Source organism: Bidens hawaiensis, unplaced genomic scaffold (assembly GCF_021521415.1).
Source record: "Bidens hawaiensis isolate Kalapana, Puna unplaced genomic scaffold, B.hawaiensis_p1.1 tig00001269_1, whole genome shotgun sequence".
In the NCBI taxonomy this organism is placed as follows: Eukaryota; Viridiplantae; Streptophyta; class Magnoliopsida; order Asterales; family Asteraceae; genus Bidens; species Bidens hawaiensis.
This window is the reverse complement of record NW_027491072.1, coordinates 3,692,961-3,765,049: the sequence shown is the minus strand read 5'-3', so window position 1 is coordinate 3,765,049 and position 72,089 is coordinate 3,692,961. Positions and strand designations below refer to the sequence as shown.

The 72,089-nt window shown below is 37.9% G+C and overlaps 1 protein-coding gene and 1 pseudogene across 1 annotated transcript; both read left to right on the top strand.

Moving 5' to 3' along the window:
* Window positions 1-13,090: 13,090 nt before the first annotated feature.
* On the top strand, window positions 13,091-13,504 carry LOC143569974 (uncharacterized). Its single transcript, XM_077055758.1, has one exon. It carries the CDS (start codon window positions 13,091-13,093, stop codon window positions 13,502-13,504), a length of 414 nt encoding a protein of 137 aa, XP_076911873.1.
* A 10,254-nt stretch (window positions 13,505-23,758) lies between these two features.
* Window positions 23,759-53,839, top strand: LOC143569944 (receptor-like cytosolic serine/threonine-protein kinase RBK2; annotated as a pseudogene).
* The last annotated feature ends 18,250 nt before the right edge of the window (window positions 53,840-72,089 follow it).

The following is a 72,089-nucleotide window of genomic DNA, read 5'->3' as shown; positions in this document are numbered from 1 at the left end:
CGGGAAGACAGACCAGAATCCATCATCCCGCATCAGCTTTGACACTCGATCTTATAAATTCATAAAAACCATTCAAATCTCGTCCAAAAATTACATATTATACATTTCTGGAAACTAGACTCAAATTAGAACATTATGGAAGCAAGAATCAATCAAAAACAATGGATTATCATCGCGTTACAGACCCTACAATAAACGTATACGAATCTGTCAGCAAACTGTTATCATCAAAACTCAACCTTAACAACCAATGAGCGCGTTAATATGATCAATTAAGGTGTAAAAGACATGGGGAATCATAAAACTGACCTTGAATTGAAGTTTTTACGGTTGAAACACGGTTGGACAGAAGATTTTCGAGCAGGGGGGGGGTCTTGAATCCGATCGGCTGCGCCTAGGGTTAGGAATTAGGGTTTTTTCATTCTTTTATGATATAAAATAAGAAGTTTCATTCTAGCCCCTCAAGTATAAAGTGTAAGGCATCTTGGATGAAAAGTTACATAATTTTAACATACCGGGATAACGTAAAGGCTCCCGAGAAACGTCGGTTAAATCCCAAGAATAATACATACTTTACAAGCTTTAACTCTTGGAACCGGAATTAACGGGCGTTACAGTGCACTAACAGAAGATTCCCTTGTTCCATTCTGAAGCTAATAAGCTGCTTCATGGTGTCATAGAGTTCTTGACGGGCTTGTTTCTGGAACATGACCTTGAGTTGCTCAAGCATCTCATAGGCACCAAAATCTTCCAAGCATTTAGCAAGCTCGTAAGACATGGTGGCTAGCATAATGCAGGCGATTCAGCAGAGTCGTCTATATGCTTGTCAAGAAACTTCCTGGCAGCAGCAGTATTGTTTTAAGGCTCGGTTAGAACAGGTCCATCAAGAACATAGTGCTTCTTTACCATCTTGAGAACAAGTCCCAAATTGCGGTGCCATTCAAGAAAGTTGGTGCCATTCAACTTTTCTTTCTCAAGAATAGTCTTGAGGGTGAATGAGAAATTATTATCATATGACATCTGTTAAAAAAGCAAAAGTAATTTTTAATTAGTATTTTCGATGTTTTAATCCTAGTATCAATGACCTAATAACATTAATAAAATAGGAACTTAAGAATCTGGCTTCTAGTAACTAATGGCAGTTGTGGCACACAACATTAGTAAGTGGGTAGGCAGACAGACAAAGATTGCCAATTGTGATAGAGCACAACCCTCTTCCATGAGGCCTATTAAGACAACACTTGCCTAAGTAGATACATTTAGCCTCATCTATGCCCACCTAGTCTCCAGACAGCTGTAGCACGTAACAGGAGAGTAAAGTAATGGTCTCCCTAGTACAGTCACTTGTGAAAGAGCCGGATGTGTCAACGAAACCCTTTCACCTTGGAGGGATAGGCTAGAAATCAAGTATGGTGTCGTAGCTCTAAAAACTTGAAGTTTTGCAGTATGCCTCAATTGTGGATTATAGTAGGATGACATAGACTATAGGTTTAAAAATTGGGATTAATTTTAAATAATACAAATAGAGTAAAAGTCCAGTTTTAGTGTATTAATCGGGACATTGATGAACCCTTTCATATCTCAGGACACTTAGTTTTATATAACCAATTAAAACTAAGTTTGTCGCAATATGAATAACCAACTTTAAGTTAATAGTTACATATTAAGTTATAAGATTTGGTAAATCAAATTTAGTTTAATTTTGCAAAACATGATTGATTATAATTTGTTTTAAATCAAACTTTCTTTTAAAGACAAATTTGACAAGTTGTAAAACTCATTTTAGAACTTGTTATACTATGATTGTTTTTAATATTTTAAACTCCTATTAAAATACATATATATATATATATATATATATATATATATATATATATATATATATATATATATATATATATATATATTGGTGTGAGGTTGGTTATTATATAACAATTATAAAAATAAGCAACCACAAAAGTAATAAAAAAGTATGTAAATCTATATGGCTAAAAAAATTGTTCAATCTTGCAAGAGCCTATTTGCAAGACGGAACAGGTCACGGGGTAACAACACAAAAACAACCACAAGGACGGACTTGAGTGCATCCAATCGTCATCTCGAGCAACTCCCACTGACTTCGTGATTCCCGTTTAGTTTCCATGGTCTTTGTCTTCGGGTCTTCGTTTATTACAATATTTACAAATAAATACAATAAAAGAAAAATCCTAACTATTACAAATTTGAACCATCCATATGGCCAAAACGAAAACCAACACATCACAAACAACCACAAACAAGGTCGGGCCAGATTTAAGTATTGCATAGCAATCACATAAAATTCGGGCAAGCTTTTGGTCAAATAAAACAAAATAAAAATTTGACTAGAACATAAAGTTACCCACCCACAAATTAATTAGACCATAAACTTTGAAAAAGGAAATTTTGTGTTCTAATTCTGGTTAAAAGACTAATACCCACTTGTACGTTGTAACCAAGGCTCTAATACCACTGTTGAGTTTCAGTGGTGATCAGTGCAAATTTTTATTTATTAAAACCATTTTAATAAATGTGACAAATAATAATTAATCTTATTAATTAATAAATGCGCAGCGGAATGTAAATAAAACCCGACAGGATCCGGTTACAAATCATACGAGTACAGTTTCAACGAAAACCATTTAAATATATATAAATGTAAACCGACAATAATATATATATATATATAGGGGCGGGATCTAGTGAAAACTCCTAAAAAACCATTTTTAACTTTTTTTTAAATTTTTTTTGAAGTTTTTTTTTCCCATTATTCTTATATGTTGTTATTGGTTCAAAAAAAAAAAAAGAAAACTTGTCGGTAACCTCGTCGTATAGTGCGCATGTGTAATAGTGTGCATTGCATATATGCAAAAGTGTTAGTATTGCATAGAATACAACACTATTGCACATATTTGATATACACTATTGTATATATGCAATATAAGACTAATAAACACATAGAATACACATTAGTACGTATGTGTAATGCAACATTAACTCACATGTGCACCACATCGACTTTTATGTTATTATTATTTTTTTTCATATAATACAACACTACTACATATATACAATATACAAATATTGAATATATGCAATAAAATACTATTAAACTCAAAAATACATAGTAATACACATGTGTAATACAACGGTATCGCACAGTAATACGTATGTGTATTACAGCGGTTTTTTTATTTTTTTATATTTTTTTTATTTTTTTATTTTTTCGAGTGAAATATAAGAAAATATAAGAATAATGGCTAAAACAGAATTTTGAAAATATTTTTTTGTTTTTAATTAAAAATAATTCTTTAGGAGTTTTTTAAGTTTTCTCTCTAAATGTGAGTTTTCTCTTGATCCTCTCCCTATATATATATATATATAGGGGATGGTTCAGGAGAGAAATGAAATTACCGTGAGAAATGTGAGAAATGAATATGGACCACTAATTTTAATTTAGGTTTTAAATGCTTAAAGATAAATAAGGAAAGTATTAATGGCTCTCTCTTCAATTAATATAACTAATAAATATAATAGTTAACTATTTAATTAATATAACTAATCAAATTATTATAATTGAAAAATATTAAGAATTCATTTATTTTTATAACTTATTTTTTTCTCTCTTGAATTTTTATTCTACACAAGTACAATTTATTCATACATTAAAATTTCTTTTTATCCAAAACCAATTTCTTCCAACTCAATATATTAATACCCATCAACACGTATTTACATTGTGATGAATAGTAGAAAAAACTATCTTACACATGTTTACATTAAATATCAACAAAAAAGTACACAACCTACACAAAAACATATAACTTACACTTGTTCTAAGAATAAGAAAACATATAACCTACACACGAAAAACATATAACCGACACACAAAATTCAGCATCAATAAACTAAACACGCACACGAAAACGTATAGCCTACACACGAAAAACATATAACATACACTCGAAAATTTTATCCTACACATTTAAATCCAATTTATTCATACATTAAATATTTTTTCTCTATCCAAAACCAATTTCTTCCAACTCAATATATCAATATCCATCAACACGTAGGTACATTGTAATGAATAATAAAAAACTATCTTACATATGTTAACCTTAAATGTCAATAAAAAATATACAACCTACACAAAAACATGCAACAAACACTTGTTCTAAGAATAAGAAAACATATTACCTGCACATGAAAAACGTATAACCTACACACGTATAGGATGTTTGCATCTTTTTCTAGTTTATATAATTGTTGATGTCGAATTACATATGTAAGTTGTATGCTTTTTTGTATGTTGTACGTTTTTATTGCTCAAAACAAGTGTAGGTTATATAATTTTGTGTGTGTTGTATATTTATTTTTTATATTTAATGAACAGATTTGTATTATATTTTTTATTATTATTTATAGCAATAATTTTTCTAAGTATATCAATTGAAAAAAAAATTATGTTTTGATATTTATTAATTAGAGAGGATTTATTTTGGTTATATTAGTTGTATTAATTGAAAAGGAAGAGATTTATTATGATTATATTAGTTGTATTAATTGAAAAGAGAGAATGCATTTATTGTTGCATTTATATTTTTTCATTTATTTTTAAACATTTAAAAAATAAAATAAAACTAGTGGTCCATATTCATTTCTCACATTTCTCATAGTAATTTTATATCCCTTCTGAACTTAAGCCTATATATATATATATATATTTATATACAATTTTTACCTCAGTTAATAAACAAAACGAAAGCTAACGAACAACGCTGGGTGACAAACGAGACCCGATGGTGCAGTGCCCTAGGCAACGGCAGCGGCGGTGGAGATGGCTGGTGAACAGTAGTGGTGCCGCACGAGATAGCAGCGGCAGCGGCGTGGGAGGCCGGTGACGCGGTGGGCTCCACGTGGCAGCGGCGGTGACGGTAGATGAGGTCGACGGCGGTGGTAGTGCGGAGTTCTTGGAAGAGATGGAATATAATATGGTGGCTAGGGTTAAAAACTAATCATAGGTTAACTAGTTTATTTAACTAATACGGGCAACCAGGCCCATCCCTTGTTTCCAAAAGCCTGGTCCATAATATTTCGTTAATTTATGTCAAACTCGGTTAACTAACTTAAGCAGGTTTCATGCTCTTTACCCATGGTGTGACTCTAACGGGTCAAAACTCGGTCAACCACGTTGACTTTACCGAACTGGTCCATAAAATCCAACAGTTCGCAGTCCACGAAACCAAAAAAAAAAAGCAAACTGAATTAGAAACCGATGGGCGGCTTTGTGATTTGCGAAACACCGAAAAAACGATTCGTTTCTTTGAATCATTTATCTTTTAAACTCTGATATTTGTTTTCTTTTTAACATTAATCGGTTATGCGTTGTCTATTTGGATGAGATTCATTCATTTAAAATGTTAGTATTTTTATTTGCTCTTAATATTCTTAACAAAGTGTATGATACTCTATTAATCATCAATTTTTTTAAAAAAAACAATAGGCTCTATTTCAAAATATCATGGGCCAAATTTCTTTCGTCCTAAAAAAACCGAACCCTAATAATTTAAACGACATGCGCAATCAAACCATCAGGAACCTTCAATAAAATAACCAAATCATTAGTTGGAAATTAGAGTATTAATGACAAGCAAAGTGATGACATGAGAGGTGATTTCAATGTGGTTTGTGGCTCCGAACAGCACAGACACCACAGTGCATTCCCCATTATTCTTTTGGTTGTCATAGGGAAAGGTACTTATTGGATAGTTAAGCGTAAGGATATGTAACCAAAGTGTCTGTATGCCATGTGCTGATACACTATTTGCTGTGATTTTTGAAGTATTTTTGGGAGTGTCACACTCTTCTTTATGTCCTTAACGTTTTTAGATAACTTTCCAAACGTTAGTCACAGAAGTCAATTGGATTGCACTGTTGACTGAAATTGTGTCTCTTTGTGTTAAAAGTAGAGTGAACATGCTATATTAGCCAACATGCCTTAATGTGTTTTCTTCCATCATAAATCATTGAGTATGTTATCTTCTTTCATTGTCAGTTTTGCTGTTCAAACCGTTAGGACTTTGTTTGCAGGTACGTGTTTATATATACTTTCACTTTCTGTTAATTGTATTAGGGAAATGTTCTCATGAAAAAATCGTTATGTTTATGTTGTCGGTTGTCTTATTTGCTTTGATTTAGTTGACGTTTTTGTAAACTGTTACATTGATTGTGTAGGGCTGTTAATCTGTAGTTTGAGACTGTTTTGATGGCAGCTTTAGTTGAAGACAAATTACTGGGGTTTGAGGAGAAACGATCCATTGGCAAACGATAAGCAAGGTATGCTCATGAATCAATCTTAAAAGCATTTTATGAGAGTTTTAGTGTTAATAAAAGATTAGAAGTTATATGGTGTGTTGATTTAGTTAGTCAAATGCTATATATGCCAGTTATGGATATGGAACATGAGCTTCAAGTACTACAAATTCAATCGGATGAGAACTCGAAACCTTCAGTTGAGCTTAAAGAAACTTCAATAACCTTGCAAGTTTTACTGCAATTGGGCTTAAAGAAACTACAATAACCTTACAAGGTTTACTGTGTCAGCATCTTTATAATGTTTCATGTCAGCTTTTTTCAAGGCTGATGCTACTTTGCTTTTATGTGCCAATTAGGCTAGCATTATAGTCATGGCTGTGTATATGAACTTTATAGCAGTTTATTAAAAATAGAACAGCTCACACAAATACTTTGACTAATGATATGCCAATCTTAACTTGGAATTTGTTGGAAAGTGATCAGGTGGATTTGTTTTGCTGAACCGTTATTTATTGCAATATGATTTTGTTATTACTATGGGGAACAAGGGTGAGGAGTTGTTTTTAAACGTGGCAGCCATGAGGAGCTTAGGCTTGAGTTGAGTTAATAGTATAAAATTCTTGCGCAACCCCCCGCAACACGGGGGGTCTAAATGCTAGTTATATATAAATAGTTTTTGATGCAATGATTTCATTTTGACCAATATATCGTGTCCATTTTTGGATGCAAGGATTCGCTACAAATTAAAGATACCACATTGAGTCATTTACTTTCTCTTTATTATACAACCTTTATTCAGCATATGTGAATGGCTGACCACAATGAGATGACAAGGTATCACATTTTGAAATACAATTGCATTGTAGGGATGTTTAGACTCATAAACGAACGAACGAACACAAACAAGGGCATTTATATGTTCGTTCATTTAACTTTAAAAAATACTTTTTAATGCAATATATATTACTTTAAACGAAGACGAACATTTAATCGAACCAATATTTGTGTTCATGTTTCTTAGTTTAAGAATGAGCATGTTCGTGTGTGTTTATGTTTGTGACAACCCGCAATATCCGTAAAATTTTTAAACATCAATTAGACATAATTACATTGCATAAATGCACTAGATTAGATACATATTCATTAAATCATCAAAAGTCTAAGAGATTGCATTCACATGTATCTTACACCCTAGGTGATTATATGGATTACTGCGTCATGCTCACAAACACCCGACATGATGATTGGTGATACTATATTTTGAATAGTAAAATAATATTGTTATACTTCAAAGGAAAAATGACACAATATATATATAAATAACGACTCTGAACCGTGTCCAGAGCGCAACGGTACTTCATAATCTGATGAACGAACCCGTGTAAACGAGCGAGTATAACAACTATGTGTAGATGAAAACCCAAAACTTAAAATCAAATAGTTTCTTAATAATTTCACTACACACATGTGGGTATGGTAAACACAAAATTTGACCATAATAGGCAAGATTAAAGCTAATAATTCAAGATTTGCATTTAAACTAATCTAACATAACCTAAGCAGCTTTAATAAAAAAATTGACCATATGATCTCCCCATAGCCGATCTCTATACATCAAGTGTGCACACACACTTCTAAACTTATATAAAAAAAAGAGTAACAGATAGGAACATCAAGCACTACTCATTTCTTGGTCTAAAAGCTTTACTATAATTAATTGTTATATAAAAAATGCATTTGGGACAAAACAATAATTGTAAAGTAGTTTTAAACCACTCACATTTCCAACTTTACCAAGCCAGCATGAATCTCGTTGTGTTATACTAAAAGTTGTAAGAACAAGTATGCAACTTATTTCTAAGCCAAAAAGTTGATCTCCAAATAGTAGTTACACAAGAGGGACTGCAAAACAAGTCAACCTAGAAAGAAAAGGTGTTCAAACCATGCTATGTATATCATCCTAATCCAAACAACATGTTCTTTTCTTGTAAAATCCACGGTTATACTCACATCCACCATAACACATATACATACAAAACACTTATAAATATATTGACATAAGACTTCAAGTTTAGAAAAAGAGTGTCAAATGTGTTCACAAACCAGCAACACTCTTATGCTTACCTTATTCCTCTTCCCTCCTTCCTTTCTCTCAACCGAAGTCAACCACCACTTCCTTCCTATCTTCTGGTAACATCTCAACAAACACACTAAAAGCATATTGTTTCTTGTCATCTTTAAACCAAGGCACATCCAAGTTAACACCACCACATTTGTCAAGCCATTTTTCAAGAACAAGCATGGAGTATGAGTCCAATAGTTGGTGCATACAAGCTTATATTTTCTTATTTTTCTTAAATTCACCATAAAGCATAGTGAGCTTCTAATCTTTCTTATTTCCTTAATTTGTTTACTTTGATGTTAGTGTTTATGTTAAATCATGTTCTCCCAAACGCATACGCAACAAGAAAAGCTAATAAAAATGTATAGCTAATACCATGTAACTTAAAACATAATACAAAAGTACGGATTTAGCATTTTCTTACTTAAAATATGATTTTAAAACATAATTCTAGTAAAAAGACACATGAGACTTACCATCCATGAGCGGATCTGACAGTATAGGCTTAACCAATGAACATATTAATTAATTTTAACAATAAAATTATGTTGAATTTTGAATAATGGTTACTCTTTACATAGGGTTTTCTTGTATAAGGATTTTATTAATAACTAGTTGCTTAACGTTAGAAAAATATATATATTGTTAAATATATTTTTAACTCAATACTTCTAAAAAGAGTAAAGTGCTATTTTAGTCTTTGTGGTTTGGCAAATAATTCGAATTTAGTCCAAAAAGTTTATTTTTTGCATATGGACCCTCCACGTTTCTCAATTCTTGTCAATTACATCCAAATCACTAACCTCATTAAATTTAATCGTTAAGTCAGGGGTAGACATGCATTTTCACTATTTCTTTATTATATGAATAAAGTGCCAAAATCGTCCCTGAGGTTTGGTAATATTTGCGAATTTCGTCCAAAAATATTGTTTTTCATAAGTAGACCCTCGATTTTTCCCAACCGTTGCCAATTTCGTCCAAATTGTTAACTCGGTCTAAATTCAACGTTAACTTATGGGTGTTATTTGCTTTTACTTGTTTGTTTACATTATTATTATTATTATTATTATTATTATTATTATTATTATTATTATTATTATTATATGTTGAATCCAATATAGTATGCGTTTGTTTATTCTTCTTTATTTTTAGTCATATAAGGGGTTTAGCTCAGCGTAATAATAATAACAATGTAAACAAATATGTAAAAGGACAGTAACACCACTGAGTTAACGTTGAATTTAGACCGAGTTAACAAATTGGACGAAAGTGGCAACGGTTGGGAAACATCGAGTGTCTATTTGTGAAAAAAAATATTTTTGGACGAAATTCGCAAATGTGACCAAACTTCAGGGACGATTTTGGTATTGTACTCATGTAATAAAGAAAGAGTGAAAAGACATGTCTACCCCTGAGTTAACGATTCAATTTAACGGAGTTAGTGATCTGGATGTAATTGGCAAGAATTGGGAAACGTGAAGGGTCTATATGCAAAAACTAAACTTTTTGAACTAAATTCGTATTATTTGCCAAACCACAAGTACGAAAATGACACTTTACTCCTTCTAAAAATTAGTAAATAATGTCATATACATTTGGTCAATATTTATTAACAAGATAAACATATAGTTGAAGTTATATAAATTCATAAAACGAACTATGTTAAACATACTTGTACCACCAGCGAGTCGTGCCATCATATAAGTCTAGGTATCGGGTGAACCTGTTACATAAGCCGACATACTTATTTAATATGTCGGACCAATCCTAAATTAGCATGTACATGTCTTAGAATGCACGTAGGTCGGATACAATCAAGAGTTCTTACACACCACTCACTGAAACCAAAGTGAGTTTCACGACCCCTTTTCTCTTTTACTGTTTTACAAATTAGGGGGAGAAACATACTAAACTTATTTTGATAACTTTGCATGAACCTAGTTAGTAACTTAGCATAAAATACTTTTTAGTAACTTTTCGAAAACTTATTTTAATAACTTTTCACAAACTTATTTTGTAACGATGCATAAACTTATTTGATGTGTTACATAAACTTATTTAATACGATAATTAGTAAGCAAGGCATCTAATCTTTATGTGAGCATGAGTTACACGAGGCCCTTAAGATCTTCGGGTTAATACATTCTATAATCATTAACTAAAGGTTTAGCTGAAGAATATGTGGGTAGTACTATCGGGATTGATCCCCCGCTCATGGTTAGTCGCTCTAACCGACGTTTTAATGGGTGCATATAATCTAATACAATTACCGTGGGATGGTGTCGGGCAATGAAATAACATGATTTAGGCTTGATTATAGGCCCATTCTCATATATTAATTTGTATTCTTAGCTAGTCTATAGAGGATTATCGATCTTGTTTAGGTTATCATGTATATCATATTGCATCACATACACTCATTATTATATATCTAAAAGGGCTTTAAGTTTGAACATTTGGACAACGTTCTCATTAGGAAAACGCACTCGTAACAAACAAAGTTTTTAACTTCATAAATAAGTTTTAATGTATGTTTTAATCACGAAGACATAAATAACTTCTAAACTACGTCTTATTTACGGAAACATGAACAAGTTCTAAAGCACGCTTTTGCATAAGCTTTTGATAAATGTTTTGATCATGAAAGCATATATTTGAGAAATCACTACTTATTTTATACATTTTAAACATTTTAAACTCAATATTTTCAAAACAACGGGTTTAATCATGCATTTAAAACATGTGAACTCACCAACATTATGTTGACTTTTAAGTATATTTTCAGGTTATTAAATCAGGAAGAAATTTATGGGCATATATAAGCATCACATCGCATGTAGGATTTCCACGTTAGTCAATAGCTGTTATTATCCATGAACATCGCGCTCCCGCGTTTCTGCCTTGGCGGGGTGTGACAATGTTCTTTCGTTTAAAATTTAAACGAACAGTTCACACACATAGATTAACATAACTGAACAAACATAATAAACACAAACAAACATAAATTAACACAAACGAAAAATTTAAAAAGGTGTATTTTTTGCAAATATGCTTCTCAATTTAATCAACTTTAGCAGTTTCTGATTTTGTCATTAATCTCTTTGTAACAATTGTTTTTTTTTTCTTTTTGCAAAGGCGTTTTTTGGTACTGCCGTTACTGATGTAATTATGCCAGGAACGCATGTCAATTTTGTGAAGAGAAGTTTGGTGGTAAGTTGGTACCGATTACGTATATATGCCAGTTTGTGATGAGCAATTTTCTTGATTCAAGATTGAAGAAATGAGCCAGAGCCTTGATTACTAAAGTTGCGCAATTATTCCTATAGTGATTGTTGCATTATTATTTGATAGTTTGTAAAAACAAATTACAAGATTTATTTTCATCAGCAAACGTTGTGGGCACTTAATATGTCTTCTAGCTTTCACCTTTTTAAGTTTCTTAGTTATTCACTATTCAGGTGAGTAAATGTCGCCTTACATGTTCTCTGTGACATTATATGAAAAGGATTACCAGTTTTAGATTAAAGTCAATAATGAGGACTGGTTTCCTGTCGTAGTGTCGTTTATATGCCGATGTTATTATCTTTGTAAATTTCTTTTCCGATTTTTTTTCTTTTTTGCTGATTATGTTTAATGGCAATAAGTGTCGTAAGCTAGTTAATTCCAAAAAGTGTCTTAAAAATTGGCTGGGTTGAAAGTTTACAAAATCTTCATAAATATTATGGGATATATGTTCAGTAAATTGGTTTTGCTGTTGATAAAGTATGAGCGTATATGTGAACGAGCGCATATGTTATGTTCATCAATATACGCGCCGCATATGTTGTGCACCCAACATATGTGCCGCATATGCTTATATATATATATATACTTTGTTTGCTTTCATTTGTATGTAATCTTGATTCTAGAGCAATAAAATTCTCTCTTTACTTCTTTTTAGTTCTCTTTCGTATTATTGGTTTTATACCATTTTATGGTATCAGAGCATGTTTATTAAGGCTTGCTATTCATTTTAAACCGAGTTTTTCAATTTTTTTTCTCCAGTTTTTCTCTTTTCTTCAGCAATTTCCTCATCTTTCTTGATCTCTTGATCATTATCTTCATCTTATCAGTTGTTTCCATTAAGATTGAAGACTCATTCATCTTATATCTTCCATTAATGGCTTCCTTTCATCTCTTTTTCATATTATCCTGAGTTTTAACCGTCAATTTTTTCTCTAAATCTCTCGGGTTACTCTTTCTTTGTTCCTAAACATTTTCTCAAGATTTCAGACCTTGCCTCTTTCATTTTCTTTCTTTTTTGATCATTTCTTCATTCTTGAACATATACGCCGCATAAGTCTCTTCCCAAGCGCATAAGTTCTTTTCTATGTTTTTGTTCGTTTTTCCGTGTTTTCTTAAATGGAAATCCCTCACATTACCGTTGATCATTCAAATCCTCTTTATCTTCATCTATCTGATCACCCTGGTATGATTGTGATCTCAAAATTCTTTGACGGGAATGGTTATGGAGCCTGGAAACGAGCAATGTCTATTGCTCTTTCCGCTAAAAACAAACTTAGGTTCATTAATAACATCGTCCCCATGCCAGCTAATCAAACACATCTTGCCCTCTAGCAAAGGTGCAATGATATGGTGATATCTTGGATTCTCAACACTCTTAATCACGATATCCGTGATAGTGTTTTGTATGCCGAAACAGCTCAAAATCTTTGGAATGAGCTTAACTTTAGATATGGACAAGCAAGTGGTGCTAGAGTTTATCAACTTCAAAAGAATCTCTGTCAAATCTCCCAAGGAAGTAGTGACATTGCTACTTATTTTGCTAAAATGAAATCCAATTGGGATGAATTGAATGCTACAAACTTAATTCCTTCTTGCACGTGTGGGGCTGCTCATGCCTTTGCCAGAAGAGAGGAAGATCAAAGGTTAATTCAGTTTCTTGTTGGACTGAATCCAAGCTATGACATGATCAGAAGCAATATTCTAATGATGCTACCCCCTTCCCTTTATCGATCATGCTTATGGGATCTTGATACAAAATGAAAAACAGAGAGAAATTCACACCACCATTGATTTCACTGCATCCTCTGCTTCTATGCATGCTAATACTGGAGGACCGGTAGTGGTGGAACTGGAGAAAATAGAAGAACCTTGGTGTGTACTCACTATAAAAGGAATGGGCATTCGGTGAGCAAGTGTTATAAGTTGATTGGTTTTCCAAAAACTAATAAATTTGCTAAAGGAAAGAAGTTTGCTAACCTTGCTGAAGAACAAGGACAAAGTGATCAAAAACATTCTGATCAGCAAGGAATCACTCAGCAACAATATCATGACTTAATGGTTTTGTTACAGCAAAACAAACTCCAACCTGGGACTTCTAATACTTTTGCTGCTAACAACACTACAACCATCAATCATGACTCTTTCTGAGGTATAATGTCTTGCAATACTTCCAAATTTTCTTTGAAATGAATCATTGACACTGGTGCAAATGATCATATGTGTCATGATAAAAATTTGTTTTCAAGCGTTTCCTTTCTTCAAAATCCAATTTTTATCACTCTTCCTAATGGCACCAGTGTTACTGTTCATCATTATGGGATTGTTCCTTTAACTGATAAACTTTCTTTGTCCAGAGTTCTTTTGGTACCACAGTTTAGAAATAATCTTCTTTCTGTTTCAAGTTATGTTCTGATACTGATGGTACTGTTCTTTTCTCTAAAAAAAAATTGTGTTTTACAGGCCCCTTTTCTGAAGAGCCATCTGGTTCTTGGGGAAATGCTCAATGGAGTTTATCTTTTTGAAGCAACCAAGAATTTTACTGATAGTTCTTTTCTTTTCAATAAGATTTGTAAATCTATTGCAACCGTTGAAACTTGGCTAATAGTCTAGGACATTTGTCAGTTTACAAGTTGAAACAATTATCTTTCATTTCTAATTCGTCTTTCAAATCTATCGAGCATTGTGATATTTGTCCTAAGGCAAGATAACATAAATTGCCATTTTCAATTAGCTCCACATCTACTAGCAAAATTTTTGAGCTAATTCATATTGATGGCTAGGGGCCTTATCATACAGCTACCTATAATGGTTTCAGATATTTTTTAACCAATGTGGATGATTATAGCAGAACCACTTGGACACATTTTCTTTCCACTAAAAGCAATGCTTTTCCTATTCTTCAATCTTTCATTGAAATGGTTAGCAATCAATTTGTCACCACTGTCAAATGCATTCGGTCTGATAATGCTGTTGAACTAGGGGTTGGGCTAGTTCAGCGTGCTTACTTATTAAGTAAAGGCATTATTCATCGACAACTTCTGTCGATGTCCCTCAACAAAATGGTATTGTTGAACAAAAGCATAAACATTTGCTTGAAACCTCGAGAGCTTTAATGTTTCATATTTAAACTTCTTGTTCAGTTTTGGGGTGATTGTATTTTAACCATAACACATTTAATCAATCAATTTCCCACTAAAATTCTTAACAATAAAACCCACCCCATATGAAGTTTTGACGGGAAAACTTCCTTCTTATGCTCACATGAAGTGTTTTGGTTGTCTTGCTTACGCTTCCACTTTGAGTCATGGACGAGATAAATTCAAACCAAGGGTTGTTCCTTGTATTTTTTTGGGATATCCTCTTGGTAAAAACGCTTACAGATTATATGATCTTGATACAAATAAGATCATCATATCAAGAGATGTCGTTTTCTTTGAAGCTTTATTCCTTTCAATCACAAATTCTAAAGAATGTTTTGTTTTCCATCCATTGACATTATCAATTAGTTCTTTGATGATCCTTCTCCTGCTTCCACTTCTAATTCAATTCCCGATTCCATTTCTATTTCTTCTGCTGCTTTTGTACTCTTGTTTCTCCTTCTAACGATCCCCCTATTAGAAGGTCATCCAGAACTTCTATTCCTCCTTATTTGAATGATTATGCATGTAATCATTCTGATTCTCATCACCATTGCTTTCACACTGTCACTAATTTGTGCTCCTCTTCTGTCTCTTGTTATTCTTCTCAACTTCTTCTTTCAAGTCAAAATCTCACCATAGCTATCTTTGATTTACATGAGCCCACTTCGTATAAAGAAGTTACAATTATTCCTGAGTGGCAAGATGCCATGAGAGTAGAGTTTCAGGCTCTTGAAAATACTAATACTTGGGCTGTTGTTGCTATTCCTACTGTGAAGAACGCTATTAAGAGAAAATGGGTGTTTAAAGTTAAACACTGGACAAATGGCACGGTTGAACGTTGCAAAGTACGATTGGTGGTAAGAGGAGATAATAAAAAAGAAGGCGTTGATTATAATGAGACTTTTTCTCCTGTTGTCAAAATGACTACCATTCGCAGTCTTGTTGCTGTTGCTGCTAAACGAAGTTGGCCTCTTTTTCAACTTGATGTTAATAATGCTTTTCTTTATGGGGATCTAGATGAAGAAATTTATATGTTACCACCACCTGGCATGGAGCTCCCTAATCATCAAGTACTTAAACTTCAGAAATCATTATACGGATTAAAATAGGCTTCTTGACAATGGTATGGAAAATTGTCGTCTGCTCTGAAGACAAGAGGGTATATAAGTTCTCGAATGATCATTCTTTGTTTTCTAAATCTATGGGATCTTCGGTGGTTTATGTCGCTGTATATGTTGATGACATATTGATTACTGGGAACAATTTGGAGGAGATCAATAATCTTAAAGCTTTTCTGGATTCCTCTTTCAAGATTAAAGATTTGGGGCGTCTTAATTACTTTTTAGGCATGGAGGTTCTTTATACTACAAATGGTGTAATCATGTCCTAACACAAATTTGCAAGGGACATGCTTTTAGATTTTGATACTTCCAATTTTTGTTAGAAATTCACCATTACCTCATCATCTCCAGCTCAAGGTTCATGAGGGTCTTGCTATTGATGAACCTTTACAATACAGGAAAATTGTTGGGAAACTTAATTATCTTACTCACACAAGGCCTGATATTGCTTTTACTGTTCAGTTTTTAAGTCAATTCATGCATATCTGAGGCTTCCTCATTGGAATGCGGCTCTTCACACTCTTTCTTATGTCAAGGGAACATTATCTCAATGATTATTTTCAACAACAATCCTTCTTTTGCCTTACAAGCTTTCTGCGATTCAGATTGGGCAGCATGCCCTAATACACGACAATCGGTTAGTAGGTTTTATGTTTCTCTTGGTGGTTCTCCAATATCTTGGAAGTTTAAGAAACAAGCCATTGTTTCCTTAAGTTTTGCTAAAGCTGAGTATCGCTCGCTTTGTCGTGTTACTGCTAAACTTGCTTGGTTAACTAGACTTGCTACTGAGTTTAGTGTTCTTAATATTACTCCGGTTAATCTCAAGTGTGACGGCCAAGCTGCAATTTACATTGCTAAGAATCCTGTCCTTCATGAGCGAACAAAGCACATAGAGAATGATTGTCATTTTGTTGGCGAGAAATTACAAGAGGGTATCATCAATCTAGTACACACAAAGACACTTGACCAGCTTGCTGATTTATTTACCAATAGCTTACCAGGGCCACATTTTCATGAGCTTTTGCACAAACTGGGATTTTCTCAACCTCCAACTTGAGGGGGGGGGGGGGGTGAGCGTATATGTAAACGAGCGCATATGCTGTGTTCATCAACATATGCGCCGCATATGTTATGCGCCGCTTATGTTTGTATATATATATATACTTTGTTTGCTTTCATTTGTATATAATCTTGATTCTGGAGCAATAAAATTCTCTCTTTACTTCTTTTCAGTTTTCTTTCGTACTATTGGTTTTATACCATTTCATAAAACTTCACATAAAACTGGTATTTTACTCGAAGTCATATTCATTAGTTTACTAGTTTGGTTGTCGAATTCAAGTAGATGGTTTACTATTATAGCTTGAGCATATTCGAGGTGACTTCAAAAGACTAGCTTTTCTTCAGTTCTCCCTTTGCAAAAATTGTGGGTTTGGCTACCTTTTCACTTTAGTGTTTGATTGATACTACTAGTTGCTAATTGCCTATAATGCACAAGTTGCATTGCATCTTTAGAATCCTTGATGACTAGATCGTATATTACGAGATGATTAATAAACTAATAGAATAAGAGTATCGTGTTGCAAATTGTCGCGCGACAACATCACGCAAGTTCTTACTAGTAAATATTAGTGCATGTTGAATCAAGCATATTGGGAAAATTTTGAACTTTAAAGTTAATCAGGTCATCACTAACATTCGTTTCAGGTAATTTATCGAAACAAGGTATGGTAATTTCTAAAACTTACCAAATGCAAACCTATGCATTACAAGGGCTTCTAGAGTTTAAATGACTTTATTTAAATGATAATTAAGTTTAATGACGCATAGAATGAAATAAGCATGTTTCACACTACTACGGATACTGGGCTGAAAACGTCGCGTCACAACCAATTTCTTGGAAATCCAAAAAAAAGTCAGTGGTCTTTTAATCCTCCGCCTAGGCCGAATACAAAGTCATGGAAAACATCGTAAGTGACACTCTTTGGGTTTGGTGACTCCATAAGGAGCTAGAAGTTATATTTGTCACCGAATACAAAGTCTGCTATATATTCAAATCGACAACAACCCCGTTTTTCATGAACGAACAAAGCACGTAGAGATAGATTGCTACTTTGTTTGCAAACTGTTGATCAGTTCTTCGTGTTAAAAATGAAAAAAACTTGAAAATATGATAAACCTAGAATTATATGCATACATGTTACAACATAGAGATTAGTTACTGTGTCGAAGGATGTAGACGACACGATTGTCAGCTTGTTCGAGTTCCCCTTTAGGATTTATAGTTAAAGATGGTGTTAGGATTCTTAAGAGGAACCCGGTTTGAAAGAGAGGAGGCACAAAAAATTATATGCGTGTTTTTTATTAGGTTAAGTTATGATGTTAATTATTCTCTCCATATATATATATATAAACACACCCAAAGGGAAACACTTTATTATTTAGTAGGGTAATATAGTCCATCAACAACTAACAAGCTAATAAATAATAAGATATAATTAATTATTTTGATCTAAAATTATATAAATGATAATGATGAACATATAAAAAAATATATATTATTATATATTTATTCTTACACAAACGAGTTGAATCAAAAGATACTAAGCCTATTTACAATTGTACTACCATGCAGGTTGCAGATTTATTTACCAAATCTCTAGGTGCCCAACAAGTTCATACTTTACTTGCAATTTATTTTTACCCTTTGATTATGAATGCTATTTATTCAGCATGATTATCGTGATTATAGTTTCTATGTTTAGCTTTTTGCTGTTACTTAACCTCTTGTAAACCTATGATTGAATATTTCAAAATATCAATTCTGTTAGAGCCAACAAATAGTTGATGGCTCTCGAGTCTCATGAGGTTGATGGCCAAGAAGAAATGATGGAGTCCATTAGGATTTTTCAATGACAACAACCAATGAATATCAATTTTTCATTCAAAACATACGGAATTCAACCAAAGTTCATTCTCCGTCCTCTAACATTAATTGAAGGATGGTTCGGTTCATTTAGGTTTCTAATCTGATTATTGATGTTCTGAATCCATTAATGTTTAGAACTACATCTTCTTCTTCTTCATGGCTAATAAAGAGCGGTAAATTTCTTTCAATCTTATTATCATTTTCATGATTTGCTTCAATATATGATGCTTTTGTGTTTCTGTAAATAGTTATGTTTACTGCAGTTTTAATCAAACCTGATTGATTTTTAGGAAATATTTATCGTACTGTATCCAACGCATGCATGGTTAAAATCTAAAGTATATATTGAATCTACATCCTTGATCAATTAAGTTAGGTTGACTAAACAAGTTCAACTGCGTGTCAAATTAAGTTTTTTGATCAGGATTTAATTATTTGTATATAGTAGAATGGTTTTTTAGACTTATAGCATGTAATTATGTCCCTTTAATCTTAACAATAAGTTATTTGGTAGGCCAAGATTTGGAATATTTCTAGCTTGTCCATTTCGTTTGCATGGTCTCAAGAAAGAATTTGTTTTGTTTGTTCTTTATGTTGCATACTACTAAGTATATAATATTGAAGGACATGCCATGATGTTGTTTGGGTGTTTTAGCATAATCTTATCTTTCTTAGGATTCGTAGAGCGTTATAATAAATAATTAAATATGCTACAGTATGGATTTTAGTGTCAATGTGATTTTTGTAATTTTCTTTCCAAATGCTAGTATTAAAATTCAATAGTTAGTTTACATGTGCAAGAGAACCGAGCAGCTATCACGTGTGATACAGAAAATCTTGGAACATAGATCTTCTAGTGAGGTAGAAGAAGAAGATAGGGCAGTTAGCCGTTCACTGTGGGCTTCTTCTGCACAAGGTACTCTCTCTCTCTCTCTCTCTCTCTCTCTCTCTCTCTCTCTTTATTTATATATATATATATAGGAGAGATTTCAAATGAGAACCCATTTGAGTTTTAAAAACTTGAAAGAACTTATTGTAATGATTTTTTTTTTTTGAAATTTTTTTTACACGTGCATAATATGTGTAGGTTACATAAACGTAAAAAAATTACATAATTTTTTACGCACCGAGTCGACTTTTTAGACATGTGTAACGGACGTAAAAGTTAGTGTAACCACTTACATCTTTTTTATCTCTCCTACTTTGATTTTTTTGCCAAATTTAATCTCAACCATATACTCCAATCCATTTAATTAAATGTGTGGCCTAGAATGAAATTCTTAAGTTCTTAAAACTTATCATGGTTCTCAAAATATCCCTCCCCTATATATATATACTAGCATATGAGCCCGCGCGTTGCAGCGGGGTCACAATGGATATCCGGTCGGTATAAGTTCAGTTCTGTGTGATGCAATGTGGATTTGTTTCAGATTCATAAGAAGCGGTGATTACTACAACTAACTAATTGTCAACTTTTTGTAACGATTAAATTAAAACTTAACCATTTTGTCTGATACCAACTCATGTTAGATTCAATTTTGTTGTGTTTTACCAGTCAACCCAATTATGGTTCTAAACATTTTTAACCATCCAAATAAAAATAAACTAACTCTAGAAATACCAATTATTAATGATAACTCATTCCTCTTTATCCATATATGAGGCATGAAAAGGTTGTGTATGGAGCCTATGAGGGTGTTAGCGATAACGCAATTTATTACCTGGTATATCCATAGGACCAGTTCAGTCAAACCATATTCAAGAATTGGACAAGTTATAAATATTAATTTATCATTTACTATACAATTAAATATTGCTAAGTTAGATAATACCATAAACCTTATTTATAGTAAAATTAATCAAAAGTATTACTTCCCAAGCGTTGCGGAGTACGTAAAATGCGTTACATGATCAGATAATTTTTCGAATACAAACCTAAAAACATCAGTATTACGTTCCATATCTTCTTCATTATTATTGTGTAATAAATTTACAACGAACGTATGCATACGATTTGAATGCACGATAATTAACATTAATGATAAAAAAGTGATGGAGTAGATATATCAAAAGACACCGTTTGCATACTATTTTTAGTTTTGTCTCCATAGATAAGTCGCATGCTCGTTGAATGTCTTCATTTGTTCAATCTGTAACCACAACATCCCAATAAGTCAGAGATGGTGGAAAAAACGGTACCTCAGGTCACAGGTCAAACGGGTTTGGGTAAAAGAGTTCTTTGGCAAAATCAAAGGGAACCAAAATACATTTTGCAATAAATTTTTAATATGCTTAAGTGTCTTATGTAAAATATGATGAAACAAGTACAAATATGCACTAAATTTGTTCCATCTGCAGCCAAAACATCCTCATAACTCAAAATATGTACTAAATTTATATTTGTTTCATCATATATTTAGAATAAAAATATGATGAAACATATATAAACTTTTAATAAATATTCTAACTTTTTAAATAAAGTAATGTGAGATTATATACGTTAGAAAATGCTCTTTACCCGGTTCATTTTTAACTATATTTAGCTATATGTTCTCTCCCGTAACTTCCTCACAATTTCATACATGTGCTCTGGTTTTGTTAGCCGGTTTTATAATTACAGTTACGAGTTTAATAAACGAGCCGAGCCTCAACTTATTTATCGAGCCTAAGCTAGCTCGTGAGCCAAAACGGACTTATTACTTGAATAGTTTTAACTCAATATATCAAATATATATATTTATATAACAATTATTATATGTAAAATTTAGTTAAATATAACCAAAATTTATATTACGTAAAATTACACGGTTCGTAAGGTGTGTGTGTTCAATCCTTTGTTTGATTAAAGTTAAACAAACTAACATGAACATGCTCCGTTCAGGTTTGTTCGATTTTAAATATCTTAACTCATTTATGTTCATTCAGGAACCGTTCATTACTTTCAGTGTTAATGAATGAACACAACCAAATGTGAACACGTTCGTTTTGTTATGCGAAATATATTCCAACAAATATTTGCGTCGCGTGTTGCAGCGGAGCGCGTTAATATATTCCATATTCGAAAGCTCGCAAAATTCTACATAACAAAGCTATGGATGCAAACACAATAACGTCCGCGAGTGCAGCAAACAAAGCAACAACTCTTTTTAAGACCATATAGCCAAAAAAGAAAACCGTACTAAGGCGTTTACATATATGTAAACTAACAATATGGATAGAAACAATAGCATGAATATTCTCTTGCTCATCTGCCCATCGGAACTAGGCTTCTTATTAAGCTTTATGACCGCTTGATGACCGAAACCAAGGACCTGCTAATGGCTATTCCTCTACTAATAAAAATTCAATATAACCAAATATTAGTATAATCATTGTCTAGAATACTTGACCCATTTCTTTTGGACTTAAGTATTTAAATATGTGACTTATGTAATAATCAATTGAGAAATGATATTCTTACCTAAATCACATTTTGCATATTACAATGCAACTTCTGTTCATGGGTACTGCAGATTACATATCACATACCCTGCACATTTAAAGTAGTTATTTAATATTTGCCTCTACTTCTTGAATCTATTATAGCAATAATCAAAGACTGCTTGACCCATTAAAGAGTACACAAAAACCGAATCACCCCATTCGTAATAAATAGGTTTCTAAGAGTGAGGAAGTATGGAGTGAATATGGAAATTGAAAAAAATTACACAAATCAACAATTTAAGATCATCTGGAGTCTGACACCGACTGCTAGGTGCATAATAGATTGTCACATGGTACGTAAGGCATCACAAAAAAATAATCAAATTCTGTCAAAAATAGATGATCACTAATCAAAAAGGTTAATAGAGCATAAGGTGTAACAAGGCAAACAAACATAGAGAAATTACCCGAAGCTAGCATAATATGAGTGGTCTAAACAGCTAATCAAAATTCACACGGGGCTTTAAACAAACATGTGGTGTGCATGTATGTAAGATAGTGTTGTTGACGAAATGATACTTTTAGGTTCAATTATTCACAAAGGGAGGAAAATAACAGAATTATTAGATTAGAAACAAGATTGACAGATAGCAAATAAAGGGGGATTTATTAGAGCAGGAAAATTAGCATCAAATATCGTTAGTAATTAAATGCGGGAGAAATCAACATATAGAAGAAAACTGAGCAATTACAACAATTAGGGAGCAGAATGCAACCAAGTTGAAGGCCAGGGAAATATCGCCTTTCATATACAAACTGACGACGTTACACAAACTGTCAATTGAAAATCTTCATTTGGGGGTATCAATTGGAGCAATTAATAATTGAAGGAGTAACCAAATGATTGGATTGAATTGAACTGAATTGAAAGGAAGGTGTCTAGCTGAAGGATTGAAGAACCCTAAACCTCCATCGATTATGTAATTAAAGAACTCAAATGAATTGAAAGTGAAAAAGATCCATTGGATTGAATAGAGATTGGAATCATTGATCTTTACCGGCATTTAAGCGGCGCTTAATTGATGATGAAACCGACGAATGAATGCTGACATTAATTGAGCAATCAATCGAGTTAGTTGAATAGGTCGCCGGATGACGTTACAACGGAAGGAATAAGGTCTCTGCCGGTGAAGGTGAAAGTGTAATCAATTTAGCGGCGTCTCCTTTAACGACGTCTGAAAATGTTAAATTACTATTAGGTCCATCTCAAATGTTTTATAGATAATATAGATATAGATATAGATATTACTCGTAACAAATATATGACCCGTTTATTAATTTATAGCTAAGCTACATCACAAGAATTATTAATTAATCCAGCCAGATTTGAGATTCTTCAGAGATGGAAAAAGAGAGAGAGGATGCAACTTCACCTGGAGATGTTTTAGAGGCATGCGTACGCAACATGCATGAATCAAATTCAAGTTCATCTAATAACCCAAATGCCGTTTCACAACCAAGATCTCGTTGGTTAAAGTTTTATAAGATGTGGAAGAACAGCTTCACTAAGAGATTGCCACCTATTACACCAAAATCATCTAGAAAGAAAACAATGACTTACAAACAAAGCCCAGATGTAAATTTATGCCATTTCAATCCTTCATGGAAAAGTTTCACCCTTGAAGAGCTTCAAGCTGCCACAGATAATTTTAGTGAGGGTACGCCGCAAAACCTAGCTTTCACATTATTTTATTATTCATTTTATTTATAATAAAATGGACGAAATTCAGATAAAAAGAAGACCAAAAGAATTGTGGACATCTAATTTATTTGTGTGTGTTATTGAAGAGGTAGGTCCCAGCAGAGCCCAGTTGGACCCGCAGGACTCACTTTGAAAAGAGACGTCTGCGCAGAAACCAACTGGATCCGCAGGACCCACCATGCTCAGAGACGTGACGTCCTTACGCGCAGTACGCAAGCTGTTCCCGCAGGAAATGCCTCCCAATGGTGAAGTACTCCGCCTGTTCCCGCAGCTGCGGATACAAGCCATCAGGGAAGGCCACCCGCGCAGCAAGGCTACACGCACAAGGCACTTAGCTCTCAATAATTCAGTAGTCACCTGAAGGAATGAGCAAAGCCGGGAACAATCCCGCACAAAGGCGGGAGGGGGAATACGCCCGCCCAAATAAGCCAGTCCGTACGATACTGAAGGATCTTTTGTACTGTACCTGACGAGGTATGGGCAAAAGATCTGACCAGAGATACGACAGCTCATTGACAACAGTATGGCGAGCAGCATGCTCTTGAACTGTATGTCACTATTAGCCGCTGCCTACTCACCAACTCCTGTCATACCACGTGCATAGCCGGCAGTTGGTGGAAAAGGAATAGTACACAGCAGGCCTGGTCACTGTCAGCCGCTGCCTACCCACCAACTACCAGCATGGCACGTGCGTAGGCCACAGTTGGTAGAACAGGAATACTATTCAGCCGGCTATACCTTCTTGGAAACCTACCTTCGGCTATAAATACCCCAAATGGTATGATCATCTCATCTAATCTTGTATCTTATATCTTATACCTGATATCTGCTCTAGCAATCTCTTAATATATACTTATATTCAAGAGCAATCTAGTCTGATTCTCACGCCGGAGGGTGGTCACAAGGAGGAACCCCCCCCCCCCCCCTTCTCAGTGACGAGCTCACGGTATCTGTTTTGCAGGTTATCAGAAGAACCATCTTTGCCGGATCTAACCCCTCGTGGGAAACATCTATTTAACCGCCAGATTATCCGTAATCTGCCCGGGGTCGATTAGTGTTTCTTCATTGGCGCCATCCGTGCTTAAAAGCTAGAACTTCATTTCTTTTCAGTTTTTTCAAACTTCTGGAAAGATGGTTAAAGAAACTCCGGTAACCGCAACCCCAGCTACTGGGGGGAATACCGGTGACTACACAGTTTTTACGAACACTACCCCGGTTACCCAAGTCGGGGCAAGTGCAGTAAATTTTACGAACACTACCCCAGTTACCCAAGCTGGGGCAAGTGCAGTAAATAATCGCTCACTGGGATTCACCGATACCCAGTTAGAGAGACAACGAACGAGGCTCCCCCGCCAAACACTCGATGAAGTTAAAGTGTGGGCGGAAGCACGTCAAAAAGAATTCCAAGCTGAGTTGGATGAACGCTTACGTTTACTCCAACAGGTGACGATGATTCGGAGGAATCCGATAGTGACGCAAACCCTCGTCATAGGGCGAAAGGGAAGCGTAAGGAAACGGACTCCCAACCGAGAAGGCATTTTGGAGAAACCTTCAAACCAAAAAACGCGGGTGGAAACCCACGTGACTTCTCCAAAACATTTACACCAACTGCTGCAAAGGCGGGAACGTCCAAATTTGCAAGGGACATTGCGGAAGCAATCGTCCCGAAAAGTGCCAAACAGATGTCCAACATCGGCACTTACGATGGTATATCTGATCCAGACGATCATTTGAACAGGTTCATAGCGGGGGCAACCGTCAGTAGTTGGACGGAACCTACGTGGTGTTACATGTTCCAAATGACGCTTGTTGGGCCAGCTAGAGCGTGGTTCGATCGTCTACCGGTCAACCACATCTACGACTGGGCAGACTTCCAACAGAAGTTTAGCCAACACTTCAGCCAACAAAGAAAGTATACCGAAGAGCAATGGACAATCCTCAAATGCATTCGAGAGGAAGATGAATCTTTGCCAGACTTCATCACTCGCTTCAACTCAAAGAAGCTAAGTCTAGGTAATATTAGCGAAGATCTTGTTCGCGCTGCTTTTATCCAGGGCGCGAACGACCCAGAGCTCATCCGCACCTTAACGGGTAAAGATGGCATGCCATCCACATGGGATGCCATCATGACAGCAGCTAAACGCTTTGCGGAAACGGAGAAGCAACTGGGTAGAGATCTCCCCCAGAGCACAAACCTCTACACCCAGAAAACAAGAGAAAACAACGTCCTTACCGCCCGACTAAACAAAAAGCGGAAGCTAGGCATTTGGCAGTCAATGGTAAACTTTGACACCTCATCCGGCTTGCAACAACGGTTAGGCGGAAGGGATAACGTACAGTCGAACCAGAACTCCAGATGGACGCCACTCACCAAAAGCGTCACCGAGATATTCGCCACTGAGGTGCTCCCATGGCCAAAGGCTCCAATAATCCGACATCGTCACAATGCTGATCGGAGCAAATACTGTGACTTTCACAGGACAAAAGGCCACAACACTGAAGAATGCACAGACGTAAAGGACATGGTCGAAGCATTTGTCAGAGATGGGACGCTCGCGCACCTCGTGGCGCAATGAACGCTGAGCAGGCTGATGCGTGTAGAACCCCAGTTGGGGAAAACACGAATAAAATTGCAGCTTCAATGTTGGAGACTACATACTGCGTAAACAACGAGATCCCGAACCAGGTGCATATCGGCTCGATGGCACTCCCATCCCAACAACATGGAAGGGAGCTCAATTACACAGTTTGCATGTAGATCAATTCCAAATTTGTAAAGAAAAGGCCCAGAGCCACTTCTAATGGAAATGATTCTCCTTAGAACATCGACGCTGATGATTTTACATTTATACTTATGAACTTTCCACACGGATATGCCGGTCTTCACCGCATACATAAGTGTGAAAGTCGTTGCGTGGGGAAGGCGGCAAAACCCGCATAAACCCAAAAAACGGCAAACCTTCACGCAGGTCAATTAAAGGTAAAGTTCAGTCATCCCACTAAATGAAAGTGCCGGTCTATCCGCACGAATCATGATAGAGAAAACTGAACACTAACCTATTAACAACCGCGCGTCGAACGGTTAATTTATTCAACACTGATGCCGGTTTTCACCGCATAATTACGTGGAAAGTCGTTGCGTGGGGAAGGCGGCAAAACCCGCATAAACCCAAAAAACGGCAAACCTTCACGCAGGTCAGTTAAAGGTAAAGTTCAGTCATCCCACTAAATGAAAGTGCCGGTCTATCCGCACGAATCATGATAGAGGAAACTGAACACTAACCTATTAACAATCACGCGTTGAACGGTTAATTTATTCAACACTGATGCCGGTTTTCACCGCATAATTACGTGGAAAGTCGTTGCGTGGGGAAGGCGGCAAAACCCGCATAAACCCAAAAAACGGCAAACCTTCACGCAGGTCAGTTAAAGGTAAAGTTCAGTCATCCCACTAAATGAAAGTGCCGGTCCTAACCGCACGAATCATGATAGAGGAAACTGAACACTAACCTATTAACAACCGCGCGTCGAACGGTTAATTTATTCAACACTAATATGCCGGTTTTCACCGCATAATTACGAGGAAAGTCGTTGCGTGGGAAAGGCGGCAAAACCCGCATAAACCCAAAAAACGGCAAACCTTCACGCAGGTCATTCATAGGTAAACTTTGGTCAACTAAATGAAAGTGCCGGTCCTAACCGCACAAATCATGAGAGGAAACCGAACCTATTGACAACCGCGCGTCGAACGGTTAACTTATTCAAAATACTTTAGAAAATTTCTAACAGAAGGATGAGGAAAACCTCCACGCAGGTTAGATGTAGGTAAAGTTTAGCCATCCTACTAAGTGCAAGTGACGGTCCTACCCGCACAATCACGAAAGAGGAAGCAAAACTTCAACCTATTATCTACCACGTTCAAAGGTTAACTTATTCTAAACAATTAGAAAATTTCTAAAAAGATGAGGAAAACCTCCACGCAGGTCAGATATAGGTAAAGTTTAGCCATCCTACTAAGTGCAAGTGACGGTCCTACCCGCACAATCACGAAAGAGGAAGCAAAACTTCAACCTATTATCTACCACGTTCAAAGGTTAACTTATTCTAAACACTTGGAAAATTGCTAATTTAAACTAAAGTATGCATGAGCAAGTCATATAACGTTTATAAAGCAAGTCATCCAGTGAAAGTAGCGGTCTTACCCGCAAAAAGATTTATATTTCATAATATTCATTACAAGAATGGCCGGGTAACTACCCGCCTACAAGAATATAAATCTATACAAGCTAAACCTATCCTAACAGTGGGAAGGGATCTTCAGGATCAAGCTTCAGGACCACTTCCACTTGGACCAGCACCATCAGTAGAGCGTGGCGGTTCAAGGAAAGCTTTAAGGATAGCTAGCCCATCATCAGCAGCAGCAACTTCGTTCACCTTCTCCACCACCGGATGCGGGAAGGCGGCATACTGATTCACTGCTTGGTCATAAACAGCTTCAGTATCCACATCATACAAAGGGAAGTTGGAAGGCGGTATGCCTTTCTCAACGAACCCTAGACCAAGCAGGAAGCCGGCCTTTTCCCCATCCTCATGAGAAGCGTTGAGGGCTGCGCTCATGGCATCGTCGTATGATGTGTCCGTGAAGACTCGATGCACAACCTACAAAAAAAATATACATCAAAGCCTTTTCTATTTACAAAGAAAAGCGTGTAGACATTATGAAGCTAAGCTTACCTGAGACAACGCTTCTCGAAGAAGCCATTCCTTGGCAACCAGAGCCTCCTGGAGGGCAGCTTGAGCTTGGTTACGGGCGCGTTCGGCTTCACTTTTGTTGAGGTTGGCAAGCAACACTTCTTTAGCCGCAGCCTCTTCAACGCCCTTTAGCTTCCGCTCAGTATGGTCAAGCACCCCCCTCTGGTCCAAGATCTCTTGGAGCTTCTTGGCGTCTTCCATCGCCAAGGCATCATGAGCCTGTTGGAGCGCCTCTAGTTTGGCTTTAAGTTCCTCATTCTCGAGGCGTAGAGGCTCAGCAACAGCTTCAGCCTTGGTGGCCCTCTCAGTTGCGTTCCGTGCAGTTTCCTTAGCCAGCCGAAGCTGTTCGTTAACAGCTTGGGCAGCCTTGGAACGGGCCTCGAGATGGGCCTGAACTTCAACCTCGAGGGCCTTGAAGGCCTTCTCCTTTTCCGCAGCCACTGCGGTAAGCCTCTTGTTCTCCTCCCGGACAGCCCGCGCCTGAGCTACTTCTTGAATGCGAGCTGCTTTTAACTTGTCGTTTTCACGACAAAGCAGCTCGACGCGCGGCTGCATCCGGGCCAGGAGAATCCGCAGCTCATTGGTTAGCCTACCCTCCTGGTAGCTAGCCATTGCTTCCCCCAACGCACCGCTGGGAGCTGCGTGACGAGCCCACTCCACGCACTCCACAGGCGTGCGAAGGGTTGTTCCTCGGCGGATGTTCTATCGTGGAACATACACTTCATTTGAATCCGACACTGCAAAAAACAAAAAGCAGTTAGGAAAAGATGATATATAAAAAAAAAAAAAAAAAAAAAAAAGGCCAAAAGAACCCTACGCACCTGTAGGGTCGACAACAGGCCGATAGCCGCCAAACCCATCACCTGAACCCAAGGGAAATCCATCCAAGAGGTCAGGCAGATGGGAAGGAGGCAGAGGTTGGCGAGAAGCCCCAAGCATACCTGAAGGGTCGGCCGTAGCTGCCGACGTCGGAGGAGGCATGGTGAAGGCCGCCGCGGTAGTAGAAACCAACGGAGGTGAACTCACCGTAGGTGAACTCACAACCGTGGTCGCCGCTGCGAAGTCCGCAGAAAAAGTAACCGCCGGCTCAGTGAAAGATTCAGTAAATATGGCACTGACAGCCGGCGGTGATGTCATCACAGTTGGAACAGTTGGCTCAACTGGCTGAGCAACTGAACCAACTGAAGCAGGCGCAGCCGCCTGGGTCGTCGCCTCAGGTAGGCTGACCAAGCCTACCATCATGGGTCCGGAGGTACTCCTCCCCGCTCCACCCTGGAATGCGGTAGCATCCACGCCTGCACAAGGAAGATAAGTATTAATGATGGAAAGCTATGAAGTCAAATAAAGGAAGTTTGTACTTACGGGTTTTCTTGAGCCAAAAAGTGCGGACAGGCGGGGACGAACCCGATGGAGCCAGCCTCTTTACGCTGCTCATCGTCGTCATCCTGGGCTCTCCGGAGGTGACAGTCGTCGCAGCCTCCGGAGCAGTGGTCTTATCACCACCAGGGTTCCCCGCCACCTCCTCGCTCTCGGTCTCTGAATCAGACCGAGGCACCGGATCGGCAGTGGAGGCCACCTTCGCCTTCCCCTTCCCGCCGGCAGCCTTCTTCTTCCGCACCAACGGAGGACCATCTGCGGATTCCTCAACAGAACACAAGATTAGAGGAATTCCAGCAGAGATTTCAGCATTGAGGTGTCGAGGGTTGAATAACGCCTTACCTGGCCGCCTGGCGCTCAGGATCTCGTGGCCTGGCGGGTAGACCTCCACGAACCGATCCGCCGTCTGTTCAAGGATGGGCAACTCGTTCTCATCTAGAGCACGAGTACCCATCCGAGCGGGACTATCAGCCTCCCGCGGATGCAGGAGCGACTGCAAGTCGTTCCCCTCTGAAAAAAAAAAGAAACAGTTAGAAGACAAACCTATTTAAACAAAGAAGACAGAGCATACCGTAAGGGGCAGAGTTCAAACCGTATTCAAGGACGATCGGGATCTTTTGCGCCTCCGCATCCTTCCACACCCGGCTCATCCCGAGCATCACCATCCCGGACTCCGCAAAGCGGTAAACCGGAGATTGGACTCGGGAAATCTTTGAGAACCATTCCGCCTCCTGGTAGTTGGAGGCGTGAAGGCTGGGGAGTGCTTGCCCATTCTTAAACTTCATGGCAAGGGGGATGGCGCGAGCGGAGATATAAAAGAACTCCCGCTTCCATGAACGAAGACTGCGCTCGGTTGCGCAAATCTTCAAACCCTTGATCCGGGTTATCAGAGTATACCACCCCAGGATGCACCTCCAAGAGTAGAAGGTCATCAGGCGGTCGACGAAGGGCTCAACGCCCAGAATCCGGCACACCCACTCGAAGTGGCGAATCTTCGCGATCGCCATCGGGTGTACCTCGGTCAGGTGTACACCGTGCCTCTCCAGAACACGGTACACAAACTTCGTCAAGGGGAACCTAAGATTCCCATAGACGAAGAATGCGGCATATACCCCGATCTTGCCTCTGGGGGCATCATACACCGTCTGATGAGGTTCAGGAAACTCAGGCTCGAAAGACTCGAGCATGAACTTCCTGACGATGTACTGATATAGATCGACAGGCAGAGCACACTGGCACTCGCCAGCAGTACTCTTGTCATCCTTGTCGGACGTGGATGACGGGTTCTCTACGTACACCCCAGCCTCCTGGGCTGTAGCCTCAAGATCGTGAGCAGAAGACATCTTGCAGGTATGAAAGAAGAGAACGATTTCAAGAGAATGCTCGACTGAAAAGGTGAGTATTCGCCGGAAATCGTTTTGAAGATGAAGAGAAAAGTGAAAGTGTGGATTACAAAGGACCCTCTCCCCCTTTATATACTAATCGCAATCAATGCGATGAATTTAATGCGGAAGAGAGAGAAATCGCAGGTGCAATGAAACTATGACACGTGGCAAAAAGCAAGCTGGCAACAGCTGTTGAAAGGACGCGTGCCATTAATTTCGCGGCCACGCGCCCGAAAAATCGCGCCCACGCGCCTGAAAAAGCGTCTGGAATGACCATGTACTGTCACGTAACCATAACTTCCTGCACGTCCTGACACAGTCAGAAGAAACCGTCGCACGACGTTTCAACAGTTTGGACTGTTCTTATCCTTTCACCAACTCTTCGAATTTCAAAAATTCAAAAAGATTCAAAAGTAAGCGGGAAAATACCCCTTACCTTGGCAACCAAGTAACTATAAGACGGGTGCGGGTACAGTGTCAAGGCAAAACCCTTCACATACTTAGCACCCGCAGGGAATTGACGCCAGGAATACCTCGGCGACCAAGTAACTATAAGACGGGTGCGGGTACAGTGTCAAGGCAAAACCCTTCACATACTTAGCACCCGCAGGGAATTGACGCCAGGAATACCTTGGAAGTAAAGTAACCGTAAGACGAGTGCGGGTACAGTGTCAAGGCAAAACCCTTCACATACCTAGCGCTCCGCAGGGAATTGAAACCAAGAAGGATCTTCTGGGCAATGCTTGCGGAAACGGGAATAACATCCCCGCATAGCGGGAACGTCGAGAACTACATTGTTTAAAGCTCCAAGATGGAATTGGTGGTTTTAACATAATTGATCACTATGTTCAAAACTACCAAAACCTCATGGAGAATCCACAAGTGGGACTCAACGCTCCTGACTTGCGAGGAGGTTACAGACCTACCCGCATCATACCCAAAGATCAAGCAGGAAAGTCGGGAATTTCTGCAAGTGACATTAGGACTTCCGTGGGAAGAATCCCCATGGAAAACCTTAAAACTAAACCCTTTTCAAAACCCTTTGCTTAAGTCCAAAAGTTCACCTCACATTATTAAACATTCATGAGAAGAACATTGGACTGGGGGGAATTGAAGAGGTAGGTCCCAGCAGAGCCCAGTTGGACCCGCAGGACTCACCTTGAAGAGAGACGTCTGCGCAGAAACCAACTGGATCCGCAGGACCCACCATGCTCAGAGACATGACGTCCTTACGCGCAGTACGCAAGCTGTTCCCGCAGGAAATGCCTCCCAATGGTGAAGTACTCCGCCTGTTCCCGCAGCTGCGGATACAAGCCATCAGGGAAGGCCACCCGCGCAGCAAGGCTACACGCACAAGCCACTTAGCTCTCAATAATTCAGTAGTCACCTGAAGGAATGAGAAAAGCCGGGAACAATCCCGCACAAAGGCGGGAGGGGGAATACTCCCGCCCAAATAAGCCAGTCCGTACGATACTGAAGGATCTTTTGTACTGTACCTGACGAGGTATGGGCAAAAGATCTGACCAGAGATACGACAGCTCATTGACAACAGTATGGCGAGCAGCATGCTCTTGTACTGTATGTCACTATTAGCCGCTGCCTACTCACCAACTCCTGTCATACCACGTGCATAGCCGGCAGTTGGTGGAAAATGAATAGTACACAGCAGGCCTGGTCACTGTCAGCCGCTGCCTACCCACCAACTACCAGCATGGCACGTGCGTAGGCCACAGTTGGTAGAACAAGAATACTATTCAGCCGACTATACCTTCTTGGAAACCTACCTTCGGCTATAAATACCCCAAATGGTATGATCATCTCATATAATCTTATATCTTATATCTTATACCTGATATCTGCTCTAGCAATCTCTTAATATATACTTATATTCAAGAGCAATCTAGTCTGATTCTCACGCCGGAGGGTGGTCACAAGGAGGAACCCCCCCCCCTTCTCAGTGACGAGCTCACGGTATCTGTTTTGCAGGTTATCAGAAGAACCATCTTTGCCGGATCTAACCCCTCGTGGGAAACATCTATTTAACCCCCAGATTATCCGTAATCTGCCCGGGGTCGATTAGTGTTTCTTCAATATCCAATTAATGTAGCCGTATTTGGATGGTCAACATGTGCTATCGTTCCAATCTCAGACAAAAACCCAATTATCTGCTCCTCTGTGCTTCCCTTGTTTAGTCGTTTCACTGCCACCAACTTCCCATTATGCAAGCACCCTTTGTACACCTCAGCATAACCATCTCTTCCAATCACATTATCTATTACCATAACTGAAGAAACACTAATCGACCCCGGGCAGATTACGGATAATCTGGGGGTTAAATAGATGTTTCCCACGAGGGGTTAGATCCGGCAAAGATGGTTCTTCTGATAACCTGCAAAACAGATACCGTGAGCTCGTCACTGAGAAGGGGGGGTTCCTCCTTGTGACCACCCTCCGGCGTGAGAATCAGACTAGATTGCTCTTGAATATAAGTATATATTAAGAGATTGCTAGAGCAGATATCAGGTATAAGATATAAGATACAAGATTAGATGAGATGATCATACCATTTGGGGTATTTATAGCCGAAGGTAGGTTTCCAAGAAGGTATAGCCGGCTGAATAGTATTCTTGTTCTACCAACTGTGGCCTACGCACGGGCCATGCTGGTAGTTGGTGGGTAGGCAGCGGCTGACAGTGACCAGGCCTGCTGTGTACTATTCATTTTCCACCAACTGCCGCCTATGCACGTGGTATGACAGGAGTTGGTGAGTAGGCAGCGGCTAATAGTGACATACAGTACAAGAGCATGCTGCTCGCCATACTGTTGTCAATGAGCTGTCGTATCTCTGGTCAGATCTTTTGCCCATACCTCGTCAGGTACAGTACAAAAGATCCTTCAGTATCGTACGGACTGGCTTATTTGGGCGGGAGTATTCCCCCTCCCGCCTTTGTGCGGGATTGTTCCCGGCTTTGCTCATTCCTTCAGGTGACTACTGAATTATTGAGAGCTAAGTGCCTTGTGCGTGTAGCCTTGCTGCGCGGGTGGCCTTCCCTGATGGCTTGTATCCGCAGCTGCGGGAACAGGCGGAGTACTTCACCATTGGGAGGCATTTCCTGCGGGAACAGCTTGCGTACTGCGCGTAAGGACGTCACGTCTCTGAGCATGGTGGGTCCTGCGGATCCAGTTGGTTTCTGCGCAGACGTCTCTCTTCAAGGTGAGTCCTGCGGGTCCAACAGGGCTCTGCTGGGACCTACCTCTTCAGATATGGAATTGAAGGTGGAGCACATCTTGTAATGCACTTATCTCCACATGGAAACCTAGTGAAGAGGTAGGTCCCAGCAGGGCCCAGTTGGACCCGCAAGACTCACCTCAAAGAGGGACGTCTGCGCAGTTGAACCCGCAAGACTCACCTTCAACAGGGACGTCTGCGCAAAGGCTAAACTCGCAAGACTCACCTTGAAGAGACGTCTGCGCAGAAACCAACTGGATCCGCAGGACCCACCATGCTCAGAGACGTGACGTCCTTACGCGCAGTACGCAAGCTGTTCCAGCAGGAAAAGCCTCCCAGTGGTCGACGTACTCCGCCTGTTCCCGCAGCAACGGATACTAGCCATCAGGGAAGGCTACCCGCGCAGCAAGGCTACACGCACAAGGCACTTAACTCTTAAATAATTCAGTAATGTCACCTGAAAAAGGAGTGAGCAAGCCGGGAACACTCCCGCACAAAGCCGGGAACACTCCCGCACAAATGAGCCAGTCCGTACGATACTGGAGGATCTTTTGTACTGTACCTGACGAGGTATGGACAAAAGATCTGACCAAAGATACGACAGCTCACTGACAACAGTATGACGAGCAGCACGCTCTTGTACTGTATGTCACTATCAGCCGCTGCCTACTCACCAACCTGTCGGAGGACGTGCATAGCCTGCAGTTGGTGGAACAGGAATAGTACACAGCCGGCCTGGTCACTATCAGCCGCTGCCTACCCACCAACCACCAGCATGGCACGTGCGTAGCCCACAGTTGGCAGAACAGGAATACTATTCAGCCGGCTGTACCTGCTTGGAAACCTACCTTCGGCTATAAATACTCCAACACCTTGGAATGGTATGGACACATTACATTACATTACCTTATCACATCTTATCTTTTCTAGCAATCTCTTAATATTCAAGAGCAATCTGGTCTTATTCTCACGCCGGAGGGTGGTCACAAGGAGGTACCCCCCCTTCTAAGTGACGAGCTCACGGTGTCTGTTTTGCAGGTCACCAGAAGAACCATCTTTGCCGGACATAACCACTCGTGGGAAACATCTATTTAACCCCCAGATTATCCGTAATCTGCCCGGGGTCAATTAGTGTTTCTTCATTGGCGCCATCCATGCATAAAAGCTAGAACTAATTCTCAGTTTTTTCAAAACCTCCGAAAAGATGGTTAACGTTACTCCGGTCCCCCGGCCAGGGAGTAACCAAGAAACCCCGGTAACCACAACCCCAGCTACTGGGGGAACACCGGAGAATACACACATTTTACAAACACTACCCCGGTTACCCAAGCCGGGGCAAGTGCAGTAAATTTTACGAACACTACCCCGGTTACCCGAGCCGGGGCAAGTGCAGTAAACAATCCTCCCCTGGGATTCATTGATACCCAGGTGGAAAGACAACAGACGAGGCCCCCCCGCCAAACACTTGAACAAGTTAAAGCGTGGGCGGAAAAACGTCAAAGGGAATTCCAAGCTGAGTTGGATGAACGCTTACGTTCACTCCAACAGGTAGACGAATTCGGAAGCACTCGACAACAGCTCAACATGAGCAATGAGTGCGAGTACTTGGACGATGATTCGGAGGAATCCGACACCGACGTAAACCCTCGCCATACGGCGAAAGGGAAGCGTAAGGAAACGGACTTACAACCAAGAAGGAATTTTGGAGAAACCTTCAAACCAAAAAACGCGGGTGAAACCCACGTGACTTATCTAAAACCTTCAGACCAAACCGCTGCAAATGCGGAACCCTCCAAGTTTGCAAGGGACATTGCGGAAGCAATCGCCCCAAGAAGTGCCAAACAGATGTCCAACATCGGCACATATGATGTATATCCGACCCAGACGATCATTTGAACAGATTCATAGCGGGGCAACCGTCAGCAACTGGACGGAACCCACGTGTGTTATATGTCCAGATGACGTTGGTTGGAGCAGCTAAGCGTGGTTTGACCGTCTACCGGTCCACCACATCTATGATTGGGCAGACTTTCAACAGAAGTTTAGCCAACACTTCAGCCAACAAAGAAAGTATACCGAAGAGCAATGGACAATCCTCAATTGCATTCGAGAGGAAGATGAATCTTTGCTAGACTTTATCACTCGCTTCAACTCAAAGAAGCTAAGTCTAGGTAATATTAGCGAAGATCTTGTTCGCAGCTGCTTCATCCAGGGCACAAAAGACCCAGAGCTTATCCGCACCTTAACGGGTAAAGATGGCATGCCATCCACATGGGATGCCATCATGACAGCAGCTAAACACTTCGCGGAAACGGAAAAGCAACTGGGTAGAGATCTTCCCCAGAGCACAAACCTCTACACCCAGAAAACAAGAGAAAACAATGTCCTTACCGCCCGACTAAACAAAAAGAGGAAGCTAGGCATTTGGCAGTCAAGGGTAAACTTTGACACCTCATCCGGCTCGCACCCTCGGTTAGGCGGAAAGGATAACATGCCGTCGTCAAACCGGAACTCCAGATGGACGCCACTCACCAAAAGCGTCACCGAGATATTCGACACCGAGAGACTCCCATGGCCAAAGGCTCCAATAATCCGAGAGCGTCACAACGCTGATCAGAGTAAATTCTGTGACTTCCACAGGACAAGAGGCCACAACACCGAAGAATGCGTAGACTTGAAGGACATCGTCGAAGCATTTGTCAGAGATGGGACGCTCACGCACCTCGTGGCGTAATGAACGCTGAGCAGGCTAATGCGTGTAGAACCCCAGTTGGGGAAAACACGAATAAAACTGCAGCTTCAATGTCGGAGACTACATACTGCGTAAACAACGAGATTCCGAACCAAGTGCATATCGGCTCGAAAGGCTCGATGACACTCCCAAGAACATGGAAGGGAGCTCAATTACACAGTCTGCATGTAGATCAATTCCAAACTTGTAAAAGAAAAGGCCCAGAGCCACTTCTAATGGAAATGATTCTTCTTATCACATTGACGCTGATGGTCTTACATTTATACTTAATGAACTTTCCACACTAATATGCCGGTCTTCACCGCATACATAAGTGGGAAAACAAGTCGTTGCGTGTGGAAGGCGGCAAAACCCGCATAAACACAAAAAACGGCAAACCTTCACGCAGGTTAGTCATAGGTAAAGTTTGATCATCCTACTAAATGAAAGTGTCGGTCCTAACCGCACAAATCATGATATAGGACACCGAACTAACCTATTGACAACCGCGCGTCGAACGGTTAATTTATTCAAAACACTGATATGCCGGTTTTCACCGCATAAATAAGTGTGAATAAATCGTTGCGTGTGGAAGGCGGCAAAACCCACATAAACACAAAAAACGGCAAACCTTCACGCAGGTCAGTCATAGGTAAAGTTTGATCATCCTACTAAATGAAAGTGCCGGTCCTAACCGCACAAATCATGATAGAGGACACCGAACTAACCTATTGACAACCGCGCGTCGAACGGTTAATTTATTCAAAACACTGATATGCCGGTTTTCACCGCATAAATAAGTGTGAAGAAATCGTTGCGTGTGGAAGGCGGCAAAACCCGCATAAACACAAAAAACGGCAAACCTTCACGCAGGTCAGTCATAGGTGAAGTTCGGTCATCCCACTAAATGAAAGTGCCGGGCCTAACCGCACAAATCATGATAGAGGAAACTGAACTTTAACCTATTGACAACCGCGCGTCGAACGGTTAACTTATTCAGAACACTGAGAAAATATCTTCAAGGAAAAAATGAGGAAAACCTCCACGCAGGTCAGATATAGGTAAAGTTTAGCCATCCTACTAAGTGCAAGTGACGGTCTTACCCGCACAATCACGAAAGAGGAAGCAAAACTTTAACCTATTATCTGCCACGTTGATAGGTTAACTTATTCAAAGTACTTAAGAAATTGCTAAGTTAAACTAAAGTATGCACAAGCGAATCATATATTGTTTATGCGGCAAAACAAGTGCCAAATTAAACTATAATATGCATGAGCAAGTCGTATAACGTTTATAAAGCAAGAGTGACGGTCCTACCCGCACAAAAGATTTACATTCCATAAAAATTCAAGTATTACAAGAGTGGTCGGGTATCTACCCGCCTACAAGAGTGTAAATCTATACAAAAACATAAACCTATCCTAACAGTGGGAAGGGATCTAAAGGTTCAAGCTTCAGGACCACTCCCTCCAAACCCACTTGTACCCGCACCATCAGTTGGCTGTGGCGGTTCAAGGAAGGTCTTGAGAATGGTTAACCCATCATCAGCAGCAGCAACTTCGTTCACCTTCTCCACCACTGGATGCGGGAAGGCAGCATACTGGTTCACTGCTTGTCATAAGCAGCTTCAGTATCCACATCATATAAAGGGAAGTTGGAAGGCGGGATGCCCTTCTCAACGAACCCTAGACCAAGCAGGAAGCCAGCCTTTTCCCCATCCTCATGAGAAGCGTTGAGGGCTGCGTTCATGGCATCGTCATATGATGTGTCCGTGAAGACCCGATGCACAACCTACAAAACAAAAATACAAGTATCAAAACCTTTTCTAAGTATAAAGAAAAGCGTGAAGACATTATGAAGCTAAGCTTACCTGCGACAACGCTTCTCGTAGAAGCCATTCCTTGGTAACCAGAGCCTCCTGGAGGGCAGCTTGAGCTTGGTTACGGGCGCGTTCGGCTTCACTTTTGTTAAGGTTGGCAAGCAACACTTCCTTAGCAGCAGCCTCTTCAACGCCCTTTAGCTTACGCTCAGTATGGTCAAGCATACCCCTCTGGTCCAAGATTTCTTGAAGCTTCTTGGCGTCTTCCATGGCCAAGGCATCATGAGCCTGCTGGAGCCTCTCTAATTTGGCTTTGAGCTCCTCATTCTCGGTGCATAGAGGCTCAGCAACAGCTTCAGCCCTGGTGGCCCTCTCAGTTGCGTTCCGAGCGGTTTCCTTAGCTAACCGAAGTTGTTCGTTAACAGCTTGGGCAGCCTTGGAACGGGCCTCGAGACGGGCCTGAACTTCAACCTCAAGGGCCTTGAAGGCCTTCTCCTTCTCCGCAGCAACGGCGGAGAGCCTCCTGTTCTCCTCCCGGACAGCCCGCGCCTGAGCTACTTCTTGGATACGAGCTGCTTTTAACTTGTCGTTTTCACGACAAAGCAGCTCGACGCGCGGCTGCATCCGGGCAAAGAGAATTCGAAGCTCGTTTGTCAGCCTACACTCCTGGTAGCTTGACATAGCTTCTCCCAGTGCACCACTGGGGGCGGCGTGGCGCGCCCACTCGACGCAGTCCACAGCCGTCCGAAGGGTGGTTCCCCGGCGGATGTTCCACCACGGAACAAACACCTCATTCGAATCCAACACTGCAAAAACAAAAAGCAGTTAGGAAAAGATGATAAAAAAAAAAACATAACAGGCCAAAATAACCCTACGCACCTGTAGGGTCGACGACAGGCCTGTAGCCGCCAAACCCATCACCCGAACCTAACGGATATCCATCCAAGAGGTCAGGCAGATGGGAAGGAGGCAGAGATTGGCTAGACGCCCCAACCCCAAACATACCTGCTGAACCGGCCGGGGGCGAGGTGGTCGCCGGTGCCGGAGGCGCGGTTGAAGCCGCCGTCGTAGGAACCAACAGAGGTGAACTCACAACCGTGGTCGCCGCTGCGGAAGAGCCCGCAGAAAAACTCACCGCCGGCTCAGTGAATGAATCAGTGAATATGGCACAGACAGCCGGCGGAGACGACGTCACAGTTGGAACAGTTGTCTCAACCGAGCGAGCAACTGAACCAACACGTGAAGCAGGCGCAGCCGCCTGGGTCATCGCCTCGGGTAGGTTGACCAAACCTACCGTCGTGGGTCCAGAAGTGCTCCTCCCCGCTCCACCCTGGAATGCGGTTGCATCCACGCCTGCATGAAGACAACATATTTAAATATAATGGCGGAAAGATATGAAGTTAAAGTTTACACTTACGAGTCCTCTTGAGCTTGAAGGTGCGAATAGGCGGGGACGAACCCGATGGAGCCGGCCTCTTCACGCCGGTCACCGTCGTTGTGCTAGGCTGCCCGGAGGTGACAGCTGTCTCAACCTCCGGAACAGTGGTCTCATCACCACCAGGGTTCCCCGCCACCTCTTCACTCTCGGTCTCCGACTCTGACTGATTCCCCTGATCGGCAGTGGAGGCAACCTTCGCCTTGCCCTTCCCGCCGGCAGCCTTCTTCTTCCTCGCCAAGAAAGGACCATCTGCGGATTCCTCATCAGAAGATGACAAAATTAGAGGAATTCCCGCAGAGGTTTGAGCATTGAGGGGGCGAGGGTCAAAAAGTTCTTTACCTGGCCGCCTGGCGCTCAGGATCTCGTGGCCTGGCGGGTAGACCTCCACGAACCGATCCGCCGTTTGCTCAAGGATGGGCAACTCGTTCTCATCTAGAGCACGAGTACCCATCCGAGCGGGACCATCACTCTCCCGCGGCTGCAGGAGAGACTGCAAGTCGTTTCCCTCTGAAAACAAAAAGAAAAAACGGTTAGAACAAAAACCCTAAATTAACGGATAATATGAAGCATACCGTAAGGGACAGAGTTCAAACCGTATTCGAGGACGATGGGAATCTGTGACGCCTCCTTCCACACCCGGCTCATCCCGAGCATCACCATCCCGGACTCCGCAAAGCGGTAAACCGGAGACTGGATCCGGGAAACCTTGGAGAACCATTCTGCCTCCTGGTAGTTGGAGGCGTGAAGGTTCGGGAGAGCTCTCCCGTTCTTGAACGTCATCGCTATGGGGACGACGCGAGCGGAGATATAGAAGAACTCCCGCTTCCAAGATCGAAGACTGCGCTCGGTAGCGCAGATCTTCAAACCCTTGATCCGATTGACCAGGGTATACCACCCCTGGATGCACCTCCAGGAATAGAAGGTCATCAGGCGGTCAACATGGGGCTCCACACCCAGAATGAGACACACCCACTCGAAATGGCGGATCTTGGCGATCGCCATTGGGTGTACCTCAGTCAGATGCACACCGTGTCTCTCCAGAACACGGTATACAAACTTCGTCAATGGGAACCTGAGATTCCCATAGACGAAGAATGCAGCGTACACCCCTATCTTGCCCTTGGGGGCATCGTACACCGTCTGATGAGGTGCAGGAAACTCAGGCTCGAAAGGCTCGAGCATGAACTTCCTGACGACGTACTGATAAAGGTCGACCGGAAGAGCACACTGGCACTCGCCAGCAGTACTCTTGTCATCCTTGTCCGACGTGGACGACGGATTCTCGAAGTATACATCGGACTCCTCGACAGTAACCTCAGGATCATGAGAAGACATGTTTGGGATGTAAACAAGAACGATTTCAGGAGAATGCTCGACAGAAAAGTTAGAGTATTCGCCGGAAATTGTTTAGAAGAAGAAGAGAGGTGAAACTGTGAGTTGAGATGCAACCTCTACTCCCTTTATATACTCATCGCAATGAATGCGATGAATTTAATGCGGAAGAGAGAGGAAAACGCTGGTGCAATGAAACTATGACACGTGGAAAAAGCAAGCTGGCAACAGCTGTTGACAGGACGCGTGCCGTAAACTTCGCGGCCACGCGCCCGAAAACTCGCGCCCACGCGCCTGAAAAAGCGTCTGGAATGACCATATACTGTCACGTCGTCATAACTTCCTGCACGTCCTGACACTGTCAGAAGAAACCGTCGGACGACGTTTCAACAGTTTGGACTGTTCTTATCCTTTCACCAACTCTTCGAATTTCAAAAAGATTCAAAAGTAAGCGGGACTATACCCCTTACCTTGGCAACCAAGTAACTATAAAACAGGTGCGAGTACAGTGTTAAGGCGAAACCCTTCACATACTTAGCACCTGCAGGGAATTGAAGCTAATAATACCTCAGCGACCATATAACTATAAGACGGGTGCGGGTACAGTGTCAAGGCAAAACCCTTCACATACTTAGCACCCGCAGGGAATTGAAGCCAGGAATACCTTGGAAGTAAAGTAACTATAAGACGAGTGCGGGTACAGTGTCAAGGCGAAACCCTTCACATACCTAGCACTCCGCAGGGAATTGAAACCAAGAAGGATCTTCTGGGCCATGCTTGCGGAAACGGGAATAACATCCCCGCATAGCGGGAACGTCGAGAACTAGATTGTTTGAAGCTCCAAGATGGAATTGGTTGTTTTAACATAATTGATCACTATGTTCAAAACTACCAAAACCTCATAGAGAATCTATACAAGTGGAACTCAACGCTCCTGACTTGCGAGGAGGTTACAGACCTACCCGCATCATACCCAAAGATCAAGCAGAAAAGTCGGGAATTTCTGCACGTGACATTAGGACTTCCGCGGGAAGAATCCCCATGGAAAACCTTAAAACTAAACCCTTTTCAAAACCCTTTGCTTAAGTCCAAAAGTTCACCTCACTTATTAACAATTCATGAGAAGAACATTGGACTGGGGGGACTTGAAGAGGTAGGCCCCAGCAGAGCCCAGTTGGACCCGCAAGACTCACCTCAAAGAGGGACGTCTGCGCAGTTGAACCCGCAAGACTCACCTTCAACAGGGACGTCTGCGCAAAGGCTAAACTCGCAAGACTCACCTTGAAGAGACGCCTGCGCAGAAACCAACTGGATCCGCAGGACCCACCATGCTCAGAGACGTGACGTCCTTACGCGCAGTACGCAAGCTGTTCCCGCAGGAAAAGCCTCCCAATGGTCGACGTACTCCGCCTGTTCCCGCAGCAACGGATACTAGCCATCAGGGAAGGCTACCCGCGCAGCAAGGCTACACGCACAAGGCACTTAACTCTTAAATAATTCAGTAATGTCACCTGAAGAAGGAGTGAGCAAGCCGGGAACACTCCCGCACAAAGCCGGGAACACTCCCGCACAAATGAGCCAGTCCGTACGATACTGGAGGATCTTTTGTACTGTACCTGACGAGGTATGGACAAAAGATCTGACCAAAGATACGACAGCTCACTGACAACAGTATGACGAGCAGCACGCTCTTGTACTGTATGTCACTATCAGCCGCTGCCTACTCACCAACCTGTCGGAGGACGTGCATAGCCTGCAGTTGGTGGAACTGGAATAGTACACAGCCTGCCTGGTCACTATCAGCCGTTGCCTACCCACCAACCACCAGCATGGCACGTGCGTAGCCCACAGTTGGCAGAGCAGAAATACTATTCAGCCGGCTGTACCTGCTTGGAAACCTACCTTCGGCTACAAATACTCCAACACCTTGGAATGGTATGGACACATTACCTTATCACATCTTATCTTTTCTAGCAATCTCTTAATATACACTTATATTCAAGAGCAATCTAGTCTGATTCTCACGCCGGAGGGCGGTCACAAGGAGGTACCCCCCCCCCTTCTAAGTGACGAGCTCACGGTGTCTGTTTTGCAGGTCACCAGAAGAACCATCTTTTGCACAAAGCCGGGAACACTCCCGCACAAATGAGCCAGTCCGTACGATACTGGAGGATCTTTTGTACTGTACCTGACAAGGTATGGACAAAAGATCTGACCAAAGATACGACAGCTCACTGACAACAGTATGACGAGCAGCACGCTCTTGTACTGTATGTCACTATCAGCCGCTGCCTACTCACCAACCTGTCGGAGGACGTGCATAGCCTGCAGTTGGTGGAACTGGAATAGTACACAGCCTGCCTGGTCACTATCAGCCGCTGCCTACCCACCAACCACCAGCATGGCACGTGCGTAGCCCACAGTTGGCAGAGCAGAAATACTATTCAGCCGGCTGTACCTGCTTGGAAACCTACCTTCGGCTACAAATACTCCAACACCTTGGAATGGTATGGACACATTACCTTATCACATCTTATCTTTTCTAGCAATCTCTTAATATACACTTATATTCAAGAGCAATCTAGTCTGATTCTCACGCCGGAGGGCGGTCACAAGGAGGTACCCCCCCCCCCTTCTAAGTGACGAGCTCACGGTGTCTGTTTTGCAGGTCACCAGAAGAACCATCTTTGCCGGACATAACCACTCGTGGGAAACATCTATTTAACCCCCAGATTATCCGTAATCTGCCCGGGGTCAATTAGTGTTTCTTCACCTAGGATCCCTCTTGCGTGGTATATATATTTATATTCTTTAACTAATTAATGTAATTAAATATTTACTATTATTAACTTTTGTTTTAGGTGCAAAAAAGAAATTAAATTGGGGTGCCAGATATAAGATTATACAGGGGACTGCCGATGGCTTGTTGTATCTTCATGAGAATTCGAAGACGAATCATTCATAGGGATATCAAGGCAGATAACATTCTTCTTATGCAAGATTTTGAGCCCCAGGTAATATATAAATATATATATTATATATAGTGATGGGATTTCTTAAAATGAAAACTAGATAATTAATAAAGAATTAACTTTAACTTTTTAGAGAATTAATAAAAAATTAACTTTAACTTTTTTTTAAAAAAAAATATTTTGTAATTTATTTTTCATTTACCCTTCTAATAAGTTAATATTATTCCTAAAAAAGGACTATCAATTAGTGTATGTGTACCATATCGTATAGCGCATATGTACAATAGCATTTTATTGCATATAATACAATATAATTGCGTTACACAATACACAACTATTTAATATATGTAAATACAATACTATTACTTGTATACAATACACATTATTGTATATATATGTAATACAACACTGGCAAAGTATAAAATGAAAACCCACTAGAGTTGTGAAAATTAGTGAAAACCTTACGTAATATTGTTTTTTTTTGTATATGTAATATATGTTGTTATATTTAATACAAAACATAAAAAAAATGTTTTGCTATTTTTTTATATTTTTTTATTAATTTTTATATATGTTTTCAGAAGAGAGAAAATGTATATTAACTTTTACATTTTTTATTAACTTTTATTATGGACCACAATATTTTAATCTTTAATTAAAAACATATGGTTAAGAATATGTTTCTGGAGTTTTTACAACTTAATTGGGTTTTTATTCTAACCTAACCTCATACAACACTAATACACATATGCACTATTTTTTTTTTTTTTTTGCATATAATGTAACATTTTCTACATGTACAATACAAAACAAATGCATATATACTATTCAACACTATTACACATATAAAATGCACACAAATACACATATGCAATAAAAAAAGTCAATATATTGTATAAGTGCACTACAACGAATTTTTTTTTATATTATTTTCTGATGAAGAATTGTAACACCCTAACCCGGATGGGCTGTCATGTCACAATGTACGGAAGTATACAGAGACAAAAGACATAACTCCATTACTTCATTAGAGTCAAAAGTACAAACTACTGATAGATCAGTTACTAAGTCCGAATACATATTATTCAGATAACATAAGCTTAACAGACATCTTCAGATTATTCCTAAGTGTTAGGCTTCTCTCTTGATTCCACCCAAAGTATCCTGTGAACCTGAAGTGTAAAAACTTTACGGAATGAGCCGAATGCCCGGTACGGAATATTAAGGCTCAAAAGCAATTAATAATTAACTGAATTCAATATCACAATATATGATAACACATAACTGATTTAAAATTATATAACTAAAATAACTGAACGGAAAGATATCATACGGATGTACCCATAAGCATAACTGAGTTTAAAAATATGTGACGACATATAGGGGGGCCACTCATGTATGTCAATCACCCGAAATGGCGTAAGCTGGCGTACCCACAACCATTTCCTGAAACTGAAACAGAAACTGAACTAAGATATCCATACGCCTCCTAATAGCTATGTACCACACCTGTATTTAAGAGACGCCGTGAACTGATCTCTCCGTCACGGAAGGAGCACATAACATCGATGCCACAATGTTATGCCCGTGGGACACTCCACGGGAAGCGAGTGCTCAGGGTGACAGAGTACAAATAATCTGAGTTATACAATAATAATTCATATCTTAACAAATTACGGAACATGCAATAATGAGTACAATTTAGTAATAAATATATCGCACGCTAACAAGTCAAATAACAAATCATAATCTGAACATGAATCGAACGGACGGCCAAACGAATCGAGGTATCAAAGACGTTAGGAGTTCCAAAGATATATAATATCAACGGGGTTTATAACAATCGAATATGATAACAATAGGGAGAGGTTAGGATCCATACCTTGATTGTTGATTAGTTGTCTTACAGAGATAAGTAATACAAATGACACTCTTTTAATCAACCTACATCGTATACATATAGCTCATAAGGGCGCGTACGGTCTAAAAGGGTAAAGTCGAATTTTATGTTATGTATATATGAAAGCATAGAGTCGTTTAATGAAGAAAAATAAGTATCATTTAATGAGGTTGATATCTCATATATATACATATATATATATATATATATTAACGAATATTATTTTAAATGTCAAAAATGATTATAGATGAATATAAAACAAGGTATCAAAAATAGTTTTGTCACAAGTGGGGTTGGAACTCTTGACCTATTGTTTAAATAATAATAAATAAAATAATCTAAGTACTTGACTAATGAATTTAAATAAATTGATAAAATATGTTAAAATACTTGTTTTAATATGTAAAATATAAACACAAGAAGCGGGGTTCGAGCTCACAACATGCTTGTTTCCAGTTAACAGTTTAACCAGTTGGATAACCTTGATAGCTGTTAAACTTCCTTTTCAGCACCACTTAAGTAACCCAGTTAATAGAGCTATTAACTTAAAAAAAATAAATGCTGTGTGAGGGTTTTGAACCCGTGACCTATCAGCTAAAACCCAAATAACGTAACCAATGAAGCAAGGTTCTGTTTCTGCTTATATCTCAGAAACAGTTTATTATATAGTCAAACTGGGCTGATAATTATTAAAAACAAAACAATTACAGCAAGCAGGTTTCGAACCCCAGACCTACTGTTTGAAACTGAGGAGCCTTAACCAGTTAAGCTTAGCAGGTTTATGTTAACAGATCAGCTTGTTAATTCTTTTATTCCTTAACTAAATTGGTTCATCTTCTCTATATTCACTCATCGTAGTCCTAAGCTTATAACCTCCTATTGAAAACTAAATGTTTGTGTTATGATTGATGTTCAATATCAAAGTAGATAACCAATATAGGTTTAGGTTCGGGTTACTTAGTCGGATTCGTGATGTGATGGCGAGAGGCACTTGCCGTAAAACGTGAACGGCGGCGACAGTGATGTGGTGGTGGCGGCGTGCGGCAACAGTAGTGCGGGATTGGTTGCTGGAATCGTCGAAGTGGTGGCGTTGTTTGGGTTTAGAGTATATGAAAACAGGTTGGTCGAAGATGGTGTGGATCGAGTTTGTTAAGTTACACAATGTTGCACGGTTGGTTGGTTTTTATAGCCAACAATAGATCATGATAGATGGCTTAAAACTTCAATAAAATATTTTGTGAAAATCATTTCCTTCTGAAAGATTATTTCCAGGCATGGTGTATTCCATTATTGCATTGTTTGTCTCCGTAAATCATGGTAAATAATTGAGTTGAAGCAGCCTACCACAATATAGGAAAAATGACAAGGAAAGCAGTTCACAAAACTTGTAGAGAGAAATAAGAGAAGGAAGTTAGAGAGGTTGATTTTGGTCAAAGTGGGCCCCGATTACATGTGATTTCATAAATTCATTTATTATTATTATTATTATTTTACTGCACAATATAGATGGAGGGGGTTTGGTTTTTGAAAATAAACTTTTATGTGTTGTCAAATCAATTGACTTTTTTTTTTTATATGATTAATAATGATATTATTTATTTTGTTTATTGTTTTCTTTTTGTTTCTTTTTTTTTAATTGATGAGTAGTATATTAGTTTATTTTTTTTGTTTATCCAAACATTACTATTATTATTATTAACGGTTATTTCAAGAATAATAATATATAAGGAGAACGAAAGAAAAAAAACTTAAAAATATTTTTTTAATTAAATTAAAAATATTTCTTTATAGCTTTCTTTTTAAAAAAGAGTTTTCTCTTGATCTCTCTCTCTATATATATATATATATATACATATAAAAGAGAAACCTCTAAAAGATTTCTGTTTGTTACCTACATTCTCTCAAGCCACCGGATTACTTTATTTTTAATAGAGGCTTTTCATGCATTTGACCTGAATTCATGGATATGGCTCTCATCAAACCCAGATAACCCTTAAACGAGTTATAGTATCTCATTATATTAAAAATTAGTCTCATCAAATATTTATTATGAACATCTTATAAAATAAGATTATTAAAAATTAATAACCGATTTAAAAAAAGATATTATATATAATTAAGAAGTAATTTTATGGTATAAAAAATAAGCGGGTCATCGATCTCACCAAACCCATATAACTTTTAAACGGATTAGAACATCTCATTTATTTGTGAAACTATTTCATCCCTAAGTATATTATTAAGTTTCTTACAATAAATAAAATTAAAATTCAAAAAAATATATAATATTAAAACGAAAAATGAAAACAACCCCCGGATTACCGAGAATTAAAACTTGTGTGTGTGTGTATATGTATAATAGAGAGGGGGGCGAGAGGAGTATAGAATGAAAACCCTTTTGAGTTGAGAAATTTCGTGAAAACCCTATGTAACATAATTTTTTTTACATACGTAATATATGTTGTTACATTTAATACAAAAACATCAAAAAATTTTAAAAAAAATTGTTACATATTTTTTTTACATTTTTTTTAACTTTTAAACATAGTTTTCAGTAGAGAGAAAATGTAAACATTTTTTATTAACTTTAATTGTGGACCACAAGTTTCAAACATTAATTAAAAATTGAGAATGGGTTTACAGAGTTTTCACAACTCAAGTGGGTTTTTATTTTAACCTAAATATATATATATATATATATATATATATATATATATATATATATATTGTTTATTTTCGGGTTATGTGGGTGGACAATTTCACACCCCAACCTAAGGCGAAAATGTCGGGGTGCGAACCGTTGGTTCACAACTCAAAAGGTACTAACACAATTTAAATATGGGAATATCTAATTATTTATTTATTACAAAATTTCAATTAAGTACACGAAGTTTAAACAAATTTACCAAAATAAAAATAGAATACAAATATCTTTTATTTTATTAACTAAGTTCTCTTTAAGTGTATCTTCACCTTAGCTTCATACCAAATAATAATCATGCAAATGCGTACAAAATAATATAGATTTGTCAACATGGTTTTGAGTGAGAAAAGTCACTAGTTTTGACGCTAATAATAATGCACAAGTAAAATGAGCAAAACTGATATTGTGAATATAAATCAATCAAACCATGTGCAAATAGTTGTGTCAGTTATAATTGCCTAGCGAATCGGGCTTTGGCTACTATAACAAGTAAATACAAATAAGGGTGTCGGTTGACCATCGCCTATCGAATCGGGATTTGGTTACGAAGACGCCGTATAATCATACTTACTACGATATATTATGATGGACCTCTCCGAAAAACAATGAAATAAAATAAGTAAACAAATAGCAATTAATCATTCAATTGATAACACACAACACTCACAGTTTATTATTATGAATAATATATAATATGTAAATACTGATAAATACGCAAGTGTCCTCAAAACGTTTAAAGCTGTAAAAGTAGGGAATGACTACTCACCTTGACAATTAAGCGAATAACCAAAAGATAGAATAAAAAAGAAAAGTTAACGTGACAAGTGTTCTGATCCAACCAGACTTGAGACTTATACAAAATAAAATAGAGTCAAAAACCGAGAATATAGCCGCTGGAATCAATCCAAACGGATGTATAGAACTCTGGTTATGAGGTTTTCAGTAAATAAGCGAGCAGGTACTGATCAGAATCCAAACAACGAGTCGGAAGTTGGGTTTTGGTAAGCACACTCAAAATTTTGAGATAAAACTAAAAGTCTTTTGGACAGAAAGTTAAATCCGATCAGAAGATATAGTAATTGAAAAACATTTAAAATTGACTTTTATGTCCTTAAACGGCTAGGAAAGTAATTGACTGACAAAACCCCATCAATCAGTAAAATTGATTGAGGGCTTTTGTTAGTTAGATAAAAGACAACATTTTTCATGATGACAACTTACCCAGACGATTAATGGAACAAGAGATAATCACGTCAAAGAGCCTTGAAGTTTGAAAGTCAACCGAGGCTTGAAGAACTTGAATAATTTTGAAGAAACCGACAATGGGGGAAGGGAATTTCGAGATTAAGAGATGGTGCCTGATGTTTTCAATAATATTTTAGGGTTTTATGATGTGTTTTGATTAATTAAAACATCCCAAAATCGTTTATTAGGTAATTGCTTGTTTAAAATAAACTTATTACGACAAAATTGAACCAATTAACAACCAAAATTCTTTTTTAATATTAAAGGTAAGAAAATGGATATGTTATGATATTATATAACTTATCTTGGGGCATCAGTTTCGGGATTTAGGTCAAAAATAGTCCTTGTACTTTTATAAATGCGATTTTTAGCCGTTTTAAGCGATTTTAAGGATTTTTAAAAGTTGTTTGACGAGTTTGAAAGTTAAGAAAATATAAATTATGTTTAACCAAGTTAAATACTAATAAATACAAAATTTAAATAATTCGAAAGATCTGAGTTACATTATGAGTCGGGTTGAACATAAACGAATTCAAATTCAAAAAACCTGAGATGTTACAGACAAGTCAAGCATTTATTTTAGACAGAATTAAAGAAATTATTCTTTATGTTTGCACCCAATTTCATCAATTGTCATTTATCTTCAAAATTGATCTATTTTATCCTTTACGTTTATAAATCCAACAATGTTTATCCTTTGGCCATAACCCAGTTAATTTTTCTCATTAAGTAAGGTCATATGATTTGCACATGAGAATATAAAATATATATATATCAAGTTTTTTTTTATTGTTTTTGTTTATTTATAAAAATATTTTTTTAATTTAATAGGTAAAATGATCAATTTGCCCCCCCCCCCCTCATGTGCAAGGCACACGACCTGACTTAATAAAAAAAATTAACTGAGTGAGGGCCAAAGGGCAAATGTTATTGGATTTATAAACGTAAAGGATTAAGCAGATCAATTTTGAAGATAAAAAAAATTACGAAATTAGATGCAAACATAAAAGACAATTTCTATAATTATTTCTGTATTTTACGGGGTTAGATTTGTAGCAACCCACATCAAAAAAAAAATTTAATATCTCATGTTGGACGAATTTAAGGTCTACAATTAGACGACTGCACAATAATTTCACATCAAATTTTCTTTCACATAAAGTCCACTTGTTCTTTTCTTTTTTAATTTTTGTTCTGGTTTCATCAATCACCACTATCCACTATAAGATAATCTAAGAATTGTCCTTTTTTAAGTATACACGTTAACAATGCGAATTAGGAAAAGGAAAAAATTGGACTTCTTTTTTTCAATTGGCTATTAGCTTGGGGTTATTTAAATTCACAAAAATTAGGCCTTTCTAATTTGTAATAAGCTTAGGCTTAAATACTAAACAATAATCTTTTTAGTTTATGATATTTGAAATTTTTTTCGTTAGTAAAATGTCTATAAATTTTTTTCATAATACTAATGGGCCATGAGGGTCATTTTTTTCTTTATCGAAAAACCAATGTGATCAATCATGAAAAAAGATGGGGTTATTTGAATTTCTTTGTTATACAATCTACATGACAGAGAAAAAAGTGGGACTCAACCCAACCAATTTTGACTTAACACTAAAATAAGTGTTGCAATCCAAACCCATTTTAACTTGAAACAATGCATAGACACACTTAAGTGATAACATTAGCTGAAGAAACACGAAATAAATCCGAGTCAGATCCATATCAATGTTCTCCGGTTTTCGAGATGAACGAACCATGACTTCCTCTTCTTCTCCGGTTGCTCGAGATCTGAAATAGAAATATGGGGGAGTGGAGGTGACTTCGAAGAGTTTTCTCTTTTTTACAGACACAAAAATATGTTGGAGTCAAGGGTTCAAAAGGAGATCCTTCAAATGAAAGATGAATGAAACTTCATGGTTACCATCATGAAACCCTAACCATATTGGGCCAGACCCGGTTAGGGGTTATCTCCACAACCCCCCCCCCCCTCTCAGCCCATTGCGCTTTAGTTAGTAGACAATGATGATGCACTAAATATATACATAATGTAATAAGTAAAAGGTCGTATCGGGGTTTGACGCACCCTACCCTTACATTAGCCATTTTCATATTCAATTGTTGTTGACATTAAGTGACTGAAAAATTTCAGATTTGTGATTTTGGGCTTGCAACATGGCTACCAAAAGAGTGGACTCATCACAATGTATCAAAATTCGAAGGCACATTTGGGTATCTAAAACCAAAATTATAGTTAGCATCCATGATGTTATTTGTAAATAAATTAGATAAACATTTGTTGTCTTCATGTTGACGACAGTTATTTTGCTCCAGAGTACTTCATGCACGGGATAGTGGATGAGAAGATAGATGTATTTTCTTATGGTGTGTTACTTTTGGAGCTCATAACAGGGCGACAAGCTTTAGATGATGCACAGAAGAGTCTGGTACTTTGGGTAAGCTAGTTAATTAGTTATAGCATCATGTTATTTAGCTAACAGTATTCAATTAGGCAAAACCATTGATGGAAAGAAATCAAATAAGAGAACTTGTTGATCCTTCTCTTGGTGATAATTATAATCAACAACAAATGGAATGTGTCATTCTTGTGGCTTCCTTGTGCATTGAGCTCACTCCAGTTCTCCGTCCTCAAATGAACCAGGCAATTTATTTTATTTCATTCTTTGTCACACCATAAGATAGTAAAGTTAGTGTGTTTTGTTCTGATGCAGGTTGTGATGTTATTAAGAAACGATTGTGATCCCAAGGGTTCAACGCCGGAACAGAAAAAACGAGCATTTCAAAGGACATATTCTGAAGAGTTCATGAATTCTTAAGAATACAATTTAACAAAGCATCTAAACAACACGTCACATCTTTGAATACAAATATCACTTTGTTGTGCATATCAATTCTTGATATTTTTCTGAGCTCAAGTTTGGCATGGCAAAGCTTTGCTCGAGTTGAACCATGTTGGATCAGGTTGTACATGGCATTATAGCCTAGAAATTGATACCATCTTGTCTATAACAAACAATCATTTATCTATCCTGTTGGTTGAATACGGCCTTTGGTGGTTGGAGTAAAATCAAACACTAAGCATTCTTTCGTATTAGCATGTTTTTATTAAATTATAACGTAAATTGGATTCATATAATTCCAATTATGTCCGATTGACAAATATAAGTCTCAACTATTCAAATGACAAAAAGTAATCCCAACTACGCCTGTGGGTGCAAAGTTAACGAAAACTTAACTAGTTGCTAGTTTTTGATGACGTGGCAGCTGAGTTGTCATTTATTACGGTGGGTTATCTCTTAACCAGCCCCACTGATATAACTTAAGTCTAAAGAGTATATATATTTGAACTTGAGGGGTAACTCTTGTTAATAGGACTAAAGCACAAGGTAAATTGTAAAATATCACAAAAAAGCACAAAAACCAACTCGTATTCCGGATCCAGAAATCATGTCTTCTCCAACACCGGAAATCAAACACCGGAGGCTTTGCCGGAATCTCAACCTCGGAAATCAAGCATCTTCTCAGGTCCGACTAGCACTGGCAAGCCCTGATTAAGTAATTATCGCCGACCTAGTCTGATTTAGCAGTAATTATACGTAACGATCTTCGTATTTTTGGCAACCACCATCCGTCGCGACCACCATCGAGCGCCGCCACTACCACCACCGTCGGTTTCCTGACCACCGGAAAAGCTGGAAAAGAATTGAGCAATTCTTTGATTGATTGATTGATCTATTTATTATTATTAATTTTTTTTAATTAATGACAACTCATCGTCTATATAAACCTGTTAATGAAAACTCATCGTGCCCGCCATCTGGTTAAGAGACAAGTCGGTGGTCACATCACCAAAAACTAACGGCTGGATAAGTTTCTGTTAACTTTGCACCTACATGCGTTTGGGATTATTTTTTGTCATTTCAATAGTTGAGACTTATATTTTCTAATCGGTCATAGTTGGGATTATAAGAAGCCAGTTTACCAAATTATAATAATTAATTTCTTTGTTATAATTCTCCGGTGGTGTGCCGACACAATGTGGCATGACATCAACTTAAAACTACTAACGTGATGAGCCTATGCTAGCTTGAACATGATTAAAACTTCATTCTAAGTTGGCTTGGCTAGCCTCCAAATAAAACTCAAGTTGGCTTGCTTAACTCAATTTGGCTCGACATTACTACTTGTTTGTCATAAGAGCAAAATATATAACTTATTCTTGCAAGGGGTTAAAATAAAATTTTACTTAGATAAAGGGCATACTTATTAATTCTTGCATATGATTACATTGCATTATAGAGTAGTTGGCTTCTCTACTTTTTTTTCTCCTTTCATGTGAGTAAAATAAAAGAAACAAAAAAAAAAGAAACAAAAGAAACAATAAGTAATGTTTTAACTTTAAACAAAAAGACAATTATTGCATATTTTATAGCATTCACAATGTAACGCCCTCTTATTAGGGGCCTAACAGTTTTGGACTTACTCACGAATACATTTATCATTAGAGATATTACCTCCATTTTAGTGGAACTAAAACTTAATCATTTAAATATAATAAAACATTACATGATTTGTCTAAAAAAACATAACATAAAATGCTTTTATTGGATGCTGGCACTCGACGAATACCTTGCATGCACTCTTAGCTTCTCACCTTATTCTTTAGTTAACCTGCATGCTTACTAACAGTCGCATCCACACTGAGTGACTTCTAGTTTAATATAGGTTGCATGCTACCTTTATCCGTTCATTAACATTCATATCATAAGGTGTACATATCATAATATAAATTGTCCTATCATGCATAACTTAACATTACATAACATACATATACTTAGCACATTCACATTCTTAGCATTCCCATACTAACCAAGAGTACATACATAGTCCATAGACTATCACTATGCTCATGGTTGTGAACACATACAAAGTCCACACTCGTCCCTTAAGTTCAATTTTTATGGTACGTATAAGATTCGTAGTCCTTCCTTATACTGCCATGAAAATATTCATGGTATGTACAACGCCCATAATTGTTTCCCACATGACACATACACATTCTCATTTTTTAAAAGGTATGTTGTTGGATCAGAATTTAAATGAACACTTAACAAATTATCATAGTAACATCCAATTATTGTAAACTTTAGGGATTATATGCACATTGATTGACTTCGTACTACTTTTGAATTAATTAGTATATAAGTTTAATGCAACAGAAATTAAATTAAATAAGCTAGAGTGCATAAGAGGCACACATTATTTTTCATTATAATCAAAAGAATATAAATTAGATTGATCGATCATTTTACCCTTAGCTCTTCTTTTTCTATTTTAATACACAGTACTGTTTAGAGGTGTGTCAAGTGTTAATGAGGAAATCTTGTTCATTTTAAACATGTGAAAGTGCTGATGAGTCTAAGGGTGAAAGAGACATATAACAAATCGGGTACAAACAACTAATGACAAAAAAAAAAAAAGAAAATACATGAAAAGACTGATAAAATTAATGTAGCTCTAAACTACTAATGATGCCCATCAGTAGTTTGTCTTCATTCTTTAGTGTTTTAAATTGTTTCCATGTCCGCACTTTGTCTTCAGCACTTTTGGAGTAATCTTCTTATTCTTTATTTATTATAGTGGAGAATAACTGATATTAATTAGTTGTTTAGTCTTTTGCTTATCAGTCCTGTCCAGGCTCAACAATCTCCCCTTGGACTTATGATGCAAAACCATTTATTCAAAAAGATCTATGGTTATTTTGACAGCCTTTTTCTGGCTGTTAGTTGTATTTAGTTATAATTAGGGTTTTAGCCCATATAGTTGGCTAAAGCCCATTGGTCTTTTATGGGTTGATAGCTAAGGTTTATTTGTGTATAAATAGATGTAGTTGTTTATGTATTTCTTACACCTTCAAGTAATAAACATTACTTTCACTACAACCATCTTCTTTACATGGTATCAGAGCTACGGCTCTCGATCCAAACCCTAGCCGCGATCTGACCCGAACCTGAGTCTGACCAGCCGTCACCAGCAGCCTTCAGATCTGAAACAAGCTCCTGCCTTGTTGTTCTGTCCTGTCACGAAAACACTGTTCACACCGGAAATTACTGTTCACGCGGAAGTCACTGTTCACTGCCGGAATTTCTGTTCACTGCCGGAAAGTTACTGTTCGCTGCCGGAATTACTGTTCGCTGCCAGAAAGTTACTGTTCGCTGCCGGGATTAACTGTTCACGACGAGTAACTGTTTACGCCGGAATCTGTTCCCGCCCTCCACCCGCACTTGTTACTGTTCACAGTCAATTTTCAGTTTCGTGTATCACTATGGGCGAAAATACATACATGTATACATTTACTAAAGAGGAGCATGATCTTATTCAACGGTTTCTTACCACCCAGTTGCCTCATCCTCAAACCAGCTCGGCACATTCAGGTAAACCTTCTAGCCTTGACTTATCATGGGTGATTGATTCTGGAGCCACACATCACATGACTGGAAATCGGGGTATTTTTTCTAGTCTTCAAAATGTTTCCCATGCACCGGTACGTCTTGCCGATGGATCTTCATGTCCCGTTCTCGGCATAGGATCTATCAGTAACTCGGAAAACCTAAAACTGTCTTCTATCCTATTTGTTCCTAAATTTCCTACCAGTCTTTGTTCAGTGAGTCAGATTACCAAACAAAACAACTGTTCTGTGACCTTTTACCCAACTCACTGCGTTTTTCATGAACTAGGAACAAATCGGGTAATTGGTACTGGTTTTGAATCAGGAGGTCTCTATCGTATATCCCCGTTTTCGCATCCTGTAGCAAACTTATGTGATTCCGCTGTCAGGGAGGCTCACTCTTGGTTAGGTCATCCCTCTACAGCGGTTCTGAGGCAAATGCGACCAGATTTACCACTTTCGTCTTTTAATTTTCATTGTGAGTCGTGTCAACTTGGTAAACATACCAGGCGTCCCTATCCCCCTAGGGTGCCCAATCGAGTCAGTTCTTGTTTTGAACTGTTGCATTCTGATGTATGGGGTCCTTGCCCTATCAAATCTATGTTGGGTTTTGAATATTTTATTACCTTTATTGATGACTATTCTCGCACTACTTGGGTTTATTTGTTGAAATCTCGTAGTGAGGTATTTTCCATATTTCGAGAATTTAATGCTTATGTTCAAAACCAATTTAACACCACCATTAAAAGTTTACGATCTGATAATGCTAAAGAATATTTTTCCACCGACTTTTCTTCATACTTAAAAACCAACGGCATTATTCATGAATCATCGTGTGCTTATACATCTCAACAAAATGGTGTGTCCGAACGCAAAAATCGTCACATATTGGATGTTGCTCGCACAATCATGATCCAATCACGTGTTCCTCATCGTTTTTGGGGAGATGCCGTTCTCACTGCCACATATCTGATTAACCGCATGCCCTCAACCGTTCTTCATGGTAAAACACCGTTTTCTGTACTATTTCCCAACGATGATCCATTTCCTCTCGCACCTAAAGTATTTGGTTGCGTCGCCTATGTTCATGACCATAGTCCAAAAACCATCAACTTGATCCTCGAGCCATTCGTTGTGTCTTTCTTGGTTACTCACGGGTTCAAAAGGGGTATCGATGCTATAGTCCATCACTTCACCGATACTTTACCAGTGCCGATGTCACTTTTCACGAGTCTCCTTACTTTCCCGAGTGTTCCACTCCTGTTTCTGACCCGTTTCCCGACCTCGATATACCCACATCTCCCTTCATCCCCACCATTCCTGTGTCAATTCCTTTTACCGATCCAATTTCTACTGATTCTGACCCACCGACAGAATCTCCGCCACTGCTTTTCACATATACTAGGCGGGGTAGGGGTCAAACATTAGCGACTCTTGATTCACACCCTGGCCACGACCCCGAAATACCCTCCGATACTCCGTCTACATCTGAGCAATCCACACCTCTCACTAATACATCCTTACCCGATCCAACAACCTCTGATACTCTCGTTTATGATCCTCCTGGTGCCCCACTTCCCGATATACCTATTTCCTTTCGCAAGGAACCCCGGAAATGTACTCGTTACCCAATTCAGGACTATGTTGCCTACACCCACCTATCTCCTGAATCTCATGCGTACACCACTACCCTTGATTCCTACCCGATTCCCAATAATGTGACGAGCGCTCTCGCTCACCCAGGATGGAGACAGGCTATGGAAGATGAAATTGGGGCTCTAAAGTCCAATCATACATGGGATCTTGAAACACTTCCTAAAGGGAAGCGTATTGTTGGTTGTCGTTGGGTGTTTACGGTTAAACTACACCCGGATGGCTCCTTACACCGCTTAAAGGCTCGGTTGGTTGCAAAAGGGTATTCTCAGGCATATGGCATTGATTACGATGAAACCTTCTCTCCAGTTGCTAAAATGCCATCTGTCCGTATTTGTATCGCTCTTGCTGCCATTAATCATTGGCCGCTCCACCAGCTTGATGTCAAGAATGCCTTTCTTAATGGTGTTCTTGAGGAGGAGGTATATATGGAGCAGCCCCCCAGGGTTCGTTGTTGAGGAGGAGGCCTCGAAAGTTTGCAGGCTACGTCGTTCTCTATATGGTCTTAAACAGTCTCCCAAGGCATGGTTTGGTCGATTCTCTAGTGTTATGGGACAGTTTGGGATGACTCGGAGTGCCTACGATCACTCTGTCTTCTTTAGACACCAGAAAGGAAAGAGGATTATCGTAGTTGTTTATGTGGATGACATTATAATCACAGGTGATGACGAGGTCGGGATTATCGAACTCAAGCAGTTTCTTCAGTCTCAGTTTCAGGTCAGCGACTTAGGTCGATTGAGGTATTTCCTTGGCATAGAAGTATCCCGCTCTCCACAAGGAATACTTCTCTCCCAAGGAAAGTATGTTCTTGATATGTTAACTGAATGTGGCTTACTGGGTTGTAAACCTGTTGATACCCCAATGCTTCCTATAAAGAAACTCCTCCCAAAGGAAGGAGATCCAATGAAAGATCCTGAGCGATACAGACGGTTGGTTGGTAAACTTAATTATTTAACCGTCACACGACCGGATATCTCCTTTACTGTCAGTGTTCTGAGCCAATTTATGGCTACACCATACACCGGTCACTGGGATGCTGCCCTTCGTGTCTTAAGATATCTTAAGACCTCACCTGGCTTGGGCATATTATACTCCGATCAGGGTCGTTGTCGTGTAGGTGCTTTCACGGAAGAAGGAGATGGTCGGATATCAGGGTTCTCAGATGCAGATTGGGCAGGTTGTCCGATTTCTCGACGATCTACCACGGGATATTGTGTGTTTGTTGGAGGAAATCTTGTATCATGGAAGAGTAAGAAGCAACACACGGTTTCCCGGTCGAGTGCCGAATCGGAGTATAGAGCCATGGCAGATGTAACATCAGAGATGACATGGGTTCGTCGTCTTCTCAGAGAGCTCGGGGTTGTTTCTAATGACTTGATGAGGTTATACTGTGATAGTCAGTCAGCATTCACATAGCCAAGAATCAAGTATTTCATGAGAGGACAAAACATATTGAGGTCGACTGCCACCTTATCAGAGATCGAGTAGTAGGCACACAAACTGATCCTCCTTCCATTCAACCAGTTCATGTGAAGACAAATTTTCAGCTAGCAGACATTCTAACTAAACCGCTCCGGAAAGCTCAGATAGATTTTATTTGTAACAAGTTGGGCATGATTAACATCTATGCTCCAACTTGAGGAGGAGTGTTAGTTGTATTTAGTTATAATTAGGGTTTTAGCCCATATAGTTGACTAAAGCCCATGGGCCTTTTATGGGTTGATAGCTAGGGTTTATTTGTGTATAAATAGATGTAGTTGTTTATGTATTTCTTACACCTTCAAGTAATAAACATTACTTTCACTACAACCATCTTCTTTACACTGGCCATCTCCTTGAATTTTTTCAAAAATTCAGCCCCTAAGGTGTTATCATCATCTATCTATAGAGGTAGGTCTATCAGTACTTTCAAGCCTTCTTCATTTTCCAAGAGGATGCCATAAAGCTTCACATTTTTTATCTCACAATTTTCCCACTTTATGGTCACACTTGATTTTATCTTTTGATAACTCCATCTTGTGATCCTTGGTCTTGGACAAGAATTGGCTTTGAGTTAAGGAAGATGCTGCTTGAGAGGCATGGGTGGCAAGAATATGAACATTGAATATGAAGCTTCTCTTGGATTCACCAGTATCCGTTCTTCAGCATGTTGATATTCTTCCTCAATAAGTTGTCTGCCCCATTCACTTAGCACAAGATTCCTTTCTCTAATACTTACAGATGCAGAAGTGACCATAGTAGTACTTTCAAACTTTCTTACCAGGATTTTTTTTCCATTCTTGGACTAAATACATGTAAGCATTCATCAGCTTGTTTATGCCCCATCTGTTTATTTCCCTTCTAATGTCAACATTTGCTTCAGCAAGCTCTATGTTCATCTTGAGGATTTTAGTGTTCTTTTGATCAGTCTCAAGATGATCCTGATTAGGGTCTTGTTATTTGAGTTTCTCTATTCTTGCGCATTCTTGTTGCAGGTCTTCATAGGTCCACCATTTGACATTTCTAGGAATGAACGTATACTAGGGATTTATTTGAAGCCAAATAAGAGAATACCTTTTTGCTTCCAACAATAGCTTATTTTCTAATATTGGTTATATGGATGTAATAAGGCTTTTGCCATAAGCCAAATGCAAATGCTCTGTGTCTCCAACTTCAAGTAACATCTTTTGTAACTCTCTAATAGCATCATTTGTAGATAGTACTTTAGAAGCTTCATGCAGCACTGTGTCAGCCTTACTTTCTTGGTGAGTTAATCTTATCCACATTCTTAATGTGGTTAGTCCTTCAGTGGAATATAAGGTTTTATGATAAACTTGTTCATTTGAACAGTTGGAGAAGGTGATTTATCTTCATCTTCATCATAAATGATGAATTTTCTCTTCCTTGAAAATTTTTTCAAACTATTGGTATTTGTGTTTTGAATAGGCTTAGATACTTAATGCACGAACAGTTTCTGAAAGAATTATTGGTTCTTTTGGAGCACCAGTAATTTTAGGATCTTTAGTAGTTTGAGAACCAGTTGGAAAAATATTGGTGCGGTATCAGTTAGAAAAACTGTTGGAGCATCTTATTGGTGCAGTATCATTGTTTCAGGAGCATCAAAACTTTGAACTATTAATCTATTTCTTCAATAGCAGCACTTGTCTCAGTTGTTTTTTTACCCCTTGATGGTTTTCTTGTGGCCATGCTCTTCAGTCTTTTGGAGTTTTAAGGACGAGCTTTCATTTTGACCATTAGCTTCCAGACAAGAGCTTTCATTTTCGCATACTTATCTTTCTTCTACATCTCTTTTAATTGAGATTTTTCCTATGCAGCTTTGTTTGCAAACTCATCAGGCCTTTTTTTCAGCAGCCTTTTGAGCAGCTCCATGAAAACTTCCCCATTTTTTGGCAGCATCAGCAGCTTCAACTTGTTTAGGGAACCAAGTTGTTGGAGGTGCTGTACCAGACAGTGCTGCTAATATTGGTTTCTCTAATCTACTATACATTTTCTCAACTCATTAGCTAGAGTATCTAAAGTATTTCTAAGCATGGTAGTATTAGAGTTGGCCTATGCTTGGAATATTAGGAATTATATTTTGATAAAGGTTTTTGGCTCAGCTATTTATTTTGAAGAGGCGGCTAAACCCTGTGAAATGCTGGAGCTTTTTATGGATGGTCGCTTTAATTGGGTGACTGTGACACCCCGACTAGCAATAGCGGAAGCGTAAAACGGGAATGTAACAGACACCTCGTATCAACCACATTGTTTATAAAGAAACATTAACAAACTAATTTACATCAAATTACATTATTCTATTGTGGTTACAAACTAGGCGATACATAATGTAAACCAATTCTTTTCGCCACTTTATTCCTTAATAGTATACTTGCATCTAACTACAACAGTATTGATCACAATCAGAACACATAGCACACAAGCATCCTATTCTAGTTTCGATATACCTGAAAAGCATGTTAAAAACTACGAATTGTTGGTGAGTTTCACAAGTTTCAACGAAATCAATTATGCGTATCCATAACAATCATTATATATATATATATATATATATATATATATATATATATATATATATATATATGGTAAGGATCCTAAGAGAACCATTGGCAAATTGAGAACTTTGAGAACCATTTTGGACCACTAAAAAAAACCTCTAAAAAATATTAAAAAAATTATAAAACAAAAAAAAAAAACGAAAATTTTAAAAAACTAAAAAAACCAAAATTTTTATATTTCATTCTGGTTTCATAAAAAAAACCGAAATTTTTTTTCTTTTTAATTCGTATTATACCTATACATATATGTATACTTTCATTTAATCTCTAGTTACGTAACGTACACATATGTACATTATCATTTACCTTAAATTATACATATGTGTATAGGAAAAAACATGTGTGTACATATTATACATATATGTATAATAAAAAAACCAATTTTTTTTTATTTTTAATTCGTATTATACCTATACACATATGTATACTTTCATTTAATCTCTAGTTACGTAATGTACACATATGTACATTATCATTTACCTTAAATTATACATATGTGTATAGGGAAAAAACATGTGCGTACATATATGTACATATTATACATACATGTATATGTATAATTTAGCTAAACCGAGAATTTTTTTTACGTTTTTTTAGAAACCGGGATGTTAAATAAGAACTTTAGTTTTTTTACTTTTTTTATTTTTGTGTTTTTTTTTGTTTTATGATATTTTTTATTTTTGGGTTTTTTTGTGGTTCAAAATGGTTCTCAATTTCCAAAAAATTCTCACATGATCCTGATCCTATATATATATATATATATATATATATAGGGAGAAGATCAAGAGATAACTCATTCTTAGAGAGAAAACTTAAAAACTCTTAAAGAATTATTTTTAATTAAAAATAAAAAAATATTTACAAATTTCCGTTTTTGTCATTATTCTTATATTTTGATACCATTCATTGGAAAAAAAACAATAAAAAAAATGTTGTAATGCACATACGCATTACTGTGCGATACTGTTGTATTACACATATTTATTACTATGTATTTTTATGTTCAATAGTGTTTAATTGTATATATTCAATATTTGTGTACTGTATATGTGTAGTGGTATTGTATTATATGCAAAAAATAAAAAAAAAACTAAAAGTCGATGTAGTGCGCATGTGCGTTAATGTTGTATTACACATACGTACTAATGTGTATTCGATGTGTGTATTATTCTTATATTGCATATATATAATAGTGTGTATCAAATATGTGTAATAGTGCTGTATTCTATGCAATACAACACTTTTGCGTATATGCAATGCACACTGTTACACATGTGCACTACACTGACGAGGTTACCGACAATTTTTTTTAGAACAATAACAACATATAAGAATAATGAAAAAAAAAAAGAAACTACAATTTTTTTTTTAAAAAAAAAGGTTAAAAATATTCTTTAGAAATTTTTAAGTTTTCTCTTTAGAAGAAGTTTTCATTTAATCCCATACATACATACATGCATGCATACATTTTTTTTTTTAAAAAAGGTTAAAAATATTCTTTAGAAATTTTTAAGTTTTCTCTTTAGAAGAAGTTTTCATTTAATCCCATACATACATACATACATACATACATACATACATACATAGGTACGTACATACGTACGTACATAGTACGTACGTACATACATACATACATACATACATACATACATATATAGGGGAGGGATATTTTGAGAACCATGTTGAGTTTTAAGAACTTAGGAACTCAATTCTAGGCCACACGTTTAATTAAATGGATTGAAATATGTGGTTGAGATTAAATCTGGCAAAAAAGTCAAATTAGGAGAGAGAATAAATATGTAAGTGGTTACACTAACTTTTACGTCCGTTACACATGTTTAAAAAGTCGACTCGGTGCGTAAAAAATTCTGTAATTTTTTTACGTGTATGTAATTTACATATATTACGCATGTTTAAAAAAAATTCGAAAAAAAAAATCGTTACACTGAGTTCTTTCGAGTTCTTAAAACTCAAAGGGGTTCTTAATTGAAATCTCCCCTACATATATATATATATATATATATATATATATATATATATATATATATATATATATATATATATGCGCGATGTAATTATACTAAGCCACAAGTGAAACCTTGACAGTGCATTAATACCATGTGGTCTCCACTACCCACACCGTCCCTAGCCCCCTTTCCGCCCATAACATGCCCACGTAGCTATGCGTAACAATACATAGCATGCTTGTATAAATATATGGCCATGTGCAATTACGTAATGTTTCGGCATCTGTGCCGGCTCAATTGGGTTTGTCAAACAATAGTACTATTCACATGTCACTAATCCATAGTTAATCACTGTGTTTGTGGGGACTTTTTATATGTTACCACTTAGATAATTCACATCATAATGCATTTCCAGATATATAGATATATGTAAACATGCTTTTCATGCCAATGTTCGTAAAACAGTTTAAAATAGGGGTCATGAAACTCACCCTATAATGATATAGCACCAATACAATAAGTGCGTACAGCTAGTGTGTCCCGATTATAGTCCAATTCCGAAAATCGTTGTTATACTGTTAATACTAGTATTGCTTCAAACTGAATTGGGCTGTATATCTAGTCTGGATAGGCATGATTTGCTAGACCTAAACCTCTCTGAGGACATGGTTGAGGTTAGAAATTCTTGGAGACGTAGAATAAAGGTTAATGATGTCTAGGGAGAAAGTAGTAACTTAGGGGCTTTTCTTTACCTTATTTTTGGTCACACGTCATTATGTTATTCTCTTTTCTTATATATATATATATATATATATATATATATTTGGGAGTTTATCCTTATTATTTCAATATATTTATATATTATTATCATTATTATTACTAAGTGTTATTATTAATTATATTACTATTAAACTTGGATTGTCTTTTATATCCTCCCGTACATATGATTTTTCGAGCTGAGGGTCTCTCTGGAAGCCATCTCTCTATTCTATTGGATAGAGGTAAGGTGTGCCTACATCTTACCCTCCCCAGACCCTACTCATAGCTTTCCTATTGGTGGAATTTTCCACTGGGTATGATTGATTGATTTAGTCTGGCTATAGCTGTTTCACCCAGAACATGTCAATAATCTTACATTGTGATATTGAACAATGTCTAATGTTCAAAATCGGTCTTGGCTTAGCTTCACTGTTTCGCGTGCTGGGCCAAGTTGGTCGTTTAAGCGTTGGGAAAACAAGTAAGATCACACAAACTTGAGTAAATGAGTTGTTTGATAAAATGATTCAAACTATAAAGAAATTTCAGAGTTTAGGTGTCTGGATTCGCAGCGGGGCTAGTTTCCATTTTATAAAAACAGATTTAGAGAAAAACACTGATAATTCACCCGAAATTATCCAAATTTCTTTCAAAATGTTCGGTTTCACTAAATTTATCCAAAAATATGACATTTGACCACTCTTTGTTGCATTGATATTCTAGCAAGTTCGTTAATCAGAACGTTGCCGGTTTTTATCAGAATTTATATTTGTTTAACTTTTAAATTAGCACAAATTTTTATCCGAATGTCTTTAAATTATGAAAATTTAATAACTTACTAATTAATAAGTGTAGATTTTTATAAAACTCTTTTTAAAAATATTTAATTATTTATTAATTTATAAAAATTCATTTTAAGCGTTATTTCTAACCAATAAATCGTCCTTTATACCAAACGATACCTGAAAATCCGATTATTTTTCTGAGTGGTAAAAATATTTTCCAAAAATCCCTGTAAAATTACCAGAATCAAACTGCTTGGCTAAAATACCTTTTTGAGCAATAAACAATTGTTAAATCCTGATTATACAAGAATCTAGGAACCCTATATAAGGTTACCCAATTGGCCCAAAAGTTTATGTGTGATCTTTAAATGCATTACCTTATTTCTCCACAAAATTTCATAATTTTTCAAGCTGTTTTGCTATTTTCACAAATGAACCTCAATAGACAGTAATAAAATCTCTAAATATTCTCATATTATAAAAAAAATCCCCAAATTTGGGCAGGGACTCATTCATATAACAACTGATGTCGTTGAAAATTTTCATAGGCTTGCAATAAGCACGTCACATTCTAGACTTAAACAGCCCCTAAACGAGTGTTTCGGTTAGTACCTTTCGTTTTCTGAGTGGTTAAGCCCTTTTCTCATGTTTCGGGTTCTTGGCTGGCTAGCTACAATATCTACATGCCATGTGCCACAATGCTAAGCATAAAACATCAATAATCAAGCCTTGTTGCATAAGGTTTCGGTTAGGGTTTCAAATCGGTTTTTAAACCATAAAAATGCGATATAAACCTCCTAATCTGTGTTTTTCATCGAAAAAGTGTTTGATTCAGCTTAGTACATATGTTTAGCATCAAAATCTGTTTTTTTACTTGTTTTAAGGGTTTTTCATGGTTAATAGATAATTTCTTGTATCAAAACGTAATCCTATGATTAAAACTTGATTAAAACACTTAAAAATCAAGAGTTACCTTGTGTTTTTTTGGCTGGAAAAATAAAGAAAAAGGCAGGAGCAAATGTTAGTTCGAGATATTTTAACACAAGATAAGAATTGGTAGCTTATAAGTAAAGAAAACAAGGTGATGGGACTCTTTGTTCCGATCACAACATAGGGGTGCATATGGCCCATCTTTTACTTCCAATTCTCCTTTTGCGTGAACGTACATTAAATCCCGAGTCCATTTTAAGTTTGGGTTCAGTTTTTAAAAAGAAAAATAGTCCGAGTGTGATAAAAAGCGCAAAAATGAGTGTTTTGGCTAATTTTTCAAATTAAGAAAATAAATACCATTTGGTTATAAAAATCCAAAATATTTTCACAAGTTACTTAAAACATTTCGTTGTAAAAATCCAAAATATTTTTACAAGTTGCTTAAAACATCTCAAATAAGTATGTCATAAGTCTTTTTCGGCTGGACAGATGATACAATGCTTGTTTTGGTACTAGCATTCACGTTTAATATCATAGTGTATCGTTAAACGAAAATCTTTCCGTTTAATTGGTTTTCTATATGTTAAGGCTATAATATTGTTATGTTTGTTACTAATATAGATATATCACTTATAGACGACCCCCCGATATATCCGAGTCATAAACAATATCGTTCGGTTAATCGCTTACTCATTATGCATTAACTAAGATATACCTAGTTTCGTCATGAGTGTCACGGTGACTAGTTATATATAGGATTGATAATCATTCCTTATGGAAGCAAACAGTTGGGTGTGTTGATACAGTGTTTTACGATCTGACTTGTACTTTGTACCTAGTTTGTCTAGTTTGGAATGCATATGGACCTATATGAAATTTAGGTAAGGATGTTCGCTAAGTATGTTTAAAGAATAAGATGATTCGCTTGTTTTGGGTATGCCTACGTAGTTGGCGTATGCGACTTATTCACTTAGATAGAAACTCATACACTGGAATGTCATTCTATGAGGTGGTTTTGTGAGCGTATGAAGACTCATTCGCTACATATATCAGCGACTGAGCTCATACACTATATAGCTCATTCGTTATATATATATATATATATCTTTGTGTGTGTGTGTGTAATTTTTCTGTAACAATAATTAGTTATCACTAAATTAATCACACCAAAGCCGCGTTACTCTGTCCAATTCTCTCTCTACACACACACACTACACATAGTTAACACGTTTGATAATATAATCAATGCATATACAATCAGACTAGATCTGAAACAGCTTTCTCAAATGGTAACAGAACTTGAGGGTGTTCAATTATGTGTTATTGATTTATTTTAAGCTAGGTTGAAGATCAATAGTGCACGGATATGCCGAACTAGGTCTTTAACTGTTAACATTTTGAACAAAGGTGCGTTTAATCAAATTGAGTTAGAATATAAGAAGATAACTTGATAGAATGATTAGGATTTGATTTAGATAAGTAATTGAATCATCAGAACACATCAATTTCATTAATTATGAAGGTTAGATCAAATTTGAAGTTTGGCGCTAAAATAGAGTTCATATGTTGACTATTTTGACTTATGTATAGTCAAAATTGAAGGCGAAATTGTTTTTGGATTATGTTTTGAATGTGTTTGAGTTGAGTTTGCATACAGTTTTGGTCATTGAGAATTTATGGGTTTTTGTTTTAAGATTTGAAGATCATCATGAGCTCATTCGCTAGTGCCTTGAGCTCATTTGCTTTAAGTCATTCCCGGTAACCGCTTCTCATTCACTACTTCAATTGATTTTTCTACACGTGTAGTGTTCATCATTCGGCATTGTAAACCATCACCAATTCTCTTGACCAAGCTCATTTTCTCACCATACTCAGTCGCCTCATACCACATACACCTACACACTCATTCTCTTTAACATCCATTTGCTTATCTTTCAACACGCATTCGCTTACTCAGAAGTTAACATAAGCGAATGAATCATTTAAACTTTTATTTTTGACACTTTACACCCCTGATCCTTCTTTTTATTCAGTTTTCACCCAATTCTTTAAAATTGGATAAGTTTAGTCTATAAATTTTCAAATTTTACCATTTTCACCCATAGCTTTCCTTAATATTCAAATATCAAACTTGTACTTGACCACCAATAATCATGCTTTGATTCACAAAATGTGGTTATGTAAACAATGCTGAATTATGCTAATTATATTGGTACATATGCAAAGGTACATAGACTGACATGTTTTGAAGATTAACTGAAATGGAGCAAAAGGTTTGAATCACATTTGGGAGTTGTTGAGGCTAACTATATTATACCTTTGAAAGAAGGTTATAAAGCTTCATGTGTTCAAACATCGGGAACAAGAAGTGATGCTCCTCTTCCTCCTAAGAAGCCTGTTTCCCAACTCATACTTGATGAGAAAATTTTACAAGATAAAGAAGTGAAGGCATAATCTATCTTGAAAATGGCTTTACCTGAAAACATATTTCATCAGTTTCATATGCATGTAACAACCTGTGACTTGTATGAAGCTTTGAAACTAAGACTTATAATAAAAGAATGACTCAGAGTAGGATTAAGGTGTTGAAATCACAATTTAGAAATTTCAACATGCATGCAAATGCGACTGTGTCTGAATTGATTTCAAGATTCTGTCATTTGTTTGCTGAACTTGACAAATATATTCTTTTTAAAGATGATGGAGACAGAATAGATACTTTGGGATCTTCATTGCCTATATCATATTCAAATTTTATCATGGTGCTCAATGAAAATGGAACTTTGAACTTCATGACGCATGATAAATTCAATAAAAAGCTTCAATCTAGAGAAAATGAATTAAAAAGCGAAGGAATGTCTCATGTTACTCAAGATCTAACTTTGTATGGTGATTCTCTTTCAGTTTCAAAAGGTTCTTCGTCACCAATTAAAGCTCTTTATTCTGATCACAATCAAGGGTCCTCATCTGGTGGTTCTTCTAAAAGTCATCATACTTTTTATTCATTGGAGAATTATTCACAAGGTATGCCTCAAGGTGCAAGTCATACGTCATCTGGGAGTTCATTTTCAAGATAAGATTCTCATCAACCATATCCAAATGTCAATATGAAGGACGCAGAACAAAATTATACATTTATGTGTGCATTTACGTCTTCCTATGATCAATTAGTTCATAACAAGGTGGCAACATGTGATCTTACTGATGAAAATTATGATCAAATTGATTCAAATTATTTGATGTTGATGGATTTTGTGACACCCGGTAAAATAAAAAGTATTATTATATTCCATAATTGAGACTAAGATATGTTTAGACGGGTTAAGTAAGAAATTAAGACCGTAAGTTAAAATATTTAAAATATTATTTTATTCTAAGAATGAAGATAATATATATATATATATATATATATATATATGTATATATATATAGATATATATGTAAGGAAAGCACGTGAGAAGTAAGACCAAATAAAGAAATTTTGGTCATAGGTTAGAACCGAACGTTTTCGGTTAAATGTGTGTATATTCAACCCAACATTCGAGGAAATATCCGTGGGTGGATCCAACTGAATAGTGTAGAGAATTGAAAACCGAGAACGAAGGCGAAAACATGACTTAATTTTGAGTTCTAACAAAGCAGGAAAATGCAAATTAGTATTGTCGATCACGGTCGTTAACATATACTGATGAGCTTGTAAAAGTTAATGCTATCTCCGTATTCAAGAATTATTATTTGGATAAAATAAATCGAATAGACACCATAAGTTTGGATGAGTTGTTTTTGGGAAAAACAAATGCACTAGCTTTATTAAGTTCGGAGTAACATGAAACTGACAACGGATAAAGATTGACAATAATTTATTAGCGAAGATAATAAGCTAACGAGACAAATTTAAGTAGGGAACAGAGTAAAAATTCTGACGAAATGTATTTGAAAAATACAACGTCACTCGAAGTAGCGGGATCGTTGGAGCGATAGATCGAAACGCGTTTAAAATCGCACTATATAAGTGGGCTACCCCCACATATCATTCATTTTCCATCATTCAGCAAAAAACTTAGAGAGAGAGAGAGAGAGATTAGAGAATTCTGGAAGGTGGTCGGCGATCCGGCGGGAGTGCACGCTAGCTGGTGGTGGTCTGCGTGATGGTCCGGTTGTGGCATAAGCCTGTCTTCTACCAGAACCATTTTTCAACATCCTGAATGCGATGGTAAGCTCCGATCATCCTAATTTTGAGCTTAAGCTCATTAAAAACGTGCTTTTAAAATCTGGACAGATTGTATAAGGTTTCAATGCTAGTAAAGATCGATCCATAAATGAAGATCTCCAATAAATGAAGATCTAACGGTCCGATCATCTTGATTTTTTCAAAGTGGGTTAATAACCTATAATTAATCATTTTGAATGGTTGAGATAAGGATCGGTGTAGTTTAAGTTGGGTTTCTAGACTCGTTTTCGCGTTCAGTTCA

Coding starts and splice junctions, on each gene's coding strand:
- LOC143569974 (XM_077055758.1), top strand. CDS start 13,091: ATGGTGATATCTTGGATTCTCAACACTCTTAATCACGATATCCGTGAT.